General features: G+C 36.8%; 5 protein-coding genes across 10 annotated transcripts; 1 reads left to right on the forward strand and 4 right to left on the reverse strand.

Annotated features, from left to right (window-relative positions):
- Positions 1-1,513: 1,513 nt before the first annotated feature.
- On the reverse strand, positions 1,514-13,822 carry LOC134857027 (WD repeat-containing protein 11-like). 2 transcript variants are annotated; one of them, XM_063873361.1, is made up of 7 exons: positions 11,763-13,822; positions 9,063-9,392; positions 5,854-5,883; positions 5,317-5,542; positions 3,292-3,576; positions 2,585-2,897; positions 1,514-2,347 (listed from the first exon to the last, which is right to left on the reverse strand). In XM_063873361.1, the coding sequence occupies exons 1-7, from the start codon at positions 13,681-13,683 to the stop codon at positions 1,745-1,747; spliced, it is 3,708 nt and encodes a 1,235-aa protein (XP_063729431.1). In that variant the 5' UTR covers positions 13,684-13,822; the 3' UTR covers positions 1,514-1,744. The 2 variants fall into 2 exon arrangements, with proteins under 2 accessions (XP_063729431.1, XP_063729437.1); XM_063873367.1 differs by lacking the exon at positions 5,854-5,883 and having other exon boundaries at positions 11,763-13,821.
- Positions 13,823-14,207: 385 nt separating this feature from the next.
- On the reverse strand, positions 14,208-23,065 carry LOC134857047 (uncharacterized). Of its 2 annotated transcripts, XM_063873402.1 has the most exons (4): positions 22,951-23,063; positions 22,647-22,665; positions 22,094-22,261; positions 14,208-19,051 (listed from the first exon to the last, which is right to left on the reverse strand). In XM_063873402.1, exons 2-4 carry the CDS (start codon positions 22,647-22,649, stop codon positions 14,399-14,401), a joined length of 4,824 nt encoding a protein of 1,607 aa, XP_063729472.1. In that variant the 5' UTR covers positions 22,650-22,665; positions 22,951-23,063; the 3' UTR covers positions 14,208-14,398. The 2 variants fall into 2 exon arrangements, with proteins under 2 accessions (XP_063729472.1, XP_063729464.1); XM_063873394.1 differs by lacking the exon at positions 22,647-22,665 and having other exon boundaries at positions 22,951-23,065.
- Positions 22,950-37,562, forward strand: LOC134857072 (uncharacterized). 4 transcript variants are annotated; one of them, XM_063873432.1, is made up of 3 exons: positions 22,950-23,064; positions 27,499-27,623; positions 37,009-37,561. In XM_063873432.1, the coding sequence occupies exons 2-3, from the start codon at positions 27,575-27,577 to the stop codon at positions 37,290-37,292; spliced, it is 333 nt and encodes a 110-aa protein (XP_063729502.1). In that variant the 5' UTR covers positions 22,950-23,064; positions 27,499-27,574; the 3' UTR covers positions 37,293-37,561. The 4 variants fall into 4 exon arrangements, with proteins under 4 accessions (XP_063729502.1, XP_063729511.1, XP_063729519.1 ...); XM_063873441.1 differs by lacking the exon at positions 22,950-23,064 and adding an exon at positions 23,637-23,736 and having other exon boundaries at positions 37,009-37,562; XM_063873449.1 differs by lacking the exon at positions 22,950-23,064 and adding an exon at positions 25,788-25,806 and having other exon boundaries at positions 37,009-37,562.
- LOC134857062 (uncharacterized) lies at positions 34,659-36,956 on the reverse strand. The gene is made up of 3 exons (XM_063873412.1): positions 36,812-36,956; positions 35,322-35,579; positions 34,659-35,140 (listed from the first exon to the last, which is right to left on the reverse strand). Exons 2-3 carry the CDS (start codon positions 35,554-35,556, stop codon positions 34,923-34,925), a joined length of 453 nt encoding a protein of 150 aa, XP_063729482.1. The 5' UTR covers positions 35,557-35,579; positions 36,812-36,956; the 3' UTR covers positions 34,659-34,922.
- Positions 37,563-65,056: 27,494 nt separating the features above from the next.
- On the reverse strand, positions 65,057-70,217 carry LOC134857104 (neurofilament heavy polypeptide-like; the record flags this gene model as incomplete). The annotated part of the gene is given in 4 exon segments (XM_063873473.1): positions 65,057-67,891; positions 68,063-69,144; positions 70,016-70,070; positions 70,139-70,217. Coding segments are annotated over 4 exon segments (3,757 nt in total), but the record flags the coding sequence as incomplete, so codon positions are not given.
- Positions 70,218-71,733: the final 1,516 nt, after the last annotated feature.

The raw sequence follows: 71,733 nt of genomic DNA on the forward strand, positions 1-71,733 counted from the left end.
AAACGCAAAGTTTTTTGTATTCGGCTAAAATTAAGTTTTTTTTTAATTTCTCCAATTAACATCAGGTACCACAAATCAATGTCAGATGGGACGACAACGCAAAAAAGCAGCTTCATAAATTGAAATAAGAAAAAAACAACAAATAAGCCTAAGTTAGTAAAACTTTACTACGTATTGGCTCCGAACCGTGAAAAATCAAAATTGAGCGTGAACAAATTTTACGACTTTTTCGTGAAAAAAAAACAAAAAAAGTCAGCAAAACCTATCTAAGAGTCTTCACTACGTTCATTACTCTTAAACAGTTGTCAAACACCAGTCACAAATAAAGCAGTTACATACACCAATAAATTGCCAATGCGATGCAGCATAGTGGCAACAAATACAAACAGACGCAATTTTGCATGTAATAAATTGGAATAAAACAAATTAAAGGCATCCACACTAAGTTGCATGTAATAAATTGCAAAGCATAAAGCCACATTATGTATAAATTATGCATAAAAAAATTGCAAGATATTGATTTAGAAAACTTCTGAAATCGATTTTTTATTACTGTATTGATATTTTAGGCAAATAGCTTTTTTCGGCTCATTTGAACAATGAGAAATGCATCAACTGTTTTAACTTAGTACTAATTGAATGTCAAAGCATATGCTATCACAAAACCTAAAGGTGCCACCAAAAGTGACACCAACATTTGCGACTGAGGCTAGAAAAAAAAAACAGAATAGTCGTACTATAAAACTTACGCTCTCTAAAGTTCGCAAGTGCAAATAATGCATTTCAATTGCAATTTGATCGAAAATTGAAAAAGTTTAAATAAAATTTCGGTCCCGAGAAAAACCGATCTGAATTATTTGCTCTCAGACGAAATTAGAGCTAATCCACACTTGAAATTCATTCATTCCAAGGTAAAAATGGTTTAAAAAAAATTCAATGTTTCGTTACAAACTATTGGTGCTTTGTTCTACTCTAGTTTTAAATCAGCCGCTTCTCCAAAAATAAACAATGGAAATTTAAAAAAAAAAAAAAAAATTTTCGCAAAATTAATTGCGATCAGAACCTGCGCTACTTGTTATTCCGACCACCCCTAAAGGTAAGCTTTTTCTGACCAATTTAAGGTATCTTTTTTAGGTATGAAGAAAGCTCGGTGGGGATCAAGTGTAATATAATATATAATTTCGTCATCGGATTCTAAAAAAAATAATCCAAAAAGTTCTCCGAGTCGACTAAATTAGACCAAAAAATATGCGTGGCTGACCTCCCCAACTAATTTTGCTACAATTTATCATTTTTAAAGCGATTATTACTTCTCATTCTTGTTATATTCTGTTATTCCCAAATTCAGCTGCCCTTTACTAAAAAAAATAACCAAAAAATTATAGAAAAAAAATCCATTATTTTCCAAACTTTTCTCTTCATGTTTGAATGTCTTTTCTTAGATCATAGTGGCCAGAACATTATGTGCTACTTGCACATCAACTTCTTCTCCTTGTTGCTACTTGAAATCTGGTTCAATAAAAAAGAGGACAAAATTGAATTTAAACTATTTTAATGGAGAATATAACTTATGACACAGTATAATGACGAACACCAAAAGCAATATATCATATATTATACAAACAAATTTATAGTTTGTCGAACGATATGATTTCATTTCCTTATATACAGAGCAATTAACCATTATAATTTGACTATATAAATAAAAACATCTTCGTGATTATCTTCGACAACTCATTTTTTTTTACAATGTTACATTGTGAAACCCTATACCAGCCATGGCAGTTTTCAAGTGTTCCTTGCTTTCAACTTGTAAATCTTTATACAGGTCTAAATCTTCTCCGTTATTTGAAATCAGACCCATTTCTTGCATGCATTTCAACAGCAGGTACGCTTTTTCTGCTTGTTGAGTCGACAGCAACAGCTGCAATGCTTTGTAAAACTGATTTGTTGAAATGAACACCAAAATTGCCAGGTTTTTCTGATTGATCTGAGGCGACTGCAGAAATTCTGTCCACTTTTTCACAATCTCCTGGTAGCTCTCTGAATCCTGTAGAGATATTTTTGCCAATGAGATTGATTCGTCCCAATTGCCATAGCTCTGTAGGTATCTGCAAGCGTCCAGGTAGTTCTTGTACATGCAGAGGATTTCGACTCCGGCGTCCAGGAACCCACTTGCAATCATATTTGTGGCAACAAGTTTGGAGATGTCCTCGTTGTGCTTCTGGGATTCGCCTGTGCTGACGATGAGGTTGATCAGACAAGTTTTGAGACTGTTCACGTGGAATGATGAGAGTGCGGGATCAGTTGATAGTAGCAGCACAGAAGCTTCCTCGGCATCGCCAAACTAAATAGCCAGCAATTAGTTAAAACCTGCCAAGGATTTAGAAAATCTGAAGATTGTCAATTTTAGTTTCTTCAGTGCTATCTACAAAAGATCCTTAAGCCTCATAATTTTTTTCTGCATTTTAGCAAAAAAAAAATAGTGAGAGGATCATACTAAGCCGCATTCCCTAAACTGAAGAATCTTAGTTCCCTTTGTAATTTCTGCATCTTAGCAGGTTATTTTGATATTAAAACTGACCTTGAGCAGATTGCGTGCGCAATGGTCCTTCAGTTTGGCTACAGAAATAGCCGAGCCGGCTGATTCGGTGTGAGCATGTCCCAACACATACTGTGCTTCCAGCATTGACTGCCTGTAGAGCTCATTGGGAACTACATAATCACTCGCTGAGCAGTCTAGGAACTTGGACAGGAACTCTGATTGAGGGTCTTTCTCTGACGATGGTTTCTCTTCGTCGTCGAGACTGAGCAGGATCTGGTCAATCTCTTTGAATCGAGTGAGGTAGAATTTCGCCACATTCCAAAACTGCTCATCCCAGCGATCGCAAAATATCCTGGAAAATAGATATAATTCTCATGATTTACACGAAATTGATCATTACGAGACCAAGCTGTGCACTGGATGGCGCACAATTTTGTGTCTCTATGTTCCTGGATTCCAGAGACAAGTCTTTAAACATGTTAAAAAATTGTCGGAGCAATCAAAGAGAATGCAAGAACCTAAGAAGAACAAAAGGAGCGTCCTTGTTGCGGAATCGGCTTACAATTCACAAAATGCACAGTTTGGCCTCATGATTAAATTCGAAACCGGTTTAAGTTACGCGCAAATAAATAATCGTAAGCAGGTGAAGTTTCGGTTCAGCATGATCAATTTTAGCTATTTGGTGGCCCAAAATTTAGATGATAGCAAGTTTATTCATATCTAAAACTATCAATGGGAAAACAAACCTGGAAACGGACAAGCATCTCTCCATGGTAGACGTACTGCACAACCCCTTCAACACACCCAACTGCAAGAAATTGATCTGTTTAGCCAACTCCACATTCGACTCATTCTGGACATCCACTTTCTCCACCTCCGTCTCATCTTCGTTCCACTTAAGAGTGCCATTGTCAGTGAACAACAGTGCGTACTTCAGAGCTATTCCAGTTTTGGACGGCCACAGGGAGGGCATGAAGGCTTCGACATTCTTCACGCTTGTAGTTTGGAAGTTGAGGTATAGATCAGATACCCTAAATAAGCATAACAATATTGAAGTGTTCGGCTAATTAATTTGACCTCACTTATAATTGATCTACTAATTGATCTACGACTTAGTAGTATCAGCGAATATACAAACTCAACGAAAATAAGCTGTCAACTGTTTGGCTTGCAGTTTCAGAGCCTTGAGTAGTTAATTTGATCAAAGTCGTTTTTCATAAATCGTATTTCTTAAAAAAACGCAGGACGTGTAATATTTCATATTTCTATTATCAAAGTTATGAGGACTGTTAGATTACGCAAAAATAGCATTCTTAAAATAAAACGAAATCTAGCTGATAAATGATGTGTGCTCGAAAGCAAAAACAACCTCCCTATCATTGGAGTATTCCTTAAAATCTAAAAGTACTTTGATAGAAAATATCTTGAGCCCGCGGAGACGATAATCCACAATGCGCAGCGAGCGAGAATATATTGAGAGTTCAGAAATTCAGATGCAAAACATGATATTAACAAGAACAAAACTGCTTGTATCAGGGCGAAGCCCTGACTGCTCCGACTGCCTTTTAAGGTCTAAGAAGCAGTAATAACATCAAAAAATTAATTGTATTAAAATAAATTGAATTTTTTCAAAATAAAATTTGAGATTTTTTCTGAAAATCATCCCCCCACACGCCATATAAAAAACAAAGTGATAACGAAGCTCCTACTAAAAAATTAATTATGGCAAATAAACTTATTTCGACAAAGTTGGAACGATTTCTAAGACGGATTAAATCTCCGATTACACGTTAATAGTGCGAAATAAATCGCGCGTTAATTGTCCCAAATTGGCTAAAATCGAAATCTTTAAACCTCCATAACTTTGAAAAAAAATTGTGAAATATCTTTTCAAATTTAAGCTCAAGACAATACTTTTTGAATGATATTTATAAAAATCGGTCAAAACTGGCTAGTGAAAAAGTCGAAATTTGTCTGAAAAAAACTACCCTGAGCACAAATATTCCGTTACTTTCGCTACGAGGGTTGGAACAAAAAGTCTATACTCAGATTTGATAACGCTTGCTTGTTGCAAGTGTTATGAGAGGAGCGAACAATCTATTCGATCGTGGCTATAGAAAAATAATGAGGCCAAAAACAACAGATAAATTTTTCTATTTTATTCGCATGGGTTCATACTGAATCCGAGCACGTCGAAGAATTAGCTAAAATAATCCATAAAAGGAGCTTTTAAAATAATCCAAAAAAGCTGCGGAAGAGGAAGAAGCAAAGATCTGTTTTGTCGGACCAGAACCAAATCAGGACAAAAATTTCATCACTATTGAATTTTTAGCAGAGAACACAGGCTTAGACTCTTTATTGTCGTTGGCAATTATCTACGAAAAAAAAAACTCGATTAAGGCTGAAGACCAGATTTGGGCTTAATTTAAGGCTGAGACAACTCGTCATCGACTGAATAGCGCATATTCAAGATTCTTCGAGCTGACAGCGTTACAGAAACAAGTTAAAATCAATTGATGATGGTGAGTTGAACTTGAGAGTATAATCAATACGGTAAGTTACTTTTTTCTTTGGAGCGGTCTCGAAAGAAAGTATATTTGGTTTAAGTGACATCAAATTCAAAATATTGACTAGACTGAAAAACTATTTCTCTTTTCATAATTCATATGGGAGGCATTTCATATGGTTTGATCATTGAATTTTTCAAATACCCCTTTTTAAGTCATGTTATCATACCATTAATTCAACTCAACCTAACATATTGCTCGAACCTGACAGTCCCATCCGAGAAAGCGAGTACTGGTTCCGATGACGTGGCCCAATCGGCATCTATCACGTGACCCATGTTCGTCTTCTGTCTAAGACTGCTGATATGGGAGGTGTCGCTGATATCCCAGATATCTATTCCGTCCACCAAGAGAATCAGAAGAAAACTGTTACCCTTGCCAGGTGCGAACTTCAGTTTTCTCACTCTTCCAATACGCGGCACATTGATACCTAAAGATTTTACAATCACAAGTCCTTTGATTCGGTTTTGTAGCGCGAATAAGTCAGAGTATAAATTCACTCAAATGCAAAAGTTATCACACATTTTATCGTTTTTTAACATAGTTAAATTGCCTGCATAGTTTAACAATTTCACGAACTGATTAGTTTTGCAAATAAATAAATACATTCAGAAGAAAACGGGATTCCCGATGAACATTTTAAAGAATACTGCAAATCATGCAGGTAATAATCAAGAGCAGCACACAATTATCAGTTTTGAAAATTTGACAACCAAGCCACGACAAACCCAATAAACAAACCTGTAATCAGAGAAGTCAATTCCTCGTCATCTTCAATATAGGTGTAAACATAACAGAAGAAAACAACAAGGATAGCCGGTTATTTTTCAAGAAGCAACTTGTTCCATACACAATGATTGAAGTTAAAAAAATTGGAAATGAAAAAAAATCAAAAAAGGAAAAAAAAATTGAAGTCAATTTTTCTGCTGTTTTTTTTTTCCAGTGGAGGCAGATGTGTGATTAGTTTAAAGAGACGATTCAACAACTAAACCGAAATTGAAACTGCAATTGAATTGATGAAGAGTTCATTCACAATTTACTACCAACGTTTCATTTGTAAACTTCGTGTCATTGAGTCTTAAAAACGGCAAAATTCAAAACACAGTCACTCGACACAGACAAAAACTTTTTGATTTTTTTGGAGTTCCAATCACGACTCATAATTCTCTAATATGATACCTTAAAAACCTCCAGCTTTCCTTGAGGTAGCAATGGGCGAACAAAAAAATTGCTGAACTAGAGTTCTTTCCCATCACTTCATCACTTATGTGACCTGGTCAGAACAAAAACAAAGGAGAGTCGTACTTATATTCAAAACTAATAATAACACAGATGAAGCGGAGCTTCGCATCACTTGCGATACAACGGTAGCATACAGAAAATGAAACGGAAACAACTAAGTCGAAAAAACATAGTTGGGAAGCGAGCGTACAGAAACTGAAATCGAAACAACTTCGTCGAATAGTTGGATTTTTTTAGGATTAAATGAAAAATTCAATTTCAAAAAAAAATTGGAGAACACAACTACCAGTATCGAATAGGCTTTTAATTTCTACGGAGCGGCCACTAAGCCGTCAACTCGTGTGTAGATGCCCATTAAGCCGAAAACAAAAAACCATAGAAGCTATTTTCATTAAAACACTTTTATACACCAACATTCAAACCAGAACCAACCTGAATAATTAATTTTCAATAATTATCTAATTTTGTCCTTCAGACGAAACAAAACAGCTGACTAAGCGGATAAAACAAATCCAAAACCAAGTAGTCCAAACAAAGTTCTTAAGTTAGGGTTAGTTAATTGTTAAATTACAGGAGTAAATCAACAACACGAGTCGAAACCATGTAAGCCGAATGACCCCTTAATGATCCCTTATCTTAACCCTTCACTCAATCATAACAACCCAGAAGAAATTTCAACTTTGGTTTTTAACCACCACAAGTCCCTTTTAAAACACAACCACACAAATCTAATAACCAAGTTCCTCGCAAAAATCCCTCCCTCTAAAGTAATTTGTATACCGCCCGCTAAGGTCGACCCCACAGAAAAAGCTCTCCCCAGAACTACCCGCTGTAAGCTCTCCCAACTCCCGTCTGGTTACAGCCGGCTTTTAAACACATACCTCTCCCGACTAGACAACAAAGTTTCCCCACTATGCCCGGACTGTCACCTAGCACCCCACACTAGTTGCCACAATTTTAACTGCCTCAAGAATCCCTCCCCACTCACTCCCGCAGACCTGTGGCTTTGGCCGGTGGAAGTTGCGAATTTCCTTAGCCTGGAGACGGACGAGCCCAACCCGACCAACGCGGGCTAATGAAAGAAAGATTGCAAGCCGAATAAAACTTCATAGCATTTCATAGCTTTCATTCCCTCTTTTGAGTAGGGCTAGCAAATTTTTAAATAACAGGAATAAATCAACAGCACTTGCAACTACAACGAAAACTGCTTACAGCACAAGAAAAATCCGTGATTTGCTAACAAAGCCGACCAAACATGAGCATACAAAAAATGGTCCGACACCGCAATTTTTCTCGGAACAAAATATCATTTTCATAGATAATGAAAAAGAATGAAGTCCAGCCGGGACTCGAACCCCAGACCTTAAGACGCAAAGCAGCACCGTTACTTTAGACCAAGCGGTAGGGAGGCTGGCAGTTGTTACAGTTCAATTAACATAGTCAGGATACAGTAGAAGAAGAGTCAATGAACGCAAGAAAACAAAATACTGACTTGTTTTTTGGATAAAATTTCAACTATCGAAATCCAAAGAAAAAAATATGAACTCTTTGAATTTAGAGAATTCATGATTCACATTTTTTTGATTAAAAAAACTAAATTGAGACAAGGATAGCCAGTTGCTGTGCAAGTAGCACAGAAGGTTCCGACCAGTCTTAAAAAATACAAAAACATTTTTTTTTCAAAATAATGTCGTTTTTTTTTCCGCATGGTGTGATAAAAAAATCTGAACAGAAAAGAACATATTTGACAGCCATAAAAAGGCCATTCGAAAAACAGTTTTTGAAAAATTAAAACCAAATTTTTTTGCAGAATTTTTCGAATTTTTAACTTTGTTTACAAAATGGAGCTAAAAAAACTCCAAAAACTACTTTTATTTGAGTACAACTAAGTTTTCACGGCTTAAAGTAAGCTTAAATAAGCTATTGTAAGCCTACACTGTCACACCATATTAGTTCGAAATTAGACCAACAATGAAAAATTTCAAACCTGTTTTTCTCGACAGTGAAAAAATTTTGAAATTTTTTAAAATGTCGTTCGAACCACAAGGGTTTTCATATGATATATCACTCGACCCATTCCAATCAAAAACTGAATGACACCCCAATACAAATTTTCTCCCCATTTTCAATGGTCGGAACAAAAACCAGATCCATTTTTATTACGCAGGGAAATCTGAAAATTAAAATCCTCTTTCGGAACTATAAATCGATCACGTTTTTCGTGATCTTTACACTTTTGCTGCTCGATAGTGGAGTTTGTCTTCCTTTAAAAAAAACGAACTTGAAAAGTCAAACCGCGAAAAATCAAATTTGAGCATGAACAAACTTCATGACTTTCGTGACAAAAAAAATCAAACCATCTTTATAAAAGACTTCACAACGTTCATTGACTCTTAATAAAGCTAGTTCGATTTCTTGCAGATTTGAAAGTTGTTTAGGGTGGAAAATCTAGTAACCAAGACACTTGATCTCGCGAGTGTAATCAATAGAACTATTGGTATAATTCTCTAAATTCAGTATGGTATCTATACAAAAAATTTAAAATTACATCAACTTATAGAAAACAGAACCTAATACCCAAGCAATAACCCAACCCAGCATAAGACATTTATTAGATTTGCTTTTCTTACGGTAAAACAAACTTTTAGCAGCCCCGCTTTTATTCAATTCTCTTAACATTGATCCATTATATCAGCTAATCATCTTACCTCGAGAAACCTTGTTCTTCAAATCCCACAGACTAACACCGCCTTCATTGTCGCCCAGGGCCAATACGTCCCCCTTCCAAGTAACAGCCGTCACATTACCCATGCCACCTTCCGGGGGCATCCGGCTCGCATCCTGTAGAACTCCAGCGTCTACGGTTAAGTGTCCGAGCAGTCCAGCTGAGTTGGTGAAGACGAAGCTCTCAGTTGTCGCTGATTGGGCCTTGACTGGCTTCGGATTTTCCTGTTGAGTCGGCGAGGTGGATTCTCCGCCTTCATCGTTTGTTTTTGGCTCAGAAGTTTGTAGTTTTTTTGTCCTCGCAAAACGCGCATCTTCAGAAAACAGCCAAATTTTAAGCTAATCATACGCGGAAAACGCATAAAAACAGATATAGCAGAAACAAAAACTCAAAAAACATCGGTGAATTCATTAGAGCGAAAATTCAGACACGTAAGAAATTAATGTTTCATGCACAGAGGCGAAGAGAGCTTCGCGCCACTTGCGATACAACACGCATGGAAAAACATAAGTCGAAAAAAAATCCAAATGTTGAAAAAAACTAGGAACCAAAATATTCGTATGTCACGATAAAAAACAACTAGAAGCCAGCAAAAGCTGGTGAATGTGTTTGATATTGAATGAATTTCTATACTGGTGCGGCACGAAAAATGTGATTTCAAAAATTGGGAGGGAAGTTTTCGATAATATTCAAAAAAAAATTAAAACAGTCCAAAAATCAAAAATATCACCTTTCCGAGGGCGATAAATTTGATGTTAAAAATTTTGTGAGTGACACTAATGCAGAGGAGCTTCCCACTACTCATTATCTCCATTGTACCTACAAAATCATATTTGAGAGCAGGGGCGGGTTTAGGGGGGGGGGCGGACGCCCCCCCCCCCCCCCCCTCAGGGATTCGACCCCCTGCCGACCCAAAGGGTCCCCCCTTTGATACTTAGTCAGAAATCCATTTTTAGCCTACCGACCCTAAATTTTTTCTAAAGGCGCCATTGGCGCCAATATATACTAACTTTGAGGGCAAGCGCGCGCCAAAAAAAAACGCAATTTTTTGTCAAAATTTTTCAAGTGCCCAAAAACGGCTTTTTTTGACTGTTTTTTCAAAAATTTGCCTCCGGCGCTAAATATTTAGCCAAAATAGGGGCAAAACAGTGGTTTGGGAGAGCTCGAAAAATCAATTTGGTCAACCTAAAAAAAAGTCCAAGTCGTCAAAATTTTCGAATTTTTTTTGAAAATCCTAGATCCGCCCCTGTTTGAGAGGTTACTTTTCGAGAAAAGTCAAAAAGATTCACAATACGGTCAAAAATCAAAAACTTGACTAATCCAAGAGCCATAGCTTTGTGAAAAAAATTGGGCATAATCGCGTAAGCAGGGAGCTTTCCAAAACTGTTCTATTTATTGAAATCAGAAACTCAGATTTGGGAGGGGTAGTTTTCGAGAAAACAAAAAAAAAATCAGAAAAATGGGTCGAATATTCCCCCACAGACTTTTTCAAAGGCTGTAGACAAAGGATCACGTAAAAAGAGACTCTACGAGAGTATGCAGGCACATAGGAGACCTGAAAATCTTATATTGATTTCCTTTTTTTTGAAAATCAGTAGAAATTTTAGAGAAAAACTAAAATGTTTCCAAAAAATTTGAAAAGAATTTTTCAAAAGGTTAAAAAAAGAGATACCAAGAAACCGATCGGTAACCATACAACCACATTGAAAAGTGCGGAAATGAATGTTAAAATTTATTTCCCTTGAAGTGACCCAAAATTAGATCATTAAGCCGATGAAAAACCATGACCGATAACGCTATTGAGAAAAATTGAATAATTAAAACTTTGAGTCTACAAAATTTCTTAAGTGACGCACGGCAATTATGAGTCTTCATAATTGCTATGTGACGCAAGCCAATTATGACGCATTAGCAGTACCAGTCATTTTGAAAAAAAAAAAAAATTTACCATTTAACATTTCTCAATTTATAGAGCGGACGCATTTTAGCTAGTATACGAACAAGTTCATTAAAAACAAAGTGCTGTTGCTGTTTGTTATATAATAGTCTGTGTTAATATCCTTAACATTGTCTGTACTAAATAAGCTGGTTATTGATCAAAATGAACACTTTGAAAAAGAACAAATTTTGTCGCAACAATATTTGCGACCTAGGTAGGAAAAAAGAGATTTCATACTACAACACAAGCTTTGCTTGTGTAAACACTTAAAGCAACATTAAAGAAAAAAGCGCGCAGCCAAAAAAAACGATTCCAACATGTGACAACTAAGTCGACAACAGATAAGCAAAAAAACAATTGGCAGACAATTTTATTTGAAATAGAATATTTCCCGTTTGAAAAAGTCCTTGTCAGATTCAAACCCCTGACCTTTGCCGTCCCAGGCATATTCGTTAGCTCCAGGCTAAGTTGGCCGGGAACGCATGGAAGTTTGAACTCAGTATGAAAAAGATAGAAGCGCTCCAAGTGATTCTGTTAAATAAGTTGTTAACCTGGCAAAAAGTCTATATTCCGGTTTGAAAACGCTTGCTAATCTAATCGCAAACGTAATTAAAGTCAGGTCAATTTATTTTTCGTTTTCTATTGAATTTAAAATATTCACGCTATCAAAGAGACACTGAGCTCCCAAGTCGTCTTTAGATGATAAAAGAAAAAAAATTGCAAAATATTATATATATATCTTACTCGGACACCATGCAATCGCGGTGATCGGAGCAGTCGACGTCATTTTCACTTCGCGCAACATCCTCTTTGTCTTTACGTCCCAAATCTCCATCGGCTTGAACTTATACACAGCCACAAAATAATTCTTCCTTGGCGACACTCGAATCATAGACAGGGGTGAAACTGCATGACTGCTGCTCTTCGAGTATATCAACTGGTGAGTCTTTCCAGTTGAACATTCAACAAACACCAGTTCATTCTTGGCGTTATTCGAAGCAGTTCCAGAAATGATGACGGAGAAACTCAGGAACGAATCGAGAGAGCACCACTCTATTCCCGCGACAGAGCCTGTATGAATCGAGTACTCTTTGACTATTGAACCCGAATTCAGATCTATAAGATATATAATTCCGTTTCCGCCGCCGACTGCCAAAATTGGTTTATAATAGAGGAAATTTTTTGTTGTCAAAGGTGGGCACATCGACAAAACAAACGGAGGCGATCCCAAAAATGTGAACAAACCGCTCATAGCAAATTTCAACTGAACGTTATTAGAATTTTGTGCGACAAATTTGCTGTCTAAAAACAATCTAGAAGGAAGATACAAGTCTCTAAGATGAAGACCGTGGATTTTGTTCTGTTTTACAACTCCTCGGAGGGGCGCTAGAACGGTGTGATTTTTATCATCAGGCGTTGGGTTCTCTTGGTCACTTGTTGTATCAGATAGAACAATTCGATTCACTGACCAAAAGAAAACTCTGGAATCCGAAGAAATCACTGATATGTTTCTCTCGCTGCTTGGACATACAGCTAGGGCCATTACCTTGTGCTGCTTTGACAACCGTACTGATTCACTTTGGAGTCTGACATCGTATACCATAGATGCACTTTTTGAGCCTGTTTCTGAGTAACGAGGTCTTGCTACTCTCAAAGTAACATTACCGTTATTGTGTAGACAGTAGAACGCATCACGTTGATGACACGGATAAACATGAACAAACGGCGACAATGAGGAATCCAATGAAATATTGCACACAGGTAGTTCTATCTCTAAGTTGACGATACAAATTTTATGTGACTGAACAATCACGAAGTGGTCTCGCAACGTCGGCAAAAACTGCAGTTGTAAAATTGCATCATCTGAAGAAGGGTTCAAAGCAGGTTCACTGAAAACTGAAGACGAATCGCCATAAGATCTCATACCTGTAGCGCCCATAACGTTTGAAATCTGCTTGGAGAACGACCGGGTAGTTGATAGCATCATGCTGGAAGATGTAATACTGTTGGTCTCACTTGCTAGCGACATATTGGAAGGACTCTTCGTCGGCTTTAGACTTCCAGGAATCGGCAACTTCTTTCCATCACTTGAGGGTGCCTGACTTATCATGAAGTCGGTAACCAAAAGAATAAAATCATTTGACAGCATAAGAATTCTCGAAGAATCAAACGGGTCCAACGAAAACGAAAATATTTCAGAAGTATATGTTTTCTTCCACAGTTTGTTTCCGGTAGCCGCATTCCACATTATGAGTGCATATGACGGATGAACCGCAACAAGTAAGTCTCGCGTTGCACTCTGAAGAGAACTCAGCCATTCAATCGTGAGCACTGGCTTGTTACCACTGTCCGAAAACGTCGCCACTCTCGATCCGGCAGCAATGTCCCAAACAATAATTACGCCGTCCATATCACAAGATGCCAGCCATGATCTATACGGAACGTTAATGGAATGATTAAACGATTCTTGCTGCCATCTTACTCTGTGGACATTAGCATGGTGTCCCACTAGTGTTGTCAGCTGTTCTAGGGGTTCGGATACCAGAATGACGATGTTGGATCCATTGCCGAACGCTAGCATCCGCTGGGAACCCCAGTCGGCACATTGACGAGACGAGTTGGGAGGATGGAACCCAGTAATGCATCTTCGCATAACCTGCGTCATTTCTGATTAGAAGTACAGATGATTAAGTAAAACTTGAGCAGTTGGTTCAAATTCAAAGATTCCTTACATTCATTTCATGTCTATAAAATTTCAAAACGATAAAAAAACTATTCATTTGGTGATATTGAATCAATTCGTTGAGCAAACTTTTAGTTAAGCCGAAATTATCATTCTTCGATTTCAAATGTTACGCCGTTTAGATAAATATAACAAAGGGTCGAGCAATTAAACTATGCTCAGAATATTCAATTCAAATAGTCCATATCAATTTCGGTTCATTCCGCCAATATCTTTCAATTAATGGGAGAACAATTTACAGGGATTTTCAATCAAGTTTTAGAATGGTTCAGCCAAAAGCAAAACCGTTATATAGTACCATAGAGGGGCTGCTATGGTTGAGAAGGGTTGTTATTTTTGGGCATCGCACCCGCTCCTCAGAATTTACTCTGCTTATAAAAACAAAACCGCTCGTATCCAAGTTTCTCGTTACGGAGATAGTTGCAGAAATTTTTTTATTCCAGTTGAAGATTATGTCAAAACTCACATCATATTTACATATAAACACATTAAAAACTTGATATCTAATAACAGCTATGTACAATGAAAATTCTTCAATAAGAAATTATCTGGAAAATTAAGACAGAAGTGAGTTGAATTAGACTGAACTTTTTTGCACAGCAAAGAGTCGAATTAAAGACAATTATTTGCTATACAACTATCTATAACTTCCACTTCCCCACACAAGTGGAGGTCTTTTGAAATTAAGCTTCACAGGCACCGAATTAATAAATTCATACGGAGACAAATTAGATCTGTTCAGAGGACTTGAACAACTTCGTTCTCTTTCGGGTGGCGAATTGCTTCGATCAGAAACGAAATCTCTTCTGGCCGAAAAACTGTTTTTCGAATACCTCTCTCGTTCTGGAACGCATAATTCGTCACTTTCATGCTCGTTGTAAGACGATCTGAGATTTCGATCATTCGCCCAGTGCCCACTGCCAATCTCACGTTCGTAACTTCCTGATCCGAAATTGTTGTGTTCAAGGTTCGACTGCATAAAAGCTCGTTTGTCGAAAGACTTCGTTGTCTTCGGTTTTCGTCTTTCGATTCCGTATTCTTTTAGAAGCTCTTCAATGTTGGAAGGCGGTATTTTCCACTCAGAATCATTTCTGTATCGCTTCATCACCAGTTCTTCAATGGGTGGAATATATTCATTCCTAGGAGCTACAAACTCATAAGCTGAACGTTGCGGCTGATTCCGCTGCGCTGATCGCAACGCAAGCTCGTTTAAAATGACGCTTTGACCTCTTAACTCATCGTCTTTAGCTCTTTGAACCTCGTCCTGGACAATTGAAGAAATTGTATTTCGCATGTCATACGACAGACCTTGGTTCAGAGCAGCAATGTTTGGATTACTATTGCCCATATAATAATTATGCTGGCCATACATTGAAGGATAGAATCGTCCTGGAATTGAACTTTGAGCTTCAGTGCGAACAGCGGTTTCGAAGTTCTCGAAGCTTCTATTTAACAATTGAGTCATATTTGGCCCGTTTTGCTGAGGCGCAGCTGAGCCTCTATCGTGAAAGTAAATACGACTTTGTTCTTCATGATCTCTCGTGGGTGCGTGGCTGAAGTGTTGTCTATCCGGTACATGATCTTGCTCACAAGCAAAAGATTGAGCTTGGCCCTGATTGAATGCACACTGATTAGGGTAAGCATTAGGTACGGTAACTCCTCCGTGCACCGCGTCCATAGATAAATTCCTAGTGTAACTCCTCAACGCATCATAAGGCAACGTTTCTATGGCTCCTTCCACTTGATTGGTTGTTTGAACCGCAACATTTGGGAAAACTTGACGAGGAAGTGTGCCAGTGATATCTGTACCGTAGGGATAAGGTGCCGTGAATCCCATCTGCGGGTAACCATTCGAACGCTTCTGATCTTCTTTCACCTGAGTCTGGGTCGACATCGACAACTTTGAGGGCTCATATTGTGAACTTACTGACAGGTTAGTTTGCACCTGAGCGTCCAGGAGTTGATGGTTACTGTATCTTAGAGATTCCTTCGAAAGTGTCCTCGGTGAATTTTCCGGTGAGAATGCAGCAGGCAGCGACACAGTGCTTCGCTTCAATTCCGGGGTCGGGGATGATATCGTCACCGATTGTGCGACAGGTCGAATCAAGTTAGACCTATGTAGTTTATGCTGCGGTGCCGAATAAGGTCGTTCCCTACTACGTGGCAACGTACTCCCTAACTCAGAAACAGCGGGACTAGCTTCCAAAGGTGTAAATGAGGAAGTTTTCATGAGACTTTCAAATTCTGTGCTTTCCGGGGGACGTTGATATTGGTCAACTTGGCCGCTATAGTTCTGGACAGCAGCGTCTGAATTCAGCTTTCGCCTCATTCTAGCAGTAGCTATTTCGATTAAAGCAGCACTTGAGCTTGATTTCTTGTAGTTTAACGGATCCATTATGCCTCCATTTAATTTGTAAGAGCTGCTTTGAGCTGCGACTGATTCTTCGAGGCGCTGAATTGTCACCGCCAATTCCTCCAAGGTCTGTTGCGGGTGTTCCGATTCCCCTTTCTTCGCTTTCTCGATTTCAGCGTCCAAATTTGACCTGATTTCCTCAATTTGAGTTCTTGTGAACAACGTTTTTACACGTTCCAGTTCCTCGATAACAACGTCATTAGTTTCCAAAACTTCTTCTAATTCAAGCGTAAGTTGAGCTATTTCTGCCTCCTTAAGTGCCAACGGGTCCTCTGCAGTGCTTGCACGCGGAGTTCTTCTCGAGGAGCTAATTGATTTATCCAGGCTTTCGTGGCTTCCTTCCATTAATGGTTCCAATTGTGAAAAACCTTTGGAAACCACAGATGAAGCACCCGACTTGTTTTTACCATGAATACGGAGAATTTGCTCTTGCTTGAGAAAGCTGTCTCTTAGTGCGTCCATTTGCAATTTCAGATTCTCATTCTCTGATTTGTACTTGGCTAACTCGCCGTCTAAAAATTCAACTTGAGCGTTCAGAGATACTGACTCTTTATACATCGGCCCTTCCATGCTTGAAATCTCGACTCGCTGAATTTCGGATTTCAGCCTCTCATTTTCACTGCTTAGAATTTCTATTTGAGTTTCCAAATTCGTTACAATTCCATTCAAGGCTTCCATCCTTGACATGTCCTGGTCTCCAATATTTTGCAATGTCTGGGTGCTCATTTGATTATCGTTGACAGCGGATCTCAAAGACTCGCCGCGTTTCGATATGTTATCCAGCAGTTGAAATAATGGATCATTAGATGGCGATGCTCGGACTCCAATCATATGCACGGGAGTTCCGTGCGCCGATTCGCGAATCAATGACCCATTGACGCTTCCTTGGTTTAGACCCTCATTGTCCTGCGTTGCCACACCGTGGAACATTGATTCGGAGCTAAAACTGTCAAAACTTCCCCTTCGAGAGGACCGACCAGAAGTTAACCCCGGTCCTGCTTTCCGATTTGCCATGTCCTGGTCGATCTCTTGCTGCTGTTGTTGTTCAGATTCAAACACGGGAGTAGCGGTGGATGTAGTTCTACTGTGAGATCTCTTAACAGTAACTCCATGCTCCGAAACGTTCGTCGGTGATGTCGATCGTTTGATTGTCGGTATTTCCTTTTCCTTCATTTTCAAAACAGTTGGTCGGCCCGGCAACAAAGCATACTTTCCTGTCACAGTTTCATCAGTCGTGATTTCGGAAGCTGAGATCTCCGCGGGAATCAATTCTGCTCTCATAACTTCAGCGTTTGCGGACACTTCGGTTTGATTGAGCTTACACTCATATTTGTTTCGCTCACTTAAGCCAATAGGTCCGATGCTTTCATTTGACTCATTCGTACCTTCTTTTAACTCTTCGGCTTTGTTAAATTTCTTCTTAATTCCTGCATTTCGAGTCGGGGATAGGTCCACATTTCTAGAAACGGGCGCTTCTGACTTCAAAGTTCCTATATCTTCATCTGACGTATCAATAGCTTTGTTGGAAGAAACATGTGTAAATTCAGTGTATGTTGCACCTCCTGTATGTTTTAGATATTCGTTTTCCTTTTTCGATGACGCCATTCCACTGGAAGAAAATGGGTTAGTCTCGCGCTCCGTTGAAACCTTGGTCGAAAAGCTAGCTGGACCTGGTTTCTCGGAAGACATAGTCATGTTATCTCCGAATCTCGCTTGGACATTAAGAGGCGTAGAAACACTGACAGGTGCCGACTCAAGTTCCCGACGATGATCTTCGGGAACGACTATTATTTCATCTTCTCCGACATCTGACAGTGGAGGTTTCGATTCCACTTTAATCGGTTGATAGACTTCAGTTTGTAGTTCATTAGCAGCGGAGTCACTGAATGGTTCGAAGGATTTATTGCCTCCCGCTCCACTTACACTCTCGATTGATCCCTTGGCTAACATTCTCTCAGAGTGTTCCGTTCTTTCAGGCGTCCCCGTTTTGGTATGAACATCGCCGGAACTCAAAGGCATCCCTTCATTATTTGTGGCCGCATCTTTGAATTCACTTTCTAAATCTGGACTTGCTTCGTCTCCAATCAAAACGTATTCGTCACCTTCTCCGTCGATTTCGTCCTCGTCTCCTCGACTGGGTTCGTTCACCATTGAAAGGTGTTTGTCGCTGCTTACTTCATCTAACAGACTTTTTGACCTCAGTTCCAAATTCCCAGTTCGGTCTTTCTCATCATCGTCTAAATCCTCCTCTAAATTCCGACTCTGCTCCGCTCCGTCTAGAAGATCCTCCTTCGATCTTTCTTCGAGAATAATTTCTTTATCGCTGAACAAATTGTTTCTTCGACCAAATTGACTACTTGAGCTATCACTGTGGTTAAGAATATCGTACTTGCGTTTCAGCAGAGCCGTGTATATAACCAGAGCATAGTCTGGACATACGCCGTCAATCACTTCATTGGCCTTCAGTATATTCTGAGACATGCTGAGTCTATCCTCCGCGAACATGAGAGCATAAGTGAGATTCAACAGGGGCTTATCCGGTTTTGATCTGGCCGCCGAATCCGGACACACTTTGTCAATCAACATCGCTAAATTGTGACTACTTTTAAACACTGTTTGTAACTCATCTTTCTCAGGATTGACGCCACATTCTGGCATGATTTCCACAATCCAGTCCATCAGCCACAACTTCCCGTAAGCCAGACACTTCTCCTCTGGTTCCAGCTCACAGTCGCAGATGCAGAAGTGGAGCATGAGGATCCACAAGATGTCCAGCACTGCAGTCTCTTCAGCTTTCATGATTTCTTCAGAGGAGACATCAACTTCAGCCCCCTCGCATCGCAGGTAGTCAAAGAGATTTTCAATCACCTCTTTTGCCTGTGAAAAATTTCCTTTGAATATCAATTTCATGAAACAGCAAACAGTATTAAACTTGTTAAGATTTTTAAAAAACATGTTTTTCAAGATTTAAAAACTTTTTAAGCTTATATGCTGCATTTTTGGATGTAAGAGGATGCCTATGAAATAGACTTTAATTTTGCACAGAATGTTCCGACCGTAGTCTTTAGAAACCTACGGTTAAGAAAGTTTTTTTTCTAAATTAGTTTAGTTTTTTCTGCTTGGTGTGATAAGAGAATCTGACGTAAAGTCATACTAATATTAGCATGTAAGGATGTAAGAGGATGCCTATGAAATAGACTTTAATTTTGCACTGAATGTTCCGACCATAGTCTTTAGAAACCAACGGTTAAGAAAGTTTTTTTTTCTAAATTAGTTTAGTTTTTTCTGCTTGGTGCGATAAGAGAATCTGACGTTAAGTCATACTAATATAAGCAAACTGGACTTAAGTTTTTGTAGAAAAATTAATAGAAAAACCAAAAAAAAGTTCAACATTTTTTGCAGAGAACTTGAAGTTTTTGGTTCCCAAAATGAAGCTAAACAACTCCAGAAACCAGTTTTACATGCTTAAGTTGAATTTAAGGTCTTAAATTAAGCATAATTCATCTGTTGTAAGCCTGTTCGCTTGCTTTATTCGCTCAAATTAAGACAAAAAATCAAAAATTTAAAACCGGTTTTTCTCGACACTATGAAAACTTTTTTTGAAATTTTTTTAATGTTCTAATCGCGACTGAAAGGTCTTTAATATGATTTTTTACTCAACCGTGCCCGATGATTATTTGTGGTAGCTGATTTTGCGTGGAAAACAAAAAAACTAAAACACACCCGAATACAAAGTTCCTCCTCATTTTCAATGGTCGGAACAACAAGGATAGCCGGCTACTGTGCAAGTAGCACAGAATATTCCCATCACAAGCTTAAACAAATACAAAAATGAATTATCAAGTTGGTGTGATTTTTTCTGCATATTTTGTTTTTAAAAATCTGAACGAAAAATTAGAACTTTTTGAGAGTCATAGTAAAATAAGTCAATTGGAAAAAAAAAGTTAGAAATTTCAAAAAAATTTTGCGGAAACTTTCTAAATTTTCAAGTTTTTGATTCCCAAAATTGCGCCAAAAAACTCCAAAAACTACCTTTACCTGAATAAAACTAAGTTTTCACGGCTTAAATTAAGCTTAAATAAGCTATTGCAATACCTAACTACCTCACTAATTAGCTCGAAATTAGACCAAAAATCTAAAATTTCAAACCGGTTTTTCTCGACTAGGGAAAAAACATTTTAAAAAATTTTAATGTTCGAATCACGACTGAAAGGGCTTTAATATGATATATCACTCAACCCAGTCCGATGATTATTTGTGGTAGGATTTTGCGTGGAAAAAAAAGAAAAAACTAAAACACCCGAATACAAATTCTTCCCCATTTTCAATGGTCGGAACAAAAACACACCCGAATACGAAGTTCCTCCTCATTTTCAATGGTCAAAAATCACCAACAAAAGGGCAAAAATCTGACGAAAACATGCAAAGAAAAATTCACTGCAATAGCCATGCAACATCTACAGAGAATCCAGCAAATAGCTCTCCTACATGGAGCACCTTGGTACATTAACCATTTCTTATTTTCAACTTTAGGGTAAAAAATCTAGAACCCGGTGTTATACCCTTGTTATTGCAAGGGCAAAAACTGGAACAACAGGCGTTTTTTAATTCCGCATCAAAAGCATATAATACAAATCAAATTTTAAAACTAAAATCAAACAAGTTTTCGCGCGCCACATAATGAAAAGCAAATAACTTACTCAATTTGCTTCCATTTGCAGAGTGAATTTGAAGTGAATTTAACATGATTAGGACAGGCAAACAGCAAATAAATAAATCTAACCGTGATCATATTTTAAGACTTTTTTTGAAAAAAAAAAAACGAATGAAAGACCGACATGGCCTAAACAACTGTCTTGACTTCGTTCATTGACGCTTCAGAAATAGAAACAAAATAAAGCTTCATATTAGTGGAAACAATCGCTTCAATAAGGTAGAAACAGCTGTAGCATATAGGGGTAAATGCATTTTGATACACCCACCCAACCCTCTCTTAAAAGGTAAATAAGTGAATACGCAGACTAGCTTCACTCGTCACAAGCAGAATCACAAGAAAAAGAGTTTTGAAACTGGATCAATCGATAACTTTTGTATTCAGCTGAAAAATCTGATAATTTAAATCCCATTTCGAAACTAACAGTGTATCATGCTTTTCATGACCTTTGCACTTAGGCTGTTCGATAGTGGAGTTTGCCTTCCTTTTAATAAAGGAAATGAGTTGGACTTGAAAAGAAATCACAAATAAAACCTCGAAAAATCAAATTTGAGCGTGAACTAAGACTTTTTGCTGAAAACAAAATCATCGAGACCAATAAAAGAGTCTTCTCTGCGTTAATTGGCTCTTAATCAGATGTTTGAAAATAAGTTCATCTTGAAAAAAAAACAAAGCTGGTAAAAAAAACATTTCCGTTCTCCGAAAGTCTGAACAATCTTGAAATTTTTTTATTCCGCCATGAATTCTAAAACTCACGTCAGAGAACCTTTCCGCTATTTTCATTCTGCGGTACTTTTGAATGGTAAATAAAACAAAATTTGAAGAGTTAGGTTAAAGCGTCAAGCCAAAATACAGACGCAGACGCATGGGCGTCACAGACGTTTACACTTTTCTCGGCAAAAAAATCCCTCATCACTTAATACATTTTAAAAAAATTGACCCTTTTGGCACTCGTTTAGAAGTATGATCACCGAAAAAATTTCTTCGTTAGATTTAGCATTCAATTTATCTATACATATGAAACTATCAAAAACATGAATTCATTGTCAAAACTTGTAACTACCAGTTAACAACTTTTCTATCTGACTTTTAAATAGGAACATCGGTAGTTTTTGGGGCCCATACATGTAAGCGATGTTTTTAACGGGACTATACTTCTAAACGAATACCATACTTTTATAATTGAATTAACATTAAATTGCTACCTGTTGCTTGGAGTGAGTGTTATCTGCACTGTGCCATTTGGGGGTGAGACTAGACTTAGTGAGGATGTCTGCGAGGAGGCAGAGCAGTCGCCCGTCTTGGAAGTCTCTCAGACTAGCCGCACTCTCCTTCTCCTCTCGCAACACTGTATTCGCCCACCCAAGGTACACCTGACAAACATTATTACACGTCACAACTCACTTCTTTGATTAATAATGTTTTAAACAACAGGAAGCTTGCACATAATCGACTAGTGTGTCTATCGCTAAAAACTGAAACAAACTCGACTGCTAGACAATGTTCAAAAATACTTTATGGACACTTTCAGCATGAAAAATTATATTCTCGAATGGACAAAATCTTTATGACAGCCAGAAACTCGACTTCACAATTCACAAGCAACACTCGCAACTCGGTGCAACTTTTTTTGGCATCTGCATACAATTCACACATTGATTCACACGACACATGAAGAATAATAAACGGGATGATATGATTTTAAAATATCTTTCAAGAGGCTTTCTAGAGGGAATGTGAAGCGATGCGATAACTTACCATATAAAGAGTTCACACTCTAAAAAGTGAAAAGGTAAACTGATAAAAAATTAATTCATGATCAAACGTTTTCAAGTTCACGCAATTTACCACTTCAAGCTACTGATCGCGATCATAACTGTTTTTGAGTTCTTTCATCATAAGTTAATGCAATAAACTCGACTTCTTTGAAAATTCGAAGTAATCGTTTCTTGGTAATTGTTAATTACCGCATAAGCAACGCAATAAGTTGTTCAATTAAAAATACTTGACTAGCTCCCACATTTAATTTGTCAAAGGAACTTGTAACATAAGTCTAGCGAACCTTGATAACATTTTGCATCGCATTGACTGGGTTGGAACTATCTTGCTCGGCAACTTGTGATTCCATTTCTTATACTTGATACTTCGTCTTTTTCGACTTCTGATACGTCAGTAGGTAACTAACTCACTTCAGATTTTCCCTTTACACATAACTCGTCTGAAATCAAATAAGATTTAGTTAAATTAATTGTTTACACAGTGCTGTACATCAAGTTTTGGTACTATGATACGTCGTTCCTATTTTACGACGTTTAAAGGCTGATCAATTCTAAAATTTGTCTCAAAGCGCATTCGGCGCATACTTACAAATTTTATGGACAGGAAGCGAGCGCCAAATAAAGGCCAAAAAACGGCATTTTTGACACATTTTCTCAAAAGTGGGTATTGTGGCTTAAAAAGACCCTCTCCTCCGTAAGAAAAAATTCTGGATCCGTCATTGCTTTTAACTGAAATTAAGCTAATTATTCCATATAACATTAACTAAATTTTAAATGGCATGAAGACATGAAGTGGATGTTAAAATACAGTGGGGTTTTTCATGAATCTATTGAAATATGTTTCAGAAAAAGGAAGCAATGATAACTAAATGTAATCTTGAGAATTTGAATTCCGCTTTAATTTGACATGCAAGGCTTAATTTAGTTTACGCCCAAAAAGACATCAAAAAATTCATTAAATTTAAAATGCCTTGTAGCTCTTACAGTTAAATTTGGTCGCTTCTATTCAATATTTTAACGTCAAAAACCAAATATTTTTTAATTGATATAAAAAATTCAGTCATAAAAAGGTAAGAGGAAACTGAATCCCTAAAAATTCAACATTAACAAAATTAACTCATCCGTAGGCGAAGCGAAGCTTCACGTTACTTGCAATACCGAACGAGAAAATAAACTTATTGCAAAAACCATTAAGAATTAGCACACAGTCAACACCGTAGAGGTGTTGTTTATTTCCGATTTCCAGAAATTTGCTAAGCAATTAAACATCCAGCATAAAGACTTTTCAAAATTTATACAAAATTCGCAGAAAAAACTACAAAATAGGCTAAAAATGGAAACAAAATTGAGATGAAAGCCGCTAGGAAGAATAAATTTTTTAGAATCTGAAAAAAAAACAATCTATCAAAACTTTTCTATGTTTGTCTCGAATCGTTTGGAATGGATTTCATTTCAACAAAAAAATTGTTAGCACAACTGAAAACTAAATTGAAATCGACAGAAATCATTCGAAGCGGTAACAAAACCGACAATACAATACGCAAACCCGTTGAGCCGAACATTTTGTTTACAAAAAACGAACATTTAAAATCTCAAAAAATTGTAAAATCCCCTTAAAACATATCAATAATTATGGTTTTTTGCTCATCAAACGAGGCAATATGAGGCTATTAGCTCGTGATAATATAAACCGAAAGCTTTCAAGCCAAAAAAAGGAAAACAAAAAAACTGAACTTGTACTAAAATCAGAGTTGATAAACATTAACTTCGAATTGAACGGGCATTTAAAACGCAAACATGCTAAAAGTATGTCTCTGTTAGTGAACGATGTTACAGATTTTGAGATGACCACTAATTTCATTCATCTTGTGAACAAAGTTATTGACGGGAAAAGATATGTATATCACCCAATCTGTCGAAACATATATCTTTCAACTCAGACAAACAATAGATAACCCACATAAAAAAATCACACATGAGGCCAACACTTTCGTAACTTATTTGACAAAAATGCAAATGTCATTTTCAAAAAACGTCGAAAAGCTAACTTAATTTTAAAAAATATAGAAATTTGTCAATTTGTCAACATTCCGATACATTTTTCAGCCCCTCGTAGAATTTTTATTATCTTAATGATAAAAAAACTCTATTCCACGCCGATTCCAATTGAACCGTGATAATCAAACTTAGATATTTTTGAATTATAAAGAACTTTTAGCTATTTGTGCAAGAACTTGAGGAAACTGTGTGCATTTTTTCTTTTAATTTTTTTGCTTCATCGCTTTTATCTCAAAAAAACTCTCGACTTAGCATCTGACTTCGTTTTTTATCAGTCTGAATTCTAAAGATTCGTTTTCGAAGTTTTGAGAATAAAAATTGTTGCACGGTTTTGGCTAATTTGTTTATCTTACGCACTTGGCAAATAACGAACACTTTCAAAAAACACATTCCGGATTTTTGTTTTGAGTCAACAGAATTTTTTAGGCTCCAATTGCATGTAGTTTGTTGTAATTTGATCACGGCTTAATCAAAATTTCTAGATTACTGGTGGAACTTTATTTTTGGGTATATCGATATTTGTTTTCGATTGTATAAGAACTAGTTTTCAAGGTCATTTAAAAAAGTCTCCCGCCTTCTACTTTAGATAAGTTGCCAATGTGACAAAATTGCGCCACAGTTTCTTAAAAATAGATTCAGCTTTTCTTATAATATCATCAATCTCTATTCGCCAAATTAACACTCCATTTATCCCTTCAACTTGATCAGGACTAATAGAGTAGTACAGGTAGTACAGGTAGTCTAAGGTAGTACAGCCATAAAACTTAACTACATGCCTCTGATTTTTGGTAACTACACAACTATTTATGAGCTCGTTAATTTCTTTCGTCATCATCGCATTTTTATTCAAAAAGCTTAAAGCTGAAATTTTCAAAAAAAACTTTGATGATTTCATTGACGCAGTGCAGTGTATATAGATCAACTTTTCGTAAAAGCTTTTACTGCTTCAAAAAACTTCGAGAGTTTGAATTAAATCTACAAACTAAAATCTAAATTACTAGCTTGTGGTTCGAAAGTGAACTTAAACGAAATATTCTTAATTTATAAATTGTGCTAGTCTTTGGACAATCATTCGAATAACAGTAATTTTCATTTGAGTATCGACAGGGAATATCCCTTAGTTTAATTCTCAAGGAAGCTTGTGATAAAGCATACGGATAAACCCATGATGAAGCGTAAGTTAAACCGAATATGATTTTTACAATCATTGTTTCAAAAAAAATAAATACCGAGGGGAAGCTGAGCTTCACACCACCTGCGGTAGAAATATATCAACTTATACGAAGAAAAATGGAACACTAAATGAGTGAAACTTATTCTACAGTTTGTTCGTATCTTAAGCAACGATATGCGCTTTACTAAATGCATTGAGAAATTAACGAGGTAAAAAAATTATTCAAAATAATAGCAAAAGTATAAAACAAATTAAACCCGATTTTTGAATATCTTACAAAACCTAGTTTTGGAAAAATTGTATCTTTTTGATTGCGACTGAATAATCAAACTTTATTGGGACTAGCTATGATCGCGTGGAAAAGATCCATTCTAGAGCACAGTTTCTTCCCTCCCACTGGTGACAGTCGGAACAAATATTTCCAGTGTCCAACAATAAAATCTATTGAGAATTTCTGGTGCAACAAAAAAACCTTTTCCAACAAACAACTGGTCCGCATACCATTCCTAACAAGCGATGATTTGTAAAAAGCGACAAAGAGAAACATATCTTAAGGCGACTATACATAACAGGCGATATTTCCTAACTAGCCAAATTGACTGGCGAATAAGTTTCAAGCAATTCATTGGCAAGTACCGACCGTTCGCATGAGGACTGAAATGGCTTTAAAAAGATCTTTTCTTTCGGGCATCCGCCGTTCAATTGTGGTGCCTGATTTTGCAGCTGCTTAGCGAAAACAAGCGAAAAACGGCTTAAAAATTACAAAAAAAAATTCTGAGAACATCAGTTCTGAGAACATTCGGAAATAATCGGTTCCTGATTTTGCGTAAAAATATGCATTCGAGTACCAAGTTTAAAGTGCGGGACAAAAACGAGCTTCATTATTGCATTTGCTGTTTTTAGCTAGCAATACTTTCAATTCCGCTGGTTTCATTGACCTATGACCTATGTTGAAAACATTGACCTGTTCTTGACAAAACAATTCTACTAAAAAATCTCGCAAGCGCCTGATTGTAGAACTTGAGATAAATGCTGAAATTAAGAAAGGGAAAAACATTGGTTGAATGACTAGATAAATTTGCTTCAGTTCAGTAATAACCAATTAAACCCAGTTTCAAAAACCAAATGAGAAAATCAGTCAAAATTGTACATCGGAGAATGAAGAGGGAAAAGTTAAGTTGACTGACTGGGCAACATGACCCGAAGAAAAAAGAACCCACTTTCGGGCAAACACCTCATCGTCCCCGGTCGAACACTTGGCAGTTTTATCTTCCTAATATCCAATCCAATTTCCCTTTCCTTTGTCTGTAAAATAAACATCCCCTAAATCAACCACCTCTCTTGTTCACACCTCACAGACTCGTGGGAAATTTATGACTCCTATCTATGCGATTAAATATATTTATGCCCCCAATTCACTTCGCATCCGTTTTGGCATATTTAAGATCAGATAACCCAGAATTTTTGCCTAATCGGGAAACAGACCAATTTAGGGGGCGAAAAAACCACACCATAAATCACTTTTACAGCTTTTTCCGTTAGAAGATAGCCCAGAAAACCAGAAATATATGTGCTTCATTTCTTCGTCTATCTGTTCCAGATTGAATTAACCAACTGACTTCGACGAAAAAATCTAGTCAACGAAAAGAAGAAACCAATTCAACCATACCATCAAGATGACAAGTTTCAGCGCAGCTCAAATGATCGCCTCAGTTCTTTTATTCGGTAAGATGATTTTCAACAAATTAATTTCTGAACTTTTTTATAATTAAAATGAGCTGCTGATTTCATGTCATCGCAACTAGCAATGCCTTATATTCCGTATGTTTCAAACTTCAATCTAATGGTATCCGTCTATGTTATGGTCTTTTATCCGTATTCCAGACAGGGCTGTCATAGTGTTAACTTGAATGTTTTTAACATGTTGATTATATGAAAAAAAAACACGTAAGAAACAAAATTGAGTTCTAAAATCACTCATTGAGTTGTTCAAAGAGAAAAACCAGCTTTCCAGCCTACTCGACGCTGAAAGAACTTCAGATTTTTCCATAGGTGACTCCGAGAGTTGAGAAACACCGCTCCACTCCAGCAGTGGAGGAGATAGCATTTGCCTAGCCGACCAATTTTTTCGATGAAATACGAAAAAACATCTACATTCGAATTGAAAGCTCGAATTGTTAAAAACGATGTGTTAATAACGTGTAAAATATAAGTCTGTTAATAACACCTTGTTAACAACATGACAACCCTGATTCCAGATAAGGGAAAATCGGCACTGATTTCTCCAACAAAAGCAATACAAAAAACTTTACAAAATAGCATGGCCACGTTTTTTATCGATTGAGTGATGTTGATAGAAAAAAACAGTAACTTAAACAAACTAATAAATTTAATAACGAACTTTTTTTTTAATAACGAACCAAAACTATCAATCTCTCAAGGTATTCAATCTCTTAAAGACACTTATTGCTAGCAAAATTATGACTATAGTCATCAATTTTCTCGAGGGGGGCGCATTTTCAACAAATAATAGACATTTTTGTCGACCTTTTTTTGAAAAAAAAAAAATTGGCACAAATACGTTTTACGCACTTTTGGAAAGTTTTAACCAACGAAATTGCGTTTTTCAGCGCACTACCTCTCTAAATTCGTATATATTGGTTGGAAACTAAATTTAGGTGAATCAAACCCGAAACTTTTTTGCTCAAATATATTATTCAACTGTTAAGTACTCTAGAATGTTCAGCATAAAGCATTAAAATGACCTGCGGCAACTAAGTCAACTAAATCGGTAAATGAAATGCATCAAAAACTATTAAGGCTAAAATTACCTTACTTCCATCAGAAAATAAAAGAACAGTAAATTATTTCAAAAGCAAACAACCGCGGGAAATGATTAAATAGAGTGGTTTATTTGTCGATTTTCAAAATAGAGTGGTTTATTGTCACCATCGCATCTGAAGTAGATCAGTCAACAAAAATCTGTTATCACTCATACTTTGTTCTGATAAACAAGTTACAATCAGGAAAAAGTCGAGAACCTGATATGATAACGAATTTTTTCCCTTGAAAAAAAAATATATTTTTTTTCTCCACATTGAAAAATGTAGTCCACATTTCACCGCAAGTGGAATCACGACAAAAATAGAAAACGAAAAATCACTGGACCCCATTTGATTCAATAATTTGCGCGCAAAAAAGTTCGCTGTACTGATCAAATTAATACTTGGAGTTATAAACACGCCAAACTGCATTTGGTAAACAGGTGAAAAAACGTTGAAAACAGGTTAAAAATAAACAAGCGAATCTGCACTTCGCTAAAAACACCAGCAACAAAACGGAGACAAGTCATTTGCCTTAACCGACAAGTCAATGCTGCTTTGGCAACACTATTATAACCCAAGCGAAAATAGTAAGACTAGACAGTTGCGGCGCACAGAAACTGCATTCCGACTACATCAAAAAAAATTAATATTTTTTAATGTTGTTCAAGTTTGTGTCGTTTTTTGTGCATCGTGTGATGACAGAAACCAGACAAAAAAATGCCATGGTTCTGATGTCAAAAAACTCGTTATTTACTCATAATTTTTCACAGAGACCAAACCTGGCATCACAAACAAAAATAGCATTGCAAGCTAGCAAGCAGAAAATGATAAGAAAATCACCTAGTCCCATTTTTTTTTTAAAAATGATGATCAATATGAGAAAACACGCTCAGCAACACAATCGCCGGCTATTACTATGAATAAAGTATCCTTGGCTCTTTTTCCTCCTTCTCCTCCACGCCCCACCTCACATGAACATAATTTTTACACAGAGGCGCTTCGCAAACAACACTGGCGAGAACACAAAAAAGCAGCTTTATAAAGTGAAATATGAAAAAATAGAAATAAGAAACTATTTAGTAAAACTTTGCTACGTATGGGCTTCGAACCTGCGACCTCGAGAATTGGAGTCTCACACCATTTGAGTCTAATAACCGGCAAACACTAGTCACAAATAAAGCAGCTACATATGCTAACAAATTGGCAATACTAAGCAGCAAAAATGGCACCAAATAGAAATAGACACTATTTTGCAAGTAATAATTTGAATTATAACAAATTGAAGGCATCCACACTAATTTTGCATGTAATAAATTGGAAAGCATAAAGCAACATTGTATAAATTATGCATTTCAAAAAATTGCAAGTTATATTGAGTTTGAAAATTGCTGAAATCGAGTTTTATGATTGTTGTCGTTTGAAACAAATAATTTTTTTCGGTTCATTTGATGAATTCAAAATGTTTCAACTGTGTTAACTTTTTTCCATTCGATTGTCAAAACCTTTATCAAAAAACCGTAAAGGTGCCCTAAAATGGGAACCAATATTTGGGACTTAGGTTAGAAAAAAAGAATAGTCGTAGTATAACACTAACACTCACTAAAGTTCGCTAGTGTAAATAGTGTAATGAGGGGTTTAACAAGATCAAATATAAAGAACTAATAGGTTTGTCAGCATACCAATTTAAATAACAATCGATCAATGTGAACAGGAAAATTCGATCAAAGAAAAAAATTTACTAGTGAGGGGAAAAAGAGAGCCGTAATATTTATCGAGAGGCAACTATGTCGACAAAAATACGTAAAAGACAACAAAAATGTGGTCATTAAAAACTTTGAGCTATGAAGTTCTGATACTCTCAAACTAAACGCCGTATTTTCTCTTTCAAACTACTCAAAATTAGGTGAATAAGCCGATAGAATATAAGCCAAAACCAAATCGGCCGAATGAAGCATATGAGCGAAAAAAAAACTATACCAAGTCAGGGGCTTGAAAATTTACAAATTACAAAAATCAAAGAGAATTCATATTAAAATGAAATTGCTGTGATGCGCCAACTAAGCCCAAACAGGCATGCAGAAGATAGGCCGGCATTTTTTGTATTAGGAAATTTTCAGTTTCAAAAACAAATAGGTCATACACGGAATCGACACTGTGAGCTTTGGCATCCTTCTAGGCTAAGTTTGCCGCAGAAGCTAAAGAATTTGAATTGGATATAAATCAAGCTATCAATTGATTGAATTAATTTTGTTGTTACCAAGCTGTTAACCTAAAAAAGTAATTGCGACTTGAAAACTCTTGCAAATCGCAAGCGTTACTAAAATTGCATTCGGATAATGGATAAAACAGAAAAATTCAAGTTTCTTCTTGAATATTTTTGAAAGGTCCAAAAACACTCCGCATTGCCAAGGAAGCATTAAATTATTCAAAACGGTTTTTCCAACGAAATCGAAAAGGACTTTTGTATAATACTTCACTCGGCATTTTTGGATGATTATTTGTGGTACCTAATTTTCCGTAAAGAAAAATATTTTAAAAAACTGTAACACAGCTAGAGATAAGTTTCCCACCCAATTTTAGTGTCAGAACGACACAGCTTCCCCAAACATCCGATATGTCAAACATTCGCTGTGTCAAACATCCGAACTTAAATATTACCTGTCAAAAAATGACGCTAGAGTTTCATAAACCAGAGGCATAGTTCAACTGTCCGATTTGAATCACGGTTTGTGGTCGCGGTTGGCTCGCTACGTGCGCGTCGCCATTTCGCGACGAAAATTGGCTCTATTTTTCATGAGAGTCCCATTCTCTGCTGGCAAGCTCGCAACAAGTTGACACGGCTGCGGCGCTCCATCTTCATTACAGAATCTGTTAAGCGAACGGTAGAAATCTTGCCCTATTTTTTTTCACAAAATGTGGGATATTTGCCCTAGGCAAGCTATTTTTCGGATGTTTGACATATGGGATATTTTCGACACCCGTGCGCAGTATTTATACCGTATTTATCACCAATTTTGTTTTCAAACTATTATCAGAAGGCAATGAATGTGTCAAATTCAAGCTGAAACAAGGCTAAATGAAAACATAGCCAATCGAAGATTGGAAGAGTAATGAACGCAAGTAAGCATAAAAAACACTTTGTTGAAAAAATCTCAACTTTCGAATTTCAAAGAAAAATAATACATGCCCTTCAAGTTCTTTGAATTTCCAGAACAATTTATGACAGGCAATTTTCTGATAACAATAACCCAACTTAAGAACTGGATCAACAGGTAAAGTTTTTATTCCGCTGGAAATCTAAAAATTAAATTTCGCTTTCGAAACTAGAAATCGTTCACGAACTTTTGTGCCATTTGCACGTTCGTATTTGGAGAGTGCTATTTACGTCAACTTCAGCATATTTCAATTGAACTGAATAAGTGCATATATAGAAGTGCATCAATATTTTGAGACTTTTTCCTGAAAAAAAAATCAGCAAGACCTATATAAGAGTCTTTACTACGTTCATTACTCTTAATCACAAAATACAAACTTAATTGCATGGACAATATACGATAACTGGCTTTGATTTCCATCTAGTCCTATTCTTTCCAAATATTAACTTGATTTCAAGAACAATATACGATAACTGACTCTAATTGTCATCCAGTCATATTCTGTTAGCCCTACGTTAGCACTACTACAACGATCCGTATTCATTCGAACACTACAGCATGTTAAGCAAACTGTAGAAATTGGGTATTTGCTTTACATTCCAAATACTGTCGGATGTTTGCCCTAACGAAGCGGTAACTCTGAAGTTTGCATCACTTTTCGAATTTTCAGATGTTTGACAGACATATCGGATTTCAACACGTTACCAGTATTTATTGTATTTAAAACAATTTTTATACACTATTAGCTGGCAGTAAAGAATTCCTCGAAGTACAGCGGAAAAAGTGCTCATTGAAATCGCCTAACTTAAACTGCATGAACAAAATTCCTACTTCGGTTGTTTGTTAGGGTTAAAGTGCGAATGCCTAGACGGAAAACAACCATTTAACCTTAAAAGCCCGCGGATCGACTTCTACCACTAAACCACTAAGGCCTTAATACACTTTCAGCACTTTTAAGGAGCGGGTATAGCTTGTGACATTATATAGCCCAAAAGATACTCAACTCTACTCAGAACTGTACACAACGGCACCTAACTTGGAACGTAGACTCGTATTATACAAAGCTGATTTAAAATACCCGGATAAAAAGAACAAAAGTTGAAATTAAAAACGCGTTTTTCTTAAATTCAGTTGATTTTAAACCAAAATGATCAGTCCGTCCTTGCTTAAAATTTGAACAGAATTACTATAGTGCAATTAGTTTTGCAAAGTTCAGGCCCAAAAATTTACCCCAAAACCATCGTTTTTGGCTTTGTTTAGTTAGTCAGAAATTCTCCAAGCCTATGTTTATTTACCGACGAAACTATCACTGTAAGCCTCTTATGTAGCCCGCCAAAATTTAAGGGTACATTTTATCAGTTTTGTATAAACATATTTATTTTCGTTTACAAGCCAAAAAATGTCAAAACTATTATATAAAATGGGTTAAAAAGGCTGAGGCAAAGCCGAGTTCTGTCTAGAAATTTACTGATAAAATTAAAATTGTAACATTGTCATCCAAACCTTTTAACAAGACTATGACTTAAAGTTTCGAAGTAATTCTGACCTTGAGACAAGGAAATCGCGTGAAAACTCTTATCGAAATTTTGGAGAATTTAAGTTTTTGCGTTATTCTGAAATTGAAAAACGTTGAAAAAAGCACAATTGAAAAAAGTTTTCATTCAACGATGTGCCATGCAATTTTTCAGAGCAAAAAAAAATAAAGTATGTTCTAGAAGTATTTTGATTCAGTTGAAATTTGACGGTCATAATTATTTCAGAAATGTAATACGTTGCCCGTTTTTTTGTTATAGAGAGTTGCAAAAAGTTGGAACGGACAAAACTAATTAGAGAGCAAATAACTTATTTCTGAAAGCTTTGGCATGCAAAAGCTGTGTTCAGACAGAAATGATTTCTCAGGTGACTTAAACTTCGATTTAGCATGCAAAAATTGATCAAAATTGGCAGATTGCTCTTTCTGTCTATTCCAATTTTTTGCTACTAGCTACAAAGCTATAGAACGGTGGCTAAGTCCTGCTGTCTCTGACACCGGGCTCTCCACTACATGCAACCTGCCAGAATTTTGCAAACACTTAACCTTTACAAATGTAGTTAAAAATGTAGTTCTTAGGGTAGGTACCATTAAGCCATTCTATAATACTTATGATTCCTAATTCTCACGTGACTACTCAACCCAAGCGAGGAATCATTATAAAGAGAGAATTAGAAATGCAAAACGATTTAATTACAGGCAGTAAATAAGATTCGTTGCTTTCTGAAAAACCAAAATGTCTAAATCGCTTACAATTCTTCCCATATCCGACCGAAAACAAGCTGACACGAAATCAGCACCGACATTGTGGTCGATACTGAAAGTCGACTAACGTGAGAGTTTCGACCGGGGGGAGTTTAATTGCCAAGGAAGTTCTGTTAAATTTAAGGAAGGGATGGAAGTCCTTTTCTTTCAGCTCATTTTCAAAATATTGCACCGCAGCCAAATTTTCAATTTCTTAGGCTTTTACCGACTGAAAAGCTTTGACCGCTCTCAAAATTAAACATGGATAACGTATATTGGGTAGTAATGCTCAAATGCTAAAAAGGCATTTTCAAATTTGAAACTTCGCCCAATCTCAATTCATTTAATTAAAAATTGTCCTGTGTTTCGTATATTTGGTAGAAGTTCTGACTTCCTACAGACTCAGGCGTAATCGATGTACTTATTTTCATTAATACTGAACATGAAAATCGACATCTTCCGGAATGAAACAGAATTTTATGATTAATACAAGGGTCACCTAAACAAAAGCATATTGATATTTTTTATTAGTTAATCACTCAGTGATCAGATCAGTATTACAGCAAGCATCATTATGATCAAAATATAATTTCATATCAATCAATCCTACTTCACATTTCCCGTAACTAAGGGTGGTTGGTTGTTAAATATTCGTCTCAGATGACCCAAAATGATCACGCGAAGAAAGCGTGAGGGGAATGAACTGTTGTGCAGGTGCAATATAATTGTTCACTGTCGTGTACAGAAGTTTTCACTCTCCTCTCAGACTTTATTCGTAGATGTATTTGTCTTCTCCGCAGTCCCACGAGACTACTCCCTCCTTGAACCAGAGGGCGATTTCCTTGGCTGCACTGTCTGCGGAGTCGCTACCGTGGATGATGTTTCTGCCGATGTCGATCGAGAAGTCTCCTCGGATAGATCCAGGGAGTGAAGCCAGAGGGTTGGTCTCACCCAGCATTACTCTACCTTGCTTGATGACGTCTTTACCTAAACTCTTCGAATTTAATTCAAATAACCTTTCACAGCCATTTCTACTAATGATTTGTTGCGTTAATGATAGAAATTCATATGGAACTTTCACCTCCTTTTCGAATACTCAGTCAACTTAAATGGTTCCTTAAATTCGCTCTCACCAATTGAAGTGAACTGTTTTGCACTGCAATCTTACCTTCCCAGACCATGGCTACGACTGGTCCACTTGATACGAAGTTGACCAACCCGGCGAAGAAGGCCTTTCCCTTCAAATCCCCGTAGTGCTGTTCCAGCAGGGGTCCATCAGCCTTCATCATCTTCATGGCGACCAGTTTGAAGCCTCGCTTCTCGAATCTAGCGATGATCTCTCCCACTAGTTTCCTCTGCACACCATCGGGCTTAACCATGATGAAAGTCTTCTCGTGCGTCATATTGTTTAGTTTAAGGATGTTCACTAAAGTCAATTAATCAATTTCAGGTCAAACTGCGATTGCACACAAACAACTCACTTCTGAAAATTTAGAAGTAATTTTAGAAATTTGAAACAAATTAAATTAACAGGTCACAATGAAGACGGTTTGTTAGGTTCGAGGTCGGTATAACTAAACTTAGTGTTTTAATCTCGAAAGTGACTTCGACTGTATTGCAATCAATACCAGCAAACAACCTAGAGATTCACTCCAGCGAACTGCAAATTCGGCAGAGATAGCACGAAATTGAATGAGAGATATTGATATTATTACCTATTGATTCTCTCAATTTCGAGCTAGGTTCTCAATGACATGAATTGAACATTTGATTTGCACTCTCTCTTTGGTACATATTCCTAGAGCTCAGCCATTTATATCCCAAACTACATCCCACCCTCTGGCATTGCAGCACATTTCTTTCAAGAAATTATTTGACTACATACTATTCAAACTAAGTCTAAGAAAATAGTCTACTGTTTTTGGCTATGTTTGAATAGTTTAGTAAGTGTTTAAAAAAACAATGATACCAAAAAAAAGTTGATTGAAATTTTTTAATTTCAAAAAAATATATATCACGTTGAAGCTATTTGAATTGAATTTCAATACTGTTTATGATTGGAATTTTTTTCTGAAAGTTATCCCATATAGAGAAAACTAGGATCACTGGTAAATTATTTCATTGCGCTTAGAATTTTTAAAACTAGAAGTTATTCTCGGTTTTCGTGACCTTTCCTGCTGTCCGATAGCGGAGTTCGCCTTCATTTAAAAAAGGAAATGAACTGAACTTAAAAAGAAATCAATAGCCAAACTGTGAAAAACCAAATTTGAGCGTGAACCATTTTCAACTTTTTCCTGGAAAAAAAAAATAAACAAAAAATCAGCAAGGCCAGACCCATATAAGTGTAATCAGTTCGTTCTTTAAAAAAAACCTACTGAGGAATTTTTCCTCACAAACTAACAAACCTGAGCTCTTTAATACTACATCCAAGCTACTTTAAAATACTTGACCGAAATTGTATGAGTCAGTTTCGCAACACGAAAAGTCACAATTTTGAAAACAAAACAGGAATTCAGAAGTATACAAAAGTATCTCTTTTATATGCAAAAGAGATTTAATTATATAGCTGAATCTAACAGAAACAATACTAAATGCAACAATAATGGATAAGATAATTTCAAGTACACAGGAAGCGAGACAAAAACAATGTACACTAACCAATAAAGAATTGCTGTAATATTGAGACTCAATTTTTTCTTCCCAGTTAACACTACTTCTGACCGAGATTAATCTTGCTTCAATAATTCAAGTTTTCTCCTGTAAGAAAGTTTACCAAATAAATGAACTGTTATTTAATCCCCCAGGATTCGTTGTGCTAACTAGGTCAGCAACTAATAACTTCGAACTGTTTTTAGGCATACTCCTTTCACGGGCTGCTGTGTCTGCGGACGCCTTAAGCTGCGAGGAGCTCACAACCTCCAACCTGATTGACGTAATGCGAGTCATAAATGATTTCTGCCTGGCGGTGCCCGATAGCACAGTGTACTTCAAACACGCCCCCTTGACAACTACGGAGACAGGGGCGGTTGAGGGCGAGCAGAAGACGCCTGCAATCAAGAACGTGATCGAGGCTATCAAGAAATGGAAGGGAGAGGAAAAGCGAACAGCCAACGACAAGAGAACCGGAATGTTCCACTGAGGAACGGAGCAGGAACTAAACCAAGCCAGTATTTATTAACTATACCATATAACTTTAATTCTTAATGTCCTCAAGTACTTGTGTTAACTCGGTTGAATATTATAAAGACAGTTTAATAGTTGCTGGGAATCCGTTTCTCTATGAGTTTTGATTAAGTTGGAAGCAAACAAATTGCCCAACTTCAAAATTTGAAATTGAATGAACCTGATAACAGCTTTCAAATAACTATATCAATATCACATTTACATTTACAGAATCAAAACTATCTACTTAAAATAGACATAACGCATTTAGGGTTTTCGCAGGCGTGTAAGCCAAAATAAAAATATGCATATTATGTTCGGTAGTTTCCCTGGTACCCTAGTCAAAACCGAATTGCAATAAAACAAGAAATAAACTGAGGCTTTATTACAAAGTAAACTTCTAGAGTGCAGATTGACTTTACGAGATACCCGAGGCAAGAGCCAGGGTCCCTGGTAAATAAAACAAGAAAGCATGAACGCGAACTTTCTACACATTTTAGCGCCAACTGTTCCAAGCCTCGAAAACACTTCGAAAAAACTTAAGTATCGCATAATTATCAGGAAAAAAATGATTGTAAAACTGATCAAAATACACTGCAAGTAAGTCGACGAAAAGGGGGACGAAGTCCAAACAGTCAACTATTTTGACTTTTAGCTCTAGATGCAAAAAAGTCTAGTGAACGATTTCAAACCCTTGCTTATTGCAAGGGTAAAACACAGAGGCGAAGCGCAGCTTCGCAAACACTAGCAAGAAAACGACAAAAAAAGCAGCTCTACAAGTAAAAGATAAGAGCATAGAGGCGAAGCAGAGCTTCGCATCACTTGCGAAACAATGCAAGCGCAGCATTACAAGTTTGCGAACAGAAAATGGCATGTAAATAACAATGGCATGTAAATAATAACAAACAGCAAAGAATAAGTTTTCAGATGTTACGAGCAACCAGAAAGTCAACAATACTTCTATTAAGCTAAGCAAAAAAAATGCCATAAGAAATTATTGTCATAAAATTTTTGGCAATTAAGTTTTGAAACTGTGAAATTTGCTACATAAACTACCTGAATTTTTTAAAAAAAAATCACCGTTTTCTGCACTTGACCGACACAAAATGAGGTTAACTGAGTCAATAAAATATAAGCCGAAACCATTGAGGCCAAAAAACCTTTTAACCAAAAAACATAGCCAATCGAAGATTGGAAAAGAGTAAGGAACGCAAAAGAGTAATGAACGCAATAAAACAAAAAAAACACTGACTTTGTTGACAAAATCTTAACTTTCGAATTTCAAAGAAAAAAATAGAAGCCCCCTTCAAGCTATTTGAATTTCCAGAAAACAATTCATGACTGGTACTTTTTTGATATCATTAACCCAACTTGAGAAAACTGGATCAAAAATAAAATTCCACTTTCGAACTAGAAATTGTTCACGTTTTTTTGCTCCATTTTCACGTTTGTATTTGGAAAATACTATTTAAGTCACTTTCAGCAGATGAACTTCAAATGAACTCAAAAAGTTCATTATATACCTAAGTGCATTCATAAGTGCATTCGCTCCATTTTCACGTTTGTATTTGGAAAATACTATTTAAGTCACTTTCAGCAGATGAACTTCAAATGAACTCAAAAAGTTCATTATATACCTAAGTGCATTCATTTTCCTGAAAAAAAAACAAAAAAAAATCAGCAAGACCTATATAAGAGTCTTCCTTATGTTGATTACTCTTTTAAAAAAAAAACTTTACAAAGACAGGGCTATTAATGCTAAAAGTTGCCTGAGTAAATCAAAACACTGGCATCTACGATGAAAATTGTTGAAAGCACAGGCATATTTCGCGATGTGGCTCGAAAGTCGACAAAACATACGCAGACAAACGAAAGTCCAACCGTTCAATTTTTCCCGTAAAAAAATTCAATTTCATACATACTGAAAAAACAAGGCCTAGCCAGGTCTCAAACCCCAGACCTTAGGGTGCAAAGGCAACCATGTTACCTCTAAGCCAGGTGGAAAGTTCGCTCGAAGTTGCTGAGGCTCACTTATACAGTAGCTCCAATTTTTAACAGATTTGTAAGAAAAGTTGTTAACGGGGAAAAAGTCTAGGTCCCAATTACAAGACACTAGGAAGTGTAAATAAGCCGCGAATTAATAGAACTTTTTCTACGTGTCGGATTCGAAATAGCGATCGCCCTTCCTTTCCTGTCACGGACGCTCAACAATAGTCAAAAACTGAATACAAATAAAGCACAAAACAGATGCTAAGAAATTTGCAATTCTACTGATCGTGATTATAGCAAGTACCCCCAAATGAGCACTTTTAGAAAAAATTCTGCGAAGGAACTCATCAGTCATCTTTTTTAGCCCCAATGTATGATTTTTTTCAAGAGTGATAGTGTGAAGTCATTGAACTTTACAGAGTAAGCTTGATTCGTTTCCAAAGCGCTCGAGATACCTTATGTGAGAATGATTATCTTAATCTAAACTTATTGATGAAAACCCTTTATCCTAGAGCTGCTACGAACAACGTCAGCCTTAATAATTCAAACATTGACGCAGAGGCGAAGCGGAGCTTCGCACCATTTGCCACACACTGGCAAACTTCTATTTTCGCTCGTCAAACGACGCAATATGAGGTAATTAAGCCGATATTTTACAGGCCGAAACCTATCAAGCCGAAAAAAAATGAAATTTTATTATATCGAGTCGGTGAAATACAACCAAGAAAAAAAAGCAAATTTCGAATAGAGGGATGGTTAAAACGCTAACTTGCACAAAATTTGTCTTTCGCAGTAAGTTTGTTGCTAACATAGATGATTCATGTGAAAAAAGTTATTTACGGGGGAAAAGTCTAGTACCCGATTGCTAGTATTAGTCAGATAGACACAAATGAGCCTGGCACAGCCGGAATAGCCAACAAACGGATATAACCCTGAAAAATTACGAGAAGCACAGCTGTTATAATTTGTTAGCCGAAAGTGGCAGCTGCCGAGCGAGAAAAAATCCACAGACAAATGAAAATCACCAACGACGACCCAATGCATCAAAAACCGAAAGTCGGCAAAACTAACAGCAAGCACAATCTCAGAACAATTGATGGCCCTGAAGGGGCTTGAATTAATTTCCGTACAATCAAAACCGACAATGAGAAAACCGAACAGGCGAACAAAGAACTCTTTTCTCCACGAGAAAAACAGTAGATCATACAAAACAGCTTTGAACGAGCTAAGCGATTCGCAACACTCAAAGATGGGACTTACTGATAACGCAGATAAAAAACCCGTGATTTGATTAGGTTGTTCTCGCTAGAAATCAAAGCGAGAAAAACCAAGGTAGTAACAAATGAGTTTTCTGGTGAACGAAGAACAGTGTGACAAAAAGCCTTAAAACTGAAATGGTTCACCAGTTTTTCAGGCGCAGTTTTAAAATTGATATCTTAATGTTTTCCTTTTGCGTATTTTGTGACATCAAATTCTGCTTTTAAACACCGAAATTTATGGCAGTTCGTTATTCGTTGACTTGTAATTTCCGATAATTACGATTTATTTACGTATGAAATGAAATGTTGTCAATTAGCCAGCTACCCAAAACCGATCTACCGCAGAACCGAAGCGAGGCAGAAATAGCATTGTCTACAAAATGGAACAGGGATAGCCGGTTACTGTGCAACTGGCACAGAATGTTCTGACTATCGTCTTAAAAAATACTACGAATTTTTTTTCTTCAAATTATTGTCGTTTTTATTTCGCGTGGTGTGATAAAAAAAGAGCTGAACAAAAACTGGAGATTAGATTATTCGACAGTAATAGTAAAATAAGCAAATTGAAAAACAATTTTTCAAAAAAATATACTTGAAAAATGAAAAAAAAAAATGAAAATATTTTTTTCAACTTTTGCAGTTTTTTTGAAAATTTTGATTCCAAAAAGGCGCTAAAATACTCAAAAAAACTAATATGTACATCGTTGAACAAATTACTCTCTAGCTGAAAAAAAATCCGACCAAAAAAATCAAACTAAAAATCTTGGAAGGAATTTTGCAATTATTGTTGGTCTCGAATGATCAACACTCAGGACACGAGAAAAGAAGTCTGGCGAAATTGTCATCAATGACTATAAAACGCCGTCGATTCGACACACTTTACTGTGCAGTCTAAATGGTTGTAAATTAATTTGCTATCATAATTTATCATTGCAGCTAGGTTCTATCAATTAGCACTTCTTATCCTCAAGGCGGCACACCGAGCACTTACTCCTGGAATCTTTTAGATGCTTTCAAGCTAACTAAAAATTGTAGTTAAAAGCTTTTGCCCCTTGACTTATCAGTCTTAAGCATTATAGCTCGATACTCAATGATAGACAAGACAGCAGTAGTCTGTTTCACTTTTAATTTTTCTAACTGAATTATGGTAACTTATCCAAATTAAAACTCAACCATCCACGATATTTCTTCTTGAGACTGTGTATGACGTTCCTGAATCATCTCGTCCTTTTCACAAGATAAATTTCATTAAGTCATTTAAAAGCAAATCCATTATTAAAGCGAAAATCGATCATTTTATTCATGACAACATTGAAGAATATGGATATCTATCATTTAAGATTAATGAATTCACTTTGCTACTAAATAACTTCAAGAAAATTCCTTTAACGAGCTATGTGACAATTAAGAAGAAACGCAGCCAAATAAACTATTTCATTCTTGCACTAAATCAATCCGATTCGATCGACGGTTGATAAAAAGAAATGATAGATCTGAATCAAGCATCCCTCAGTGCAAGATATGTCTAGCCGCTCGAATATGATAAAAACCATTAAAAAACTTGACAGTCGATCGCTGGATTATATTTTTTTAGCTCGTGACTAACATACATCAGACAGGATTCTGACATACCGACCCTCTCTGACAACGTTTTTGTAACGAAATTACTCCATATTGACTAATTGGATCAACACACCGGCAAAGAAAGCCTTCAAACGCTTCAGCCCCCTGAAAAAAACTTAAGATCTGGAAAGAAATATCGAAACAGAAGCTTATCAGAAAAAACACACATAAAGGCAAAGCGCAGCTTAACAATGAAAGACTATGATATCAAGCAACTGAAAAAAAAACAAATCAATAACTGAAAAAAAAAATCGTTTTTTGTTTAAAAAAAAATAAAAATTGCACAAAACGACCAACAATTACTGGAACAAAAATAACTGCACCAATACAAACTTTACAAAGGGCTTTCAACAGCTAAAAAAACCTAACCTATCATCTAAATAACAAACACTAAATAACGAAAACTTTCAGTTTCCACAAAAAAAACAAGTCCCGACTGGAATCAGATTTCTGGGATTTGTCGTCTCAAGCATGTATATTAAGATTAGGCCAATTTTCTTGGAACTCAATTAGTTGCCCAAAACCGAAGTACGCCGATTAGTTTTGAAATTAAGGTGCTTATTTTCCAAATTTTAGGTAGATTTGGTACCGTGCCAACCAAGCAGACAAACAGAAGTCCGATCAAAGTTTTACATGAATCAAAGGTAAACTGAAATTGAAGGCTCGTTACAGAAAATGCGCGCTGATGATTGAACGTGTGTTAAGCTTCATTGCAATCTTGCAAGGGTAGCCAAAAACCTCCAGCACCATTAAATCGCTATCGCTTGTAACATTCGCCTTGGGATAAGCGGGCTCTAGACATCCCGCCTAACCCTCCGGAATTTTTGGTCTTAACTAATTTAAAAAGCTAAATAGTAGCAGGCGGAGGTTCGGCACCTTCCGCCTAATACAATACAGGACAATAAGGCCTCTAACTCGGGCACACGCCCGGAGCGGAGGGTTCATCGCTAAAACAATTGCTGATCATGATGGTCTTATGCCTTTGACAGGCCCACCCATGAGCGCCATTAAAACGTCTATGTAACATTCGCCCAAATACTACAGTGACGGAGCGTAGAAAGGTACCTATTGACGAATGGCCGGCGTCAGTTACCTAAATTCTACTCGTTTCGCACCGTCTCGACCTAGCCAGTTGATTTTCTGGCCTGTTTCGGGCTAAGTAAAAAGTTACTATTTTCAGGATATCAGTCAAACGACTTTTATTCAGCTTCCGTTTACATGCGAAGGCGATCACATAGATGGGTCTCGGATCCCCAGACTACATGACTATCATTAAAAACACGGCTCGATTATCCTATTTTACTGTTTTTAGTGACATTTCTATATTAAATCCATTGGAGATAGAATGACCCTCTCCTCTTTCTAGCTACTCATACTCTGAAATAACAAAAAATGCCGGTGTTAACCAAATGTTTAGGACATCAGGGTAGCTAAAAAGTTTACAATAGTCTTTCACCAAACATCAGTCTCTGGGGGCCGAGCCTCCGCTTCCGCGCTCCTCCAGTAATAACGTCGTTATTACTTTAATTACGTGGCACGGGAGGGTACTGCTCCTCCCTTCTTCCCACCTGAAGCCTCTTTCTGGCTAATTACTTCCGTTAAGTGTTTTATCGTGCTTGATCGTCACGATAAGAGGCTCCGCGTTTTTCTGTCAACTTTCCCGACCGTCTGTCTCTCGCTTATTCGGTTGTTGTTGTGTTTTTTTTTCTATTTTCCGGCTAAAGATGGCCGTTTTCGCATTTCTCAGAGAAGTAACGTCGCAACTCGATTTTGTCTTAAAATTTTCTTCTAGCCTCTTTCACACCAATATGTAACGACCAAGGCCTATAATGTTGTTTTTGTGCTGCGAAGGAAGGTACCGCTGTGCCAATTCGGGGAATGGCGCAGCTTCTCATCCCTATTAGTAATAAAAAAGCAGTTTTATCCGCAGCATAGAAAAGGTCATGAACATCGATTTGTCGGAAAAGATATGGTTCTTGAATCCAGTCTATCTTCATATCCATGGACTCAATCGCAAATGCAGTTGGGGAATATCAGACAAACCACGTTAACTGCTGCTCATTTTTTGCTTGTTCATTTGCTCTCTCGCAATGCACCTGTTAAAAGTGTGGTTGTTATGGCCACAGTTCAAATAGAACAAAAATATCTTGTTTTCCCATCCCGTTCCCCTTATGTAACGTCCTCGGTCATGTCAACATAATGCTGGAGTCGCAGTCAACTTTAAACTTTATCTTGTGATTTTTTTGGCTCCCACCAAGTGGCTTTCGTTAAACCGCTCCTTCATTTGTAAATGCAACATCTGTTGGAACTGAATTTCAGCTATGAATGAGTTGTATTCTTGAACATAAGGCATTCTTAAGGCTTCAAGAATATATGGCTTTTCCAGATTGTCGCTGATCTCTTCAGCTGCAGATTGTAGCTTGAACACTTAGTTTGCGACTTTACTTAGAAAGTTTATCATAGACTCGCCATTCGACGTGATTTCCGAAAAATTTCTGCCAAAGTAAAAACAATTCTGGCTATTTCGAATCAGTCCAAATGTTTTCTGTATGTTTTTCCTTATGTGAAATCTAAGCTTGTTATCTGAGCGATTATTATCTGCAAACAAGCATCATTGACGTGCACAGTGGTTTTGTGATACAATTTCTGCTGAACAGCATCCCTGTTGGGATTGCTACTTTTTACAGATCCTAATTTTAAGTTTTTACCCTCAATGTAGGCTTGAAATTGTTCGCACAATGCAGGAAAAGACTCGGTTTGCCAGTAAAATTTACTATTCTTTTCCGGATTTCCTTAACATGCTGTTACTTGGAAGCTTCATTCGACCATAACCTACTATAATAGTAGGTTTTCATGTTTTAGGAAGAGAATAGTTTCTTGGCATATTTTTCTGTCCATACAATGGCGTTAAGTCACAATCTTACTCCGGTAACAAAAATGATTTGTAAAAAATTGAAGGCACCGGGAACAAGCTCTGAAAGTTATAGAGTTGCCGTCGCTTTCAGAGCAAGTCCTTTGCTAGGCTCTCAACTTTTTTATTTTCACCTTGAAGCTTCCTCTTCTACTACTGACTTTTGTCCGTTACTGAAAAACCATACTATTTTCATCTTGATCCTACTGACTAATCTGTGTTTTTTCAAGCTAACAGGCAACACTCTGTGTTTTCATTTTTTATGCCCTAATTTTAGTCAATCAAATCATAATTTGAATCGCCCACACCTTCCAAGCTTACAAGGCTTACTGTTTAACTTTTATTTGCATTATCTTGATAACCCGTGCATTGCACGTTTGTTTCTCTAGCCAAACAACTTTTTTCTACCCACACATTCCTTTTTGGCCACTTCTTCTCAAATTCATGTCATAACTAAACTCCCCAAAAGCCTTTAAAGAATGGAATTTTGTTGCCTTGTTTGCTCCGTCCTTCATTAAAGATGCAGAGCAAAACATGCCCTAAAACATTTTTATAATTTTAACTTGAAGATAAACTGCCAGCAGTGTGATTGCAATTTTCACCATTTTTTGCCCAATAGCGGAGCAACTGTGCTTCCACTTTTGAAAACCAAAAAGAGTACTACCAGCTGTATGTTGAAAAACTTAATCAAAACGACCTAATTGTTCATGAGAGCACTCCCCATTACGTCTCCAGAAAACCTCCCTTCCTGTAATTTTTTTCAATTTATGTTTCATGTGTGTTATGATAATTGACTATTTCTCAATTTTTTTTCTGTGAAAAGAATTTTCACGATAAAATCAAACAAACTAAAAGCCCATTGCGTTAATTTTGGTAGAAGTAGGATGCATCCAACTTCAATTGGATGCATGCGATGCCCAGGATCCATTACTTAGTTAAAAGTCAAGGAATAGACTATCTTGCACACACTGAAATCATAGTTTCACTATATCACTCTACTGAGTAGTTTATTAAAAGTTATTTCATTCCTAATACATTTAAATTCTACAGGTACTTCTTCTGTGCAAATGGGTATGTTTTCAAATTTGGCCTTTTTTTCTTTGTGCTTTGATGTATCAACAACCAACGTCCCGCCGGTTCGGAGTGATTGACTCGAGGCAATTTTTTTTTCAAATTTAAAATTTTCCCACTTCAGTTTCTTTTTGCTATATGCCTATAAATATAATCGATGCCATTTTCAATTTTTTCCAGAATACGAGGTATTTTATCATTTGTTAGGAATATCTACTTGAAACTTTATCCAAAGCTTTTTTGTTTTATGTCTCCAAAAATTAACACTTCAAAAAGTTGCTGAAAAGCCAAAAATGCCCTATTTAGTGGGAAAAAACACGGAACGATGATTTACTTTATTTACGATCAGACTCTGAAATATGTTTTGATCCCTTAAAATTGTTTAGTCAAAAGACTTCTTTTTCCAAACTTTTCAATTTGTTCTGATAGGTAATTACTATTTCTAGGTGATACAAGCGTAGCGCTACTTGTATTTTTAAATTTTTGCTTACAAAAGTAGTGGTTCACCAGTTGTTTCAAATTCATAAACGTTACCGAGTATACTTGGTAATTCCTGTTCCCCCAATTCTTTACTTGCGGCATTCCTATTGAGTCCTCAAAAACCTACACGCTAATAGTTTTGGTCATTTTACTTGTGCTTGCATGGTTCTAAAGGTTACTTCGCGATTGTTATCAGTCTTAAGTCAAAGGATGAAAAAAGATGGAAAAAAATCGTGATGATAAAAAATTATAAAAAATGGAGAAAAGGACAAACAATTACTGGAACAAAAATAACTGCACCATTAGAAACTTTACAATGAGCTTTCAAACAGCTAAAAAACGAACTTATCGTCTAAATAATGAATTCTTAATAACCAAATTTTTGTTTCCACAAAAAAAAACAAATCCGGACTGGAGTCAGATTTCTGGGATTTGTCGTCTAAAGAATAGGTATTACCACTGCAACAATTTCATAAAACACTTCTTGAAATAAAAGAAAAAATATCAACAAAACTAACAGCGTTAACATGAAAAGCGTGCAAAAATCAACAAGTAGCAAAAAAGTCAATGTAAGCCAATTTTCTTGGAAATCGGTTAGTTGCCCAAAATCGAAGTACGTCGAATAGTTTTGAAATTTGGGCCCTAATTTTTTCAAGTTTTTGGTAGATTTGATGCTGCCTCAAGCAAGCAGCCAAAATTGCAGACAAACAGAAGTCCGATCAAAATTTTACATGAACCAAAGGTAAACTGAAATTTAAGCAGGTTACAAAAAATGCGCGCTGATGGTTGAACGTGTGTTTAGCTTCATTGCGATCTTGGAAGGGTAGCCAAAAACCTCCAACACCCTTAAATCGTTGTCACATCTCAACCCTATTTGTAATAGCAATAGCTTTTTCAACCCGTTTCAGCAAAGAGCATCTTGAGCATCGATTTGGCGGAAAAGATATGGTTCTTGAATCCAGTATATCACCATATCCATCGACCCAATTGCAAATTCATTCAGAGCAAATCCAGATAAACCGCCTTAATTGGTGCTCATAGATCTTGGAAGGGTAGACAAAAATCTCCAACACCATTAAATTGCTTTCGCTTCTCATCCCTATTAGTAATAACAATAGCTTTTTCAACCCATTCCAGCATAGAAAGCGTCGTGAACATCGATTTGTCGGAAAAGATATGGTTCTTGAATCCAGTCTATCTTCATATCCATGGACTCAATCGCAAATGCAGTTAGGGAATATCAGACAAACCACGTTAACTGTTGCTCATTTTTTGCTTGTTCATATGCTCTCTCGCAATGCACCTGTCTACAGTGTGGGTGTTATGGCCACAGTTCAAATAGAACAAAAATATCTTGTTTTCCCATCCCGTTCCCCTTTTATAACGTCCTCGGTTATGTCAACATAATGCTGGAGTCGCAGTCAACTTTAAACTTTATATTGTGTTTTTTTGGCTCCCACCAAGTGGCTTTCGTTAAACCGCTCCTTCATTTGTAAATGCGACATCTGTTGGAACTAAATTTCAGCTATGAATGGTTGCATTTTTGTGGCAATGCTTTAGGAACAAATGGCTATTTACAGATTGTCGCCTATCTCTTCGTCTCCAGATTGTAGCTTGAACACTATGTTGTCCAATCTATTTAGAAAATCTATCACGGACTTGCCATTCAACAAAAATTCCGAACAATTTCTGCCAAAGTAAAACAATTTTGGCTAGTTCGAATCAGTCCAAAGTTTTTCTGTAAGTTTTTCCATACGTGAAATCCAAGCTTGTTATCTGAGCAATTGTTATTGGCAAAGAACTATCATTGAGGTGCATAGTGGCTTCCGAATAAAGCTTCTTCTGAACAGCAACCCTAGTGGCATAGCTAACTTTTACAGATTCTAAGTTTAGGTTTTTACTCTAATTACAGGCTAGAAATTGTTGCACAAAAGAGGAAAAGATTCAGTTTACCGGTAAAATTGAGTATTCGTTTCCGGATTCCCTTAACACGTTGATGCTTGGAAACTTCAATCGACCATAACCTACAATAATAGTAGGTTTTGATGTTTAAAAGTAAGAATAGTTTCTTGGCATATTTTTACGTCCATATAAGTGCGTAAAGTCACAATTTTGCTCCGGTAACAATGATATAATGTAAAACTTGGAAGCACCGAGAAGAAGCTGTGGAAATTATATAGTTGCAACCTTTTTCAGAGCAAATTTCTTGCTAGGCTCTCATCTTTTAATTTTTTTCACTTTAAATTTTCCTCTGGTTCTCAAAAACTAATGTTTCAATCTCCAACTGAAAGAACTCTCTCTCTAATTCGACAATTTTTTTCACTTTTGCAATCATTACAGAACCTTTTCATCGTTTGGAGATAGTTTTTCAACTTATCAATCTCCTATGAAGAAGTTTTTCTTGTTCCCCGACTTGTACAGTCATCAATCCCAGCTTCTCGCAGTTATCAAGATATTTTTGGCATCCCTACTCTGATCATAGCAATTATGCGACCTTCAAAAAAAATTGGTGGCAAACTCATCACATTTGATGGTTGCAACTGTTCCAATGGGGCCACAAAGCAGTATTTAATGTTAACAATAACTACTATGTAAACATTTGGCCGTACCACAGCCTTAATTTCAAGTTGTTTGGGCAAAAAAAGCACGAATTTCTTGACTACTGACTTTTGTCCATTTCTTTATATGCCCTTTTGTCCATTTCTTTAGTTTTCATTTTTATGCCCTAATTTTAGTCAATCAAATCATAATTTGAATCGCCCACACCTTCCAAGCTTACAAGGCTTACTGTTTAACTTTTATTTGCCTTATCTTGATAACCCGTGCATTGCACGTTTGTTTCCCTTGCCAAACAAAATTTTTCTACCTACACATTTCTTTTTGGCTACTTCTCCTCAAAGGCCTGTAAAAACTAAATTCCTCAAAGCTTTTAGCGGCTGGAATTTTGTTGCGTTGTTTGACCCGTCCTTCATCAAAGCTCTAGAACAAAACAAGCGCAAATGAGCAAAAACAGTTTCATAAAATCAACTTAAAGCCCATTGCGCTAATTATTTATATTAGAGGTAGGGATCAACTTCAATTGGATGCATTACTTAATAAAAAGCCTGGGAGAGACTATATTGCACATACTGAAATCATAGTTTCGCTATATTACTGTACTGATAACTTAAATAAAAATTGCATGCGATTCATTCCTAATACATTTAAATTCTACAGGTACTTCTTCTGTACAAATGGTTATGTTTTCAATTTTGGCCTGTTTTCTTTGTGCTTTGATGTATCATCAACCAACGTCCCGCCGGTTCGGAGTGATTGAGTCGAGGCGTTTTTTTAAAGTTAAAGTTTTTCCCACTACCATTTTTTTTATTAATGCCAACAATTATAATCTATGCACTTTCGTTTTTTTTCCAGACTAGGAGGTATATTATCAATTGTTAGAAAAACCCACGTGATAAGTTATCTAAATTTTTTGTTTTATATCTCCGAAATTTAACACCTCAAAAATTGCTGAAAAGCCAAACTTGCTAATATTAGATGGAATAACACGAACGATGCTTCGTTTTACTAATGATCACACTCGGAAATATGGTTTGATCCCTAACAATTTCCTCGGCAAAAGGTCTCTTTATTCCAGATTTTTCCATTTGTTCTGATAGGTAATTAATTTACTAGGTGAAACAAGCGTAGCGCTACTTATCTTTTGAACTTCTTGCTAACAGAAGTACTGGTTCACAGTTCTTTCAACATTCATTTATTTTTTCTAATCCACTTTGTAATTCCTGATTCCCCAGTTCTCCACTTGTGGCATTCCTGTTGGGTCCGCAAAAACCAATACGCTAACAGTTTTGGCCATTTTTACTTGTGCTTACAAGATCCATATGGTTACTTCGCTATTGATTAGAACTGACCCCGTTAACTTTTGGTTTGTCGGCTAAGTCCGCGCCATCAGACATACAAGCCTGACACCTCTGTTGTTCCCCTTCCTCATGAAAATTTTTGATAAACTTACAGTGGAAAAAAAATCAATCTCTTGTGAAAGATACCATCTACTTTCCGCCTAGGAATAATAAATTTCTCGTTTCCGAAACATTGAAAATATACTTTTTTTGAAACCAATATCATAAGTTTATGACTTTTGCTATTCAGTATCCCTAGGCATAATAGGATTATCATTAAATCACCAAAAAACGTCCATGATGAAGATATGTAATTTGTTTTTACCATTAATTTACCTGTGCACAACAATAATTTCAGTATCATTACCATCATCAGGCATTTCATACAACAAACAGTACTGAATTATTTACGCTATGAACGCTGGCTTGGTTTTCTTGTAGAATAACGCTATAAGCTCTATTCCCAACGGATGATTCGTTATTATCATCCTTCACAGAATTAGCTGCTGTAGGTTTTGATTTCGTTTCAAACTTAACAACTACAGAATTTTTTGTTTCGTTTTCAACAATGTATTTTGATCAATAGTTTGACTCCCGCTTCTCGAGCGTTTACCCTCGTTCGTTCATGGAAAGCCTTCGCCCTATCATACTGAATTTTTTTGCTCTTCCTTAGCTTTTTCGTCTTCAATTTCACAATTTTGATACTTTACAATCACTTTGATTATGTCTGCTCCATTATAAAGTAATATAAAATTTTTTGTTTTTCCTTTCAAAGGATCAATAGCAATAGATGGAACTTTTTCATTCGCGCTATTTTTAGGCCAGTACTGTTTTTTGTCGCAATACGTCTTTTTCGTTCATGTTTGACATTCCTTGTATCGCGCATCAATTGCTGGCTTCTGTGGTGCGCCATCTTGAGGAGGCGCTTCGCGCTGCCATGGTCATAGTTTTTTTGGGTTATTTTAGATTTTTTTTTCAATTTGAGGTGAACCTTTTGTTTTTCCAAATTATGAGTTCGCATTGCTTGTTCTCAGATGTTGCTAGAAATTTTTTTTCGTCTTTTATGAAACATTCATTAGTAGTAGTTGGAACCAATGACAAGCAATCTGCTTGTGGAGTTTGCTTTCTTGCCTCGTGCTTGATTTCAAATTTGAACTGCCCTAGTTTTTCCAACCGTGTAGCTATCATACCGTCGGGTTCCTTGGTACTATAAAGCCACGTTACGACTCTCCAAACCGTATCTATTAAGACTTTTCCTCCAAACAAATTGTTCCGGAAGTATTGTATGATAGTTAGAATTGTGTATAGTTTCCTCTTGATTGCGTAGTAATTCCGTTGTACTTTGTTCAGTGTTTTACCGGCGTATACAAAGACTCGGTCAACCTTTTGTTGCTTTTGTGTCACTTTGACTAGTATCCAGATAAAAAAGCGTCCGGTAATAGATAGACATATCATCATCATTCAAGTATCCGAGTATTAATGCATTCTGCAGTTTTTCTTTCAGCTCAATCAAGGCTATTTTGCAAACTTCCTTGAGAAACAATATTTTGCTCTTATCAATAAGTTTGCAAAGTGATGGTAAATTTTTGATAAACCCAAAGATCCCTAAAGCCTGATTGCAGTTGTTTGGTGTTGTAGGTCTCTTTAACGTGCTTAAATGTTTTTTTCCAAGTAATATTTGAAGTGGTTGTTCAATACTTTATGCCCAGCAGAATGAACTCTCTTTTGAAAGATAAATTCGTTCCTTTTATTCTTAATCCAGCTCAATTCAGCCGACACAGAATAAGTCGCATCTTCTATAATTGTTCCTCAAATGTTCCAGTAAAGATCTTAATATCGTCTAGGTACAACAGCGCAATTCCGTATGACAGTTCATTCAGTATTAATTCCCTTAAGTTTTGAAAATTTTCTGGCGCCGAAGCGAGACCTATTTTTAGTCTTTTTATTTTATAAAGAATCATCGCGGCGTTATGAAGACTTTATGAGTTTGTGAGTCTTCATCTAGTGCCAATTGGAAGTAACGGGAAGTGAAAGTAATAATTGAGAAGAAGATATTGCAATCCAATGAGTCAATGAAATTACTTATCCTTGGTAGGGGCCAGCTTTCTTTTTGATCTGACTGTTTAGTCCTCTATAACCAACTACTAATCTTTGGTATCCGTCTTTGTTTCTTAACGAGTATGGATGCAATGCCCAAATAGATAACATTGGTTCAATAAGATTGCTTTTATCCTAATCCTGCACGACCTCTTTCATAGCTTTCCGCTTTTCAAAGTTCATATTTCTCTATGTCATCCAAAAATAATTCGCACCAGCGTATTTTTAATTTTGTATTTGATTGTTTCCAAAAACCCTAAGTCCGTGAAGCTGCGTGAAATAAACTGATTATGTCTACCAAATTTTGTATGCTTTTTAATCTTATCTTCTGATGACAATTGATCAGAACCAGCGCAGCGTATTTGCCTATTTGAAAAGGCTCCTGCACTTGCCGTCGTTCCTTGAGATCAAATTTTTTTCTTGGACTTTGATTTCTCAAATCAATGTAATGGGCATTTTTTCTGTAATAGTTTTTGTTAATAGTTTCTTTTTGTATATTCAGTACCTCCCTCCAGAAAACTTTTTCCCTGGCTTACACTTATTAGTGAATCTGTTACTATTAGTTAGTTTTTTTCTGTGAACTCCTCGATACCTTCGATTAAATCTTCTCGGCTGTCAAGGGTTGTGCCGTTTCCAACCAGGAGATGAAGATTTCTACCAAATGTTTTATGTCTACCGGAGATTCGTGCAGTTTTCTCTGCTAGTGCAAAAATTTGGACACTGGTCGTTGTTAATACTGATCTAGGTAGCGTTTTCCGATGATCCCTACTGTACAGCAATTGTTCTCCAATGCTTAGAATACATTCCTGGTCTATAAAAAAAACCAAGAAGGCAGGATATGCAGTTACCCGCCGCTATCAAAAACTCCTGGGCAACGGATTTTGTTTTTAATTGGATTTTAATGAGCACAGTGCCAATTATTCTTAACGCCAAAACGTTAGCCGCTAGTACTTTTTTACTAAGCATTTTTTTCTTCCCTGCTTTTCAATCCAATTAAAAATGTCGAAACCTATTAGCGAAATGCAATACCCGCTGTTTAACAGTCCCGTTACTTGCTTTCCGTTCAGTTGTAACCTCACAATAAAATATTTGGATTTGTTAGTGGAGCATACCTCGTTCAAGTTTGTGAGTTCCGTCCTTATAATGCAAATGCAATTTTGCTCGATGTGGGCAGAGCTTCCATAAGTAGCACAGGTATGGTAGTTCTTTGCCCGCAGAGTCGATTTTTGCTATAGTTGTTTTCCTTTATGGGAGTGTCACAATACTTTTGCGCGTATTTGGTCCTGGGATGGGAGTTCTTGCTCACCTAGTTTCTTTATTCGGTTCCCTTTGCGTCACGATCCTCCCCAATGACTGTTGTCTCATCAATTGTCACTGCTCTGGGTTTTGTTTTCACTCCAGACCGACATCTATTGAACATGTCTGATCAACGAATCTACCAGAAATTCCCTCCGTATAACTGCTATTCCTGACAATTGTTCTCTTTTTCAATTTTAATTCCGCATTCAGGTCAAGTGCCTGGTTTAAAGCGTTCAAGATGTTCGTGTCCTTGTCCCCAATTGTTCAGGTGTAAATTAACTGTGGTGGATCCCTGCAAGAAAAACTTGGAGATGAGATGATCCTGTATATCCTGGAACTTGTCTGGGTACTCCATCAGTTCCAATTTTTGCAAATCCTCCAATCGTAACGCTGAGTAGTTCGGCTGTTACTTCCAGTCTCGTTACGTTTCTGGTTCTGTGGTTCGGCTAATTGTCAGAGTTTATCAAGTAGCTTTCAACGTCATTGGAACCAATGAATGCCCCCGGTATTAACATCTTGGAGCTGTAATTAACATCTTTACCCGCTGTTTTTTACGGAAGTGATCAGCAGTTTCTCTGTTTTATAGCTCGTTTTGCCCTAATTTTCCCTTGAAAAAGATCCAGTTACTTCGTGCTTTTCAAAATCATTTCAAAATTTTCAAGCCAAATTAAATATACACAAATCGATTAATTGTTTATCAATTTTTCCTATTTTCTTCTTTGAACTGTGGATTTAACGTTTTTAGCAAATAATTAGATTTTTTTGGTTATTTTCCGACAAGCTCGACATTTTTTTATCAATTCAGTTTTTTTGAAACTCACTTCTTGCTGACTCTGGTTGTTTTCTCTGTTGCGCCTGTAGTGCAAAGCGAGTATCACTAAGCGAGTGTCGGTTGAACTGCTAAGAAGGATGTAATCAAATGAAACGGTTTTCCCATAGGTCTAAGTAGAAAATTAACCTTTATCCCATGTCTGTCATGACTATTGTACAATGCGAGTATCACTAAGGGAGTGTCCGTGCAACCGCCAAGTAGGAAGTAGACAAATTTTGATTTTTGAATTATTTTTCAAATTCGCATATAATACGCGCTGAAATAGTCACAATTATTTAATTACTTTACGGACGTTCGGTTTGATTTACAATGTATTTGAAAATAGATTCAATTATTTTAGAGTGGTAACAAACTGATTATGAAAGTTCTGAGTATTTTTGGTGGTCTCGGTCTTCATAAAGTATCGCTAATATTAGCTCAGCAAGATTACAGATCTTCTCGTCTCTGTTTCTATTTACACGTTTACATTTTTGACAATTGTCTAAAACAATTTTCATTTGCCTGAAAATTCAATTGTCTCAATTTCTTATTGTTAAAGCTTTTCCTTAAAGCTGTTCCAGTTCCTTGCACTAAAACTTAATATAAATTTTGTTTTACTTCTATTGATAGCAAACAACCTCAGCTTTCTTATCTGGGCTTTAAAAAGGAGATGTTACTACCAGCAAGAAGTTGATTAGTTGCGAATTTTTTCTTAGTGATCTGTTTTTAAAACAACAATACCTATGTGATTTTTTCAAAGATAGCAACAGAGCTTGCCAGAAAATTAAGTTTCAAAAAACGTTTCTGGGTAAGCAACGTTAAAATGACGCCTGAATATTTTCATAAAATTTACTTAAGTAGTCTGCATTTTTTCATGTTTCTGAAAAATCATCGCTTTTTAACTTTCAATCAATAGAGTTTGAACTCAGGGTGCCGCAGGCCCTTCACTGAAGTTTATTTCAATAAGTTTTCTAAGAACTTGAGCATATGTACCGAGAAACCCAGGAAAGATAATTTTTAAGCAGAGAATCTCCCTAGCAATACACCATTAATGATAAGACTACTTCAAAGAAAATTTTTAGTTTGTAGAGCTAAAGGAACGAAAGCGCAGACTACTATTAGTATCTGATAGACCCGTAGCCTCTTATTAGGTTTTGAACTTGTGAAGTAACCTCGGTTATTTTAATAGTTTTTCACATTCTGATTTACTGAAAAAATTCTTCAAATACAATAATAGACCTTCACTGGTAAGTCAAATAAAATGCAACTTCAGCTTTTTACTATCGAGATTGCTTTTTAAAATGATATTTCAGACAATTTTTTTAAACTAACTTATGCAAAAAAAACACTTCCATTGATAGTAAAGTGACCTCCGTTAAATTAAACGTTTCTGATTTTCAAAAAGTAAACTTTAACATCTGCAATATGTTTTCTTTGCGTGTTGAAAACTGAGCGTGGATGGTACTACCTGGCCTTTTGAAGCCCATAATTTGGTATATCCGGAAAGTAGAATATCTTAAACTCTGCCATTGATTCCCTCAGAATTATGGTTAAACAAAAATAGTCCAAAAAAGACCAAATTTTATAGTAAATCTCCGAAAGACAACAAAAAGGCAAATAGAGACCTTTAAGTGAGAAAAAACGTTTTGCAGAGTTCTAAATTGCAATTTTCGAATTGTTGAGTTCTACTGCTGAGAGTAAGCTGTTAAAACAAAAAAATTGGTATACAGACAGACAGTTTTGTATTCAACTGAAAAAAAACTTGGAAAAACAATATCTGCACTAATCGCCCGGAAGGTAAATAACGACAAGAGACAAAATCTAATTCTAAAACTATTGATTCGCGTCAAAGTCAGATACTAATTCAAAGTTTTTACTATCGAAAAAGTTTTAAAATGAAAATGATTTGCTTTAAAATTATTCTTATATTAGAATATTACGTAATTTTACAACGATTTTTTGGAATTTTTTAAAATATATTCCGTTCTCCAACGCACAAATTTTTTTCCCATTTTTTTTCTTTTCTGCATAGATTTTTTCACTTATTTGAATATTTTGTTTTATTTCACTCGTTTTATTTGGTGTGATTCGATAACAAATTGAATCCATTTGACATGCACCTTGTTCTTAAAATTGTTTGTGAATCATTTTATTCGTGATCATTCGAAGAAAAAAAATTGAATCGATCTGACATGCACATTGACATGAGTTGATTTGACATGCACATCTTTTCTTTAGAGTCATGAGTATTTTGAAATATTACATAATGTTTGCAACGATTGTTTGGTTTTTTGGACATATTCCGTTCTCTAACACACCTTCAAATTTTTTCCTTCTTTTCCACTTTTTTGAACAGTTCTAGAGTTAGTTTGTTATATTTCACTCATTTTAGTTAAGATGATTCGAAAAAATAAAAACTGAATCAATTTGACATGCACAATGTCAGACTAGCCTTTCAGTTGATGTTAAATCGAATTCAGGATGTTTCTAGAGTGCTGAAAGCCAATTTAGTTTAACAGTTAAATAGTTCGACAGTTGACGGTTTGAGACAGCTCTCTTCCGAAGAAAACAACTATTACTTCACATAAGGGAAGCTTTATCGCACAATACCTCAACTTGCCCGATATGAAAAACAGGATGAGTAACGATTGTAATCTGAAAACAAAATGCTACAATGTATCAAAAATTCCACACAGAATTTGAAAAAAAATACCAATACGCGTGACCCTCAATTCCTGTTCAATTTATTGACTGCAATTCCTGAAGCCTTTTCGAACAATTTGTACTATTGGAAAACCAAATGATTCCGCCCGAATAGAACATATTCTCCGGACAAAGAAATCTTTTTTTTTCAAGAAACTGACCTGACGTTTTGTCTCTCCTTTTCTTTTCACTGTTTAAACTGACGTCCATTAGGTAATTTAAATTGCTAAGGTGCAATCACATTGTTGAAGGGCCATTCTTCCAGATCAATGAAACTGCCAAAATCTTTGATTTTCACAACGTTCATTTCAATAATAAACGTCTTTAAAATTTGAGGTAATTTCGAAAAATTCGTACACTCGCAAAGAGCAACCGGTCTTGCCATTTGAAACATACGCTTCCTACATTCCATTAGAGTCACCAGTGAACTTTTGTCCTCCAAACACATTATCAAATTGATACAGAGCCATGAGATAAAAATTCAATAACTAAACAACAAAATCTGTGTCTATCTGCGTCAATTTAACTACCCACCTGCTCTAAATGGCACCCTAGTACTTCGATGTTGCCTTCACTAATCTCACTAAGAGCATTAAGAAGAAATGACTTATTTTCGACTTCTGTCAAATTTCAAGTTGAAACTTGTTTTTCCATTTTGGAAGTTGTTAGGACGCATAAAAGTCTTGCAAAAACGTTTGGAGACATAGAGGTGAGTATAGGGACATCATCAGGGTTATAACAATTAACAATTTCACGAAGACATGAACGATTTTTAAAACGATTATACAAATAAAGAACAAATTACCGAATTTTTATAGCAGTGATTACATTTTCCAGATTTCTACTACTCATAGATAGAAGTTTGTCTTCGATTTGTGAGGGAAAACAGTCGACTTTTCCAAATAATTGCGAAATAAAATTACACTAAAGAATAACTCTGATACATTAAAAAAAATAAGCAACAGCATTATTGACACATTGACCCACTGAGTCAGATATTTCATCCCTATCCTTTCATTGAACCTCGCAAAACTTCACCTTTTTTCTAACATGTTTTATATTTAAAAAAAACAGAAATTTATGGTCCTCGCAATACAGTTAGGACCAGTATTTATTTCAGTTCACTGTCATCCCCACAACATTTTTTTTCATTTCGAAAAAATATTCAGCCTATCGAAATTAAGTTACTCGAAGACTGCTATCGCTCTAACTGCATCCACATTTTTTAAAACTTAATTAATGACTCAGAACAGATCTTCGATTAAGATACACTTATAACGATACTAATTGCGCACTCAACGTGTTATAGCCACATCTAAGAAAATCAAGTCTCAATCAACCAAGAAGTACGACAATTCACTAGCTTATTACCAAACTATTTTTTCCTAAGCCCAAAAATGACTATCTTTCCACACCCTTAAGCCTTCCTTCAAAACAGATTTTTTGCCTGACAAAAAAAAAAAACTTAGATAAACCAAACAGGGATCCTTTTTGCATGACAGTTTATTAGATTCAAAATCAAAATTTATATGGTGTTTAAATAGCTACGAATAAGAAAAACGTTCATTTTGTACGCTTTAGCTTTGAAACTTTCTAGTAACCATGTCGAGAAGGAATGACTACAAGCTAACAGTAGCTATTGATTTGTAACGCCACCATTTAATAACAGGTACTGAGACAGCCCACATTATATCGCACATTAATTGCCAAATCAACCCAAAAAACTCTTTTGGTTTATAAAGCCATAAGACTCATTAAAGACCAATCTTTGATCTAAACCCGAGACTAATATGCTAAGGATGACACTATAATTATTCATGATTCACATTTTCATAAAACCAAACAAGATGGAAAAAATGCAAAGAAATTGAGTAAAAACAATCCACTTTCAGGGGCGGATCTAGGATTTTCTCGATGGGGGGGGGGGGGGGGCGGATTTGCAAAAACCTTTCGAAAGTTTTGACGACCTTTTTTTTAGGTCGACGAAATTGATTTCCGGAGCTCTCCTAAAGCACAAAAAAAACGCTGTTTTGGCCAAATTTTCTGCGCTACAGGCAAATTTTTGAAAAAGAGGTCAAAAAGGCCATTTATGGGCACTTTTTGGAAAATTTTGACAAAAAATTGCGTTTTTTTGGCGCGCGCTCCCCCTCAAAGTTAGTATATATTGGCGCCAAAGACGCCTTTAAAAAAATTTTAGGGTCCGTCACCAAAAATTGATTTCTTAAAAAGTGGAGGGCGTCGGCAGGGCGTCGAAGCCCTGAGGAAAGGGGGAAACGCCCCCCCCCCCCCCCTAAATCCGACCCTGCCCCCTTTTCCAACGACCTTTCAAAATCATACTTCCACGAATGGCTTCACCCACCAGTTCGGATGGGCATCCTGAGCATGCTCTTAAGCCGGCCTAACTCACCACACTCAACCACGCCAAGAACAACACACAAATTTTTCTAATAGGAGTGGTTTCGCTTTGAGCTGCTCTTCAAAAAAACATAATAATTATAAACTTTGCAAAAAGTTTGATAAATCATACTAAATTTGAAGAAAATCCAGTGCCTTAAAAACTAGGTTGTACAACTAATGTTTCTAGTCAGACTTCTTTAGTGACACGAGGTAAAACGAGAAAATACCGCTCAATGCGTTGTGGAGTTTTTCGAAATTTGAAGATAAAAAAGACTTGCTATAAACTAAGATTAAAATGAAAAACGAAACTGAAAAACCAAAATTTGAAAAAAAACTGCATAAGTTGAAAAAAAATTGTCACAAAAAATAACTTCCAGAAAACCTAGAAAAAAAACTTTTAACATCTATAAAAACATCCCAACGACGTCATTATTATCAAATATGAAAAGTTGATAAATAAGATTACAACAAAAATAAGCCCGTTGATGAAATAAAAAAACGCGAAAATTAGTTTCATAAAATTTCAGCCGGAAAAACCAAACTCTTGAATATCGTACAATATTCGCCAAATTATTTTGTAGACAAAACAGTCAAATTAGAATTGCAATAAAAAACTGTGTAATTTCATGATGTTTTTCGAAATTTAATAATGTTTTTCATCTTAAATTGATTTTCTACCAAAACTTTGTGGCGAGTAAAAACTCTGAAAACCCTTGAACTTTTTTAAAACTGACTTGAAAACGAAATAAAAGAGTTTAATAGTAGAAGGAAACAGTTACCAAATTATTGGAAAGATGGTATTGAAAAAAGGCGATAAATTTGGTCAAAAAATTGTTCAGTAAAAAAATAACGTAGTAAATTTGCAATCTCAAGTTCAAAAAAATTATTTAGCCTTCTAACCTCCATAAATAACCTTCAACTAAGCGACGTAGTTGCTCGCCAAAACAAAGCGGAAACGAAGCCAACAAATAATAAACCGAAAGCAAAAAAGTCAGAAAATCAATGAATACCAAAAATCCATTACCAATTTTTGAGCTGCAATTTATTGAACGAACACAAATAAGGATGCACAGTGAGAGTAAAAGACCAATGAGCGCAAATAGGACGCATATGCTGGAGGTATGTCGATGTCTTTTATACGTAGGTAGTTTATACTGCATGCATGTCGTTCATATACTAAATGCAAATCTGTGGAAGTTGTTTACGGGAAAAGTATAGGACCCGATTGCAATACACTTGCTTATCGCAACGGTAAAAAATACACAGACTCGAAGTTGCACTTCGAATACACAATCAAAAACATGACCGATAATGCTAATGAGAAAAACTAAATGAGTAAACTTTGAGTCTACAAAATTTCTTAAGTGACTCAAGCCAATTATGACTCATTAGCAGTACCAGTCAAAGTAAAAAAAAAGTTTACCAAAGAACATGCCTCAATTTATAAAGCGGACGCATTTTAACTAGTATACGAAAAACTTCATTAAAAACATCCGACCCTGCCCAGGTTTGAACCCTGTTATTTTGTTGCGGGTCTCCTTCCCTACCTCTACGCTACAGATCCATGATACCTTGTAGCTTACGTGCTATTTGTAATATAATAGTCTGTGTTAATATCCTTAGCAGGGGGTGTACTTAATAGCTGGTTATTGGTCAAAATGAACACTTTTTGTCGCAACAAAATTTGCGTCGCAACAATATTTGCGACTTAAGTAGGGAAAAATAGAGAGTTCATACTATCACACTAGCTTTGCTTGTGTAAAAATGAACCCCGAATGGACGCTATCCGTGGGGAGTTTCTTTTATCTTACTGCTTCGCAGTTTATATCTTCAGATAAGATTATAAATAATTTACCACTAACAAATCATGTTCTATAACTAATCTTTACAGTAGTTTTTGGGAAACCTGACTGTTTGCAGTCAGACCGCTTTGAGATAGAGCAACACAACGTTGATCTCAAACAGTAATCTTTTTGCCAGTTTCTTTAAAACTAGTGAGACATAAAAGACGTCACTAAAATTAGGACCAGTATTAAACTAATTAGTTGCAGGAACCTATCCGGCCGAAAACATATAGCGTGACAAACAGACGGTGTACTCTATCTTAAATTATTCTATGAGATCCAGTCTAATCCAGTCGATCCATTCTAATCGCTCATCTCACAATCCTGCAAATTGATATTATGGGAAACAAGCTGGCGTAAACTTTTCCTATCGGGGCGATGCAAACTCTGGTTTGCATGTTACAAAAAATTGTTTTCTGTATTTAATTAGGATATATGTTACTTCAACTTAATCTATTGTTTTATTAAATCCGTGAAATTGAGAAGGCTGAAAAATATTACACTCAGCACACATGAACCAGTATGTGCCAGAATGACTCCCCATTTAAACGCATCTGGATCGTTCATTTTTTGAAGACAGTGAACTGCCGACGCATAGATCATGTAGCATATGAACGCTTCTGCACCCCAGAGCATGATAATGCACACTTGCATAATTGCACTATCCGCAAATGGAGGGTGGGGACTATGCAGAGCAATGCCAATCAATATAACGAAAATAGCACACATGGCCAAAAGAAAAATGAAGAAATGTAGTTTCCGAACGATGGGCTTGAAATGAGCAATCAAACCTGTTAAAGGTAAAGTCAGGCCCCAGAGAATTACAGATAAAGTACAGCACCTTTGATTGTAGGCAAGGGCCGTGTAAGTGAAAAATGTTGGCGAGAACGCAAACAGGTTGCCTAAACTAATAGCTGCAATCACCCACAGATAATACTTTTCGACTGAAGATTTGTCTGAACTTTCCGAAGAATTTTGATTGGATATATTTGGAGGTAACAATTGGAGTTTTTCAAATTTTGATATTTCTTTTGTCTGCTCGACGTTGCTTTGGTTCCGATAGATGGTACTATTTAGCAGCTGTAGAAAAACAAACGACAACGAAGATGCTAACATAATAGTCACCACAATTGCAAACGCAATTTGAGGCCCAAATGAAAAGTCGTGAGACATATTTGAAACGACTTTTTCCGAACCTCGAAAAGCGACACGATAACCTTGCAAGCACGACATAATTGTCGCAAGGATTCCGCTAGAAACTTGTCCGACAAGTCCGGCAGTCAAAAAGGGCTTTGGGTACTCTTGTTGCAAGTGCATCAGAAAAACCACAGACCGTAATGAGTCGGTTGCAAAAAGAAGACCAGTATGTGTTAAGAAACCAACACTCAAGTCGTAGTCAAAAAATTTATTCGACATTGTTTTGTTCCACGTAAAAATCAGGCTTGTACCCAAAAGTATGCCCAGTACGTTGCATACATGCAAAGTGTTTCGGAGTCCAAATTTGATAGCCAACGGTATTCCTAGTAAGCTCAGTTTCCCGAAACAGTTTGAAATAGCAGTGAAGGCTCCCAAGTCCCATCCTTCAGGAGCATAGGGTACCAAATATGGTATCTCTATGTAGATGGAGTCCATATACAAGCAGCAACTAATTGCACTGAACAAGAGCAAGGTGAAGATAACAGTGTCATGGCTGTCCAAGAGGAACCTTTGAAGACTTCGATTTGGCATTTTCAATATATATTTTTACACTAAATTGGTATTTCAACAAACTATTTAAAAAGTTGATTCACAATTCTCCAAGGTAATTCTAAAATGATGTTATTGATTGATGTATTATCATGCACGGTTGTATTCGCGTCAAAAATGAACTCCAGATTAAAAACATCCTTCAGGAGTATAGGGTACCACACATGGTAACTCAATGTAAATAGATTCGATATTAAAGAATAAATAGATCTAGCTGTATTGAACAAGAGTACTATGAAGATAATACTGTAAAAACTCATAGGATCATTCGAACAATTTGATTTGGCATTTTGAAAAGCATATTATTGCAGTAATTTATCATCTACTCAGCAAGGTAAAGCTAATACGCTGTATAAGTTTTATTGATATAAGCACTTATTTTGTACAGTAGTTTTCACATCAAGACTGTACGCCAGGTTCACAGCAGACAATTTGAACAAATTATACGAGTTTTGAAAAGCGATTTGCGCATAAATTGACAAGCGTCAGCCGAAATCCCTCAAGACACCAACTAATCAAGCAATACTTATAACATTTTAATCCTCACCTGGAAAACTGAAACGTATACGCCAAGTATATTAGACAAATTGGAACGTGGAAACTCTATATTTTGCAAGGCCCTCAAAAGCCACATTTATCCATTCAGCAGTGGCGTGAGCAGAAATTTTTTTAGGGGGGGGGGCATTTTTCGAATTTTTTTTAGGTCGAACAATTTCATTTTCGGAGCTCTCCGAAAATATTATAGGAACCCTACTTTGTCAAGAAATTTTCTGCACCGCAGGCAAATTTCTTTAAAAACAGGTCAACAAAAAGCGTTTTAGGCGCTTGTTGGAAAATTTAGACCAAAAAAATGCGTTTTTTCGGCGCACGCTCCCCCTTAAAATTATTCATATTGGCGCCAAATGCGCCTTAAGAAAAATTTTGACTGGGTATCAAGAAATAGATGTCGTAAAATTATACCAAAGGGTACCAAAAGTCTTGCCAACAAAGGCTACGACTCGATATGAAAACCGAGCCGGTTATCACCACGAAGCGGTGCGACCATGGGCAAGCTCAAACAACCATTCCACTAGTCTTCGACCGTTTAATACTAACTTAGAATGTTTTGCATAGGACTGTTTTTTGTTCGTTTCATAGCTTTTGCAAATTATTTATGTTCCAGAAGCTTCAACCTAATTCATTGTGAGCATATATGATCCTCGGATATATAAGCTTTTCAGTGGATTCTCAGGGAATATATTTTGCGTACACTTTCGGAAAATTTTCTTTTGATGCGTTTAAACCAAAAACTGCCTCGGCGATTTTATAAATAACAATTAATCATTTTAAAGAAAGATTTAGGTGACAAAATCAGTTGAGCTGTGACCAAGCCTGAAAATTCAACTTATGTTATACAAAGCCGGAAAAGGCCAACTTAATATCTAGATTATTTCTTCCAGTTAGCAATTAATAAAGTCGTGTTCCCAAAGGGCCTCAAAAACTTACCGACGTCTCCGTTACTGAGCGTCTCTTAAATCTTGGAGCCGGCTCACAACTAAGGTTTATCTATCTTTGATACTCTTGATAAAATTTTTCAATAATATTCCAGAGCCAGTCAAAACTTCTGACCGAAAGATTCAAAGCCAAAACTGAATTCAAAGACCACAAAATTTCGACAACAATTTTTCATTTATGAAATATCACACTTTGTTCATTTTCTTGTTAATAATTGGACAACACAGGGTTTTACTGAGTTGAGATGCGCAAAAATGCAAATGGTTAAAAGTTTTTTCTGCCAATTCTTTGCAAATGTTCATAATAATCAATAACTTCAAATTAGACAATAAACAAATATCAAAGATTACACGATCAAATGGGACCAAATCACACTGAATCAACAAAACAAAAAATTCTTCAAAAAGTTTTTTCATCACTTTTTTCGGGTTCTAAGTGACCTTGTTTTAGGAGGACTGTTAATAACTACTGCTGTTTTTTTCACAGGACTGGCCTTCATCTTCGTTGTTTTATTTGATTTTGCTGCTGCTGTAGAAGTGTTTTTCAGACTGGCTGCTTTCTTCGGACTGACTTTCACTCCTCTCCGGGTTTTCCTAGGTGAAAGTACTGTTTTCGGCTCTTCTACTGCCAGAACTTTGGATTCCTCATTTTTCCTGGATAATTTGGCGGGTGCCTGAGTAGACACTACAACAGGGCTCCTTGCTGGACTCGGACTTTGAACCTTTACCCTTACTGTTCGCGTTTTTACCACACCCGCTTTAGGCGTGGCCTCCTCAGCTGCAGAAAGTTTCGCTTCCTTAGATTTTTTGGCAGATTCTTCCTTTTTAGTTCCTTGAGGTGTCTTCTTTTTTTCTCGGTTCTTAGCAGGCGAAGCAACCCTATCTTTTACCCTTCTCGCCCTAGTATTCCGCATCGGCGCTTCAGCTGTCACCACCTCGGTTACAGGCGGGGATTTCATCGCAGGAGACTTCTTAACTGCATTCTTTTTGGTTGGAGTTTTAGGTTTCTGTGCTTTGGAACTCACTGGATCTTTCTTTACGGGTATTCTTTTAGACGGTGATCCTGACACAGGTTCTTCTGCTGTTCTTCCGCGTCGTGCGCGCTTTGAGCTTGTAAGTACCTCAACTACCTCGGTTACTTTCGGCTCCTTCAATTTAGCTGAAGTTTTAGCTTTTGCTACATGCTCAATCTTTGCTGGAGTTGTAATCGGCTCTTTAGAAGCATCTGCTTTTTTACCTCTCGTTGCTCGCATCGGCTTGGGCGATTCTTTAGCCGGGCTCTTCAAAGTTTTTTCAAAACGAATTTTCTTCGCTGGGGATTTCTCAGCCGGCGGTTCGATAACCTTCAGCGCACGCCCTTTTCGCGTTCGACTTTTGACGGGAGACACCACTCTGAGTGATTTGGCGGGTGTCGCTTCTTTTTCAACTGATTTCGTAGCTCCTCTTTTAGTAAGCTTCCTTGGTGATGCCTTTGCTTCCTGAGCATGTCCATTGACTTCTTGCTTCTTTATTTGTGCGCCCCGCTTAGTTCTAGTTTTCATAGATCTTGGAGGAGTCGCTTTCGTTGCAGAATTCTTTGAGGTTAATTCCTGTGCAGAATTTTTAGCTTCCTCTACGGCAGCAACCACCGGAGTTTTGAGAAGGTTCGCTATTCCAGAAAGTCTCGGGGATTGAACTGTTTTAGGTGTCCTCAACATTTTTATCATTCCGTCTAACTTCGGGCTCATACTTCTTGATTTCCGAACTCCGGCAATTTTCTCTACTTGTTGAGCTGATATTTTGCTTTCAGAAGAAAATTTCACAACCTCTGCTGACTTGCTGGGAGTTCTACTGGTTGATCTGGCTCTACCTGAGGGTAACTTTTCAACAGAAGAAACGGCAACCAGCTCTCCTTTTCCAGGGGTCTTCGCTATTGGCGCTTCTTCTTTCACAGTCAACGCTACTCTCACCGGGGATTTGCTGAAGGTCGCACTCTTCAACGGTTCTACAGGTAACTTGTTTTGAGGGGTTAGCTTTGGTGTAGCTTCCGTTTTCACAACCGGAGTTACTTGCTTAGCTGGAGACTTACTAACCGATTTACGTTTAGTTTCAGTAGGCATGGTTCCAGTTTTAGGGCTCTTTTTAGCGGATGCCAGTCTACTAGGTGTTGTGATCTTGATGGGCGTTTTACTTGAAGATCTTGACCTCGGCGATGGATTCTTTGTACTAATAGGAGTCTTGCTGAGCGAAGTTCGATTGGTAACCTGCAATTGCTTTGCCTCCGATTCCAGCGGAATCTTTTTCTCAGAAGACTCTTTCGGTAAGGGACGTTTAGTAACTGGAGTTTTTCCAGTAGACCTTGTTTGAGGCGATGAGACTACTTTTGGGGACGGAGTTTTTACCTCGTACATCCTTTTGGGTGTTACGGTAACATACACAGATTTCTTGCCAGCAGAACTTTGTTTGTTCGGTACCATTTTAACTTTTCCAGATGACTGGGACCTAGGAATCGGTTCCACCTTCACTGGAGTTGAGATTTTGGCAGCAGAGGCAGATCGTCTTAAGAATGCACTAGGTAAATTAGCAAGAGTCGCACTTGTTTTAAGAGTTGGGAAGTTTTGTTCATTTATTTTGCTCAATGAAGCTCTAACACCAGTGATCCCTCGCATTGGTCCAATTTGGGAAGATGAATTTAAATGCAATGGTGATCTGACAGGTTTTGCTACTGAAACTGACTTCATTTCAACGCCCGGTTTATCCGTAGTCTTTGAGGTCAAACTTCGCACTATCAGTTCCTTTCTGCTGTCGAGAACTGCTTTTTGCATTACAAGTGTTGTCTTCGTAAGTTTCTGTATTCCTGGAGAACGGACTTTCGGGATTTGCTGACCCTTTACGGGTGTCTTTTTCTTTTCGTCCGATGATATCATCGGTTTGACGACCGCGGTTGGCTTCAGGGTCACGAGATCAGGAGTCATGTCCTAAAATCTTGAACTTCAATTCTATTCAAAAATGAAACATTTCTAGAAAATAAGAATTAGTTATCTTAATGAATTAAATAGTCTTAAGCTAACTCATGGAAAATGTTCAAAACTACTTAAAGACAGCAATCATGGCCTCGCAAAAAAAGAGAGTTTCGAGAGACTACTAACCTGATGAACAACGTTTCTCTTAACTGGCTTCGCTCTCAATTTGAACGTCCGTTTGCCTTTGATCATCTTCGAAACCACTCTTTTCGGCGTCAATCTTTTCTTTGCAACATCTGCCCACGACGCGTTTCCTGATTTCTTGGCAACTATCTCTTTTTTGTCCACAAGGCTACTCTTTCTGCCTGCGATCTTTGCCGATTTAGGTGCAACATGAATTAAACCCTTAGGTTCAACCATTGCAGGTTTGTTCAGAGTTTTCTTCAAAAGTTCCACGCGCATGTTTGTAGTCCTAGGAGTGGGGGCAATCGAGCTTCTGGCCAACAACGTTTTCTTCGTCATTGGACTCACCGACATTTGTGTTTTAGCCAAAGATCCCACATTTTGATCCAGTGCCGATCTCTTGTTCCATGGTGAAGCTCTCTGTGATCTCGGAGATGGCACTTTTGTGTCCTTTGGAGAAGTTTCTATTGCCCCTTTCATGGCCGACACAAACGGAGTTCGCAATTTAGATTTTGTCGAGGCCTGGACTAACTTGCTTGAAGCTGGCGTTCTTCCATCCGGTGTCAAAAAAACTGTTATCGAATCCAGAGATGAATCGGGACTATCAGTACGAATCGAGACTCGTGATCTTCGGTGCGGTTTGATTATTTTCCTTTGTGTTAAAGTATTTTCAATTCCAGACGCGTTCAAAGTATTTATGTTCTCGTCCTTTATTAGTGGCCTTCTAGCAGATTTGTTAGATGGGCTGACAGATTTTGATTTTCCTCCGGTTTCTGAATTCGTTTTACCAGAACCATAATTCGCTCCTACTGAGCTCGATCTTCCTTCTTTTGACTCATTCAGTTCCTTCAGGGGTTCGTAAGCTCCGGGAGTTCTCAAAAGACTCTTTCTCACTTTACTGGGAACGGGAGAGGCAGGGATCGATCCACGTTTCACAGGTTGCGAGGCGGGGAGATTCTTGTCAATAATTTCTGGACTTATAGCCTTCGCGGCGAATGAGATTCGTTTTCCGGAGTTCATAGGTGCAAATTTTTCTGGTGAATTGTAGCTGAATGATGCCATCGACTTTCTAGGTTTCTTTACGGCTAAAATGGAATTACTGAATGTGATCTGATAATTTGATAGTAGAATACAAACGGTGGTAGGCCAACAAAGTTCTAGAAGGGTGAAATCTCCGAAAATTTGCGTTAAGTGTTTAAAATTAGTTTTTAAGCAGTGATTTTGGGTTTTATATAGAAAATTCACATTTCTTGACTATTGAGCAAAAATAATTTCTCTTATACAGGTTTTTGGAGATTTCACCCTTCTAGAACTGTGTTGAGCTATGTAAGAGGCTTCTTGTGATATATATTTTTGGGGTATAATTTTGATTGAGAATTTCGGAGAAAAAATTGCACCATATTAATTCTGATGAAATTCTGAGCAACTTTGGTTGTTCTCTTCAATTTTTGTCTGATCAACCCAATTTGAGAGAAAACGCGTTTGAAAAATCAAGCTTTGTTCGTTTTGTCCGGATAATTTAAATCAGTACTGTAGTATCAAAACTTTTCTGTTCGCATTTTTTCCTCTAACATTTCTATAGATGAGTTTTTGCAACTAGATTTGTTATGAGGGTGTTATACAAATTATTGCTTTCCGAATCATCCCACAATTTTGAAATCCCGCAGAGCAAAATTAGAAACCAGGCTTGCAATTCGAGTTACTATATGCAAACAGTCGTCAAAACAATATCTGCAATAAACAATACTGCCACGAATGGTTTTCAGATTGCGCGTAAATTATACCCGAAAATGGTCCTAGCGTAATGTAGGATTCGAGAATTGAACAGTCAGATCATGAATTCTTTTTTCGTTGAAAGACTGCCAAAATTCACTAGTATCCGGAAATAATGACTCACATCGCTTTGACTGGTGCCTGAGCGAAATAAACTTTGTCAATACTGATGTAGTGACTTACTTTTCAAAACGTTTTCTTCAATTGGATCTTCTTCTTCTTGATTATTCAATACATCCTAAACAGGTCCGTCTTAATCATCCCGTCTTGAACAATTATTGAATTTAATTCAAGTTTGCAACTAACTATCATTTTTCTGGCGAAATCCTTCAGATCTGCGCTCTTCGGAATATGCATGAACACACTGTTGGGCGGGTACTCAAACCTAAGCAGAGTACAACATTTAACGGATGCTCAATCCAAACATAGCCCACAAACGGTTGAAAATGAGTCAGTTTGCTGTTCGATAGAGGGAGTTTGCCTTCATTTAACAAAATAAATGAACTGAACTTAAAAAATCAAAACACAATATCCAATTTGAGCGTGAAGAAAATTTAGACTTTTCCAGAAACAATCACGACCTCTTTAAGAGTCTTCACCGACTCTTCCGCAATTTAAAAATAATCAAGAATCTGTATTGAAAACTAACCTATCTCTAATTTTTTAGGCTTAATAGATAACTACTACAAGCCGGTTGCTGCGCAAGTAGCACAGATTGTTCCAACCACCTTCATAATAAAAAAACTTACTCACTTTCTTCAAATTGTTGCCGTGTTTTGCAAGTTATGTGATGAGAGAACAAAAACGCGCAAAACGTTAATGAACTAGACAAATCGAGTTGTCTTAAGAAAATGACAATGTTTTGATTTTTTAAGAAGCTTTTTATGGCGAAAGAAGCGTTAGAGAAAGCTTCCCATACTAGTTTTTCTTGATTAACACTAACTTATTTACTAGTTAACCGCTTCATCTCATCACTGCATCTTTTAAAAATTTCATTCGAACCACATTGAAAGGACTTTAATATGATATATCACTAAACCCATTTCGATAATTACTAGCAGACCCACTGCATCTAAAGCTGCTCCTGAAAAAGGCCAACCTATCTGAATAAGAAAAATAGATTGAATGGATGAATGCATTGAGGGTAGGAAAGATGAATGGATAGCTGGATGGACGCATGGATGGCTGTCTAGATGGATGGTAGGAGAGAAGAACTGCTTGAGTGATGGCAGGCTTCAAAGATGACTGGCGGGATGTAAGGATGACATAATGGATAACGGGTTGGACGGATGGCAGCATTGCTGAAGAGATAATAGATGGCTGGGCTGATGAAGAGATCATTGAATGGCTAGGCGGATTGATGGCTGGAGAGATAGCCAGATGCTTTGCTGGCTGACAAGATAGCTATATGGATGGATGGTTGGTTAATAGCGGGATAGCTAGTTGGATGGATGTCTAGATCGATGATGGATAACTGCATTGATGACTGATGGGATGCATGGATGGCGAGATGGATGCATGGCTTGATGAACGTGTGGATGGACTTTCGAACGGATTGCCGGATAATTCATTAGGTGAATCGTTAGAGGGATGGTTAGATGGCAAGATGGGCGGAGTGGCTAGATTGATAGATGGCTCGCTGCTTGACTGGATGAAAGGCAGGATGAAAGAATAGATTAATGTATGGCTTCATGGATGGATGGTTGTTTGGATGGTCGGAAGGATGGCTAGATAGATTGATGGTGATTTGATGGATGGCCGCTTGAGTAGATACATGGGAGTATGAACATTGGTTAGACAGGGAGAGGGATCAATAGGTGACCGGATAAATGATGGAATGGATGGCTAGATAGATACTGGGCAACATTGAAAGCGCATCATCAAGATTTTCGCTAAATATT

The sequence above is a fragment of the Symsagittifera roscoffensis genome, chromosome 1 (assembly GCF_963678635.1).
Source record: "Symsagittifera roscoffensis chromosome 1, txSymRosc1.1, whole genome shotgun sequence".
NCBI classification, from domain to species: Eukaryota; Metazoa; Xenacoelomorpha; order Acoela; family Convolutidae; genus Symsagittifera; species Symsagittifera roscoffensis.

Coding starts and splice junctions, on each gene's coding strand:
- LOC134857062 (XM_063873412.1), bottom strand. CDS start 35,556: ATGACGCACGAGAAGACTTTCATCATGGTTAAGCCCGATGGTGTGCAG. Junction 35,141..35,321: donor CGTAGCCATGGTCTGGGAAG/GTAAGATTGCAG, acceptor CGAAGAGTTTAG/GTAAAGACGTCATCAAGCAA.
- LOC134857027 (XM_063873361.1), bottom strand. CDS start 13,683: ATGACGCAGGTTATGCGAAGATGCATTACTGGGTTCCATCCTCCCAAC. Junction 5,884..9,062: donor GAAGAACAAGGTTTCTCGAG/GTAAGATGATTA, acceptor CCTATATTGAAG/ATGACGAGGAATTGACTTCT. Junction 5,543..5,853: donor ATTGACTTCTCTGATTACAG/GTTTGTTTATTG, acceptor TAAAATCTTTAG/GTATCAATGTGCCGCGTATT.
- LOC134857072 (XM_063873432.1), top strand. CDS start 27,575: ATGACAAGTTTCAGCGCAGCTCAAATGATCGCCTCAGTTCTTTTATTC. Junction 27,624..37,008: donor CGCCTCAGTTCTTTTATTCG/GTAAGATGATTT, acceptor AACTGTTTTTAG/GCATACTCCTTTCACGGGCT.
- LOC134857047 (XM_063873394.1), bottom strand. CDS start 23,016: ATGGAATCACAAGTTGCCGAGCAAGATAGTTCCAACCCAGTCAATGCG. Junction 22,262..22,950: donor CGATGCAAAATGTTATCAAG/GTTCGCTAGACT, acceptor AATGTTTGTCAG/GTGTACCTTGGGTGGGCGAA. Junction 19,052..22,093: donor ACACTCACTCCAAGCAACAG/GTAGCAATTTAA, acceptor AATTTTTCACAG/GCAAAAGAGGTGATTGAAAA.